Below are 72089 nucleotides of genomic sequence, written 5' to 3' on the forward strand. Positions count from 1 at the left end.
GTGCGCAGTTTTATGATCAGATTTACAGCCTCTGATGTGCAAGTCTGAGGAATGCTGTTACACGACACAAACGCTGCAGCCTTGTGGTTTGAAATCTGTGCTATGGAGAAAGAGCCGCCTCAGAACTCGGGTGTAAAATGAAGACAAATTGACGGTCTTGTGTTTTTGGGAATTTTTGTGGAGGAAAAAAAAAATACATGTTGCAGTTAAGACTACAGAAGAATGTGAACAATCACGTCATGGCGTTGCACTTTTAATTTTATTTCAAACCGAGGAAGAAAAGAGGGAGTAATAAAAGAAAAAAAAAAAAAACATAGCAGAACAATAAGTTAAATACAAGTTTGTGTCAAAGAAAATATTTAAAAAGACATAAAATGCTAAAGTGTGTAACTGTATTAAGGCAAACACAATGAAACAAATATATACAAAACCAATACGAAATGTGGTGAACATTCACATAATTTAAAGAAATTATTAATACGATGGGAAATCAACAGTTAAATGCAACTCTTCCCAAATTAGAGAAAGAATACATGGAAAATTTCACTTTTACTTCAAATTGAAACATCTTCTGTTTGGAAAAATGACCAAAATAAAAATACCATCACTCATTTCGACCCAGTTCTCTCAAACATTCACAATAAGACAGAGAGCTGCATAATAACACATTTTTTATCTTCTTTAAAAAAAAACTTTTCTGCTTCACCTCCTCTCAGAGGAAGTGTTGAAATACATTTGCTTTACGGCCTTGGCTGTAATCAAACGCATGAATTCATTGCAGGAAGGGAATTAAAATGATGTATATTTCCATCTTCTGTCTTTTTCTTTCCTCCGAACAAAGACTGTAACAAATCTACGTAAGCGCCGCATCCAAGAAAACTAACAGTGAGTTTTACTCCCACATGTGGCCTGCTGGGTCCCAGTTTACAAGGGTTTTATTTAAACTTTTCATAGCTTTGTGTCTGGTCTCAGATGCATGCAGCCTTTAAAAAAAAAAATAAAAAAAATCCACCATTAAATGTGGAGAGCATTTTGGTCCAACAAAAGCCCTGAGAGCTTTAGTTTGGAAAATGAACCTTAAATCTTCAGTGTGAGAGCTGAAATTCCTCTTTCAGTCAGACGCATGAAAAAGAAAAGTCCAGAGAATATTTTAGCTTTAAATAAAAATTCCCCTTACATGATTTTATCCATCGCGAACTCCAGAAATGGGAACTACAGTACTAAAGTAACAGGCAAAAATTCCATTACCGTATTTTTTGGACTATAAGGCGCACTTCAAATCCTTTAATTTTCTCAAAAATCAAAAGCGAGACTTATAATCCAGTGCACCTTGTGTATTAATTCTGGTTGTACTTTCTGACCTTGAACTGATTTTATGTGGATGTTGTGAATGAGCCGAATACAGTTTGACTTATCTGACGGTTTTGTTTTGCTTAATGCGCCTTATAGTCCAAAAAAAAAATACAGTATTATTTTATTTACAATTTGCAGTCCAGACATCCATGTATTCATCGGAAGTTTATTTTACAACGAACCTGTTCAGCCAGGTCATCTGGACAATTCATTTTTTTTGCGAGACGTTTCGTCTTACATCTGAATGACTTCTTCAGTCCTAGGAGCCACAACAAACAGGAGTCATTTACAGTAAAAAATATATACATTTTTTTAATCACCAGCAAACTGTCCCCCCCCCCCCCCCCCACCCACTATGGGAGTGTGGTGATTCTGGGACTCCAGTTTGTTTGTGGCTCCTCGAACTGAAGAAGTCCTTTGGATGAAGGACAAAACGTCACAACAACAACCAAAGAAATCATCCAGATGACCTGACTGAGCATTGCTGGATTTGTACCTGGATTAATGAGCATGAACTTTGGTGTAACCTGTTCTAAACTTGTTTTTCCTATTCTAGGTAAAAGTTAGTTCTCTAAATTTACTTCTCATGCTTACTAAAAAAGAAATTCCAGCATATAACAAAGCATTAGACAGTTGCTGTAAAGTGAACTAAAAAAGTAACAAACAGATTTATTTCCCTATTTTTGCACGGAGTCTGAAAAGTGATTTGTGTGTAAATTATATGCAATAATTCCTGTTAACATGAGTATGATGGTTAAATACGTGAAAAGATAAACCAACCGTTACAACCAAACCCTACACCACGAGTGAATATATTTAACAAAATGCAGAATTGTGCTGGTTTTTATTAAAAAAATACATCCAAAATTAGTCTCACCTGGGTTTAACAATAAATTTTTCTTAAAAAATGTTAACCATCACAAACATTCACCGAGAAACTGACACAACTGATGAAGTTATTGTAGTAAAAAGTAGTTTTTGTTTAATATATACAATCTAAACCTGTAGATGCCTAATCTGGAATTAAAATGTTTGTGATCTAAATATATAAAATGTGTGAACTCTGTTTTCTGAGTACAATCCTAACCGGTGCAGTTTTTTTTTTTATTTTTTTAAATACAGTTCAATGTAAACACAACAGGAGGGGAAAAAAAAAGGATTTTCAGATTAATAGATTTTTGAGATTCATTAGCCCCAAGCTTCAGTCTGTCATGTTTTTATATTCTAAATATACACAGCATTTATCAAATCTGTCAGTGAGGAAGAGTTAGGACCAAACCGCTCCCCCCAAAAGGCAAAACTGATCCAACATCAGCAGTCCTGATTGACAGAGCCTAATCAGCGCAGATTAGTATACTCAGTAGCCCCACTCTAATGTTTTGATTTTTAATTTATATTACATCGATGCCGTCTGTCCATTTTAGACCAACTCCACCTTGGAGTTGGGGTAAACAGCCACAACGTCGTAGCCCTCAGGGGGTTGGACGCGAGCCTTGGCGTGGGTCTCACAGTACAGATTGTCCTCGATGAAGAAGTATCCCCTCTGCTTGAGGTTGACGCCGCAGTCGTCGCACATGAAGCAGTCAGGATGGTAGAGCTTGTCTCTGGCCTTCACGATGGTGCCACTGCACGAAACAGTCAAGACAGAAACAGTTAGCAACAAAACTCACGAGAATAGAGGTGCAAAAATACATAGTCATTATCTATTATCTACAGCAGGGGTTCTGAAACATTTTGGGTTCAGGGAACCCTCACAAGGAAGAAAACGTTTCAGGGACCCCCTCATAACCCTCATGTTTAGTAAATAATTTTCTTCAATTCGTCTCTTTAATGCAATGGAAATATTTGTGTAACAAATATTTAAGACCTGTACTTTAATAAGGTTAATACAATTTTTATACTTTTAAACATGGGATATTTTTAATTTAAGACATATTTAACTTTTTTTTTTATTTTTTTTTTTTTATTTCAACTTTGAAAAATTACATTTTTGATAAAGTACCAGTATATGTGATTTCCTGCATTTCGTGTATTTTTACATATAATTTTTTTTTTTTTTCAGATGCACTGGCTCGCGGACTCCCGGGGTCCGGGGTCCCCAGTTTGAGAACCACTGATCTACAGCTTACTTTATTCCAAATTGTTATTCAGTTGTGCAAACTGACCGATGCACATTTACTTTGCCAATGTGCATATTGATTAATTAAATATAGCAACATTCAGTCATTGCATTTGAAATCAAGGTTCAAGTATCTTTATTGTCATTTGCATCACATGTGGTACATGAAGTGGAACAAAACTGTGTACTTAAGGTCACGGTTACCCCCCAAAAATAGCAAAAATATAAAGTATAAAAAGAAACAGTATGTAAGGATCCAAGATATACACCAAGATATATACTAAACACTAATAATGTAAAATAATGCAGTTCATTAAACAGTAGCCCGAACAGGAGCCTGTAGTGGGATTGAAGTAGAAAACTGGCAATTACAGACAAAAATTATCTACTGAAAAATTCAAGTGGCCGTTGGAGACTGAAAACTACAAAATAAAACTAATTCAAAATGTTTTGTGCAGAGTTTCAGTTTCCGGGTGTGTGTGTGCATGTTGTCAAAGAACTTTGCCACACATCGAGAATAATTAAAAACGTTTTTAAAGATCACTTTATTCTGAAGCACAGTTTCTTTATAATTGTGTATTTTGAGCTCAAAATGCATTCATTTTAAAATTTAACTTCTTATTAAAGTCTTATTGTGCTGTAATGCACCCTTTTCATTTCTCTTCAGAATATTCTTGGGTGGGGCAACTGGAACGAGTAAAGACGCAGAGTTGGGAAACGCTATAATGATAAACAAAAAGTAAGACGCCCAGTTTGAAGGTGACTTTGTAAAAGTAGGTTTCAGGGAGATGACTTCATCGCAGACAGGCGACATCATGAGGAAACACTTTAAAAGGGAGAGACGTGATGATGAACTGTGTTTGAGTGACTCGTGGTTGTTTATTCAGCTTTATCAATGCAAATCCAGCATTATCACGTTTTATAGCTACTTATAACCCAGCTGGGAAGTTTTCAAAGAACACATTATGAGAGTGTTTTTAAGATCATTACTGTCACACCTGGAATCTGCATACATTTTTAATTCCCTGGCTTGCAGCTGGTAAATACATTTTGAAGCTCTGCACTTTTGCTTACACAATATAAAACAGCTGTAAGACGACTTAAATGTTCATTCAGATTTACTTTCGGGATTTGGAATCCAGGGTGGTGAACATTTACTCCTAACCCTGCTTCTTTATTTAACCTCTTTTCCAACGAAGCCACATAACTTGGCAGGATAAAAATTTGACACAATGCTCCATACATGCTGAAAATGCTGTAAAATGCTCAGAGGTCATAAGAGGCTAACTGTGGCCTGCAAGCCCCCACAAAGACCTCTTGTTAACAAGTAATGTAGGTGCATGACATCACTGCTTACCTGCAGCTGCTTTTATTGAGGGATTACCGGTGCTTTTGGTTACTTTGGCATAAGTGTGCTATGCATCAATGTGTAACTGCAGATATTTGGGAACGGGTGTGGAGGGTGGCTTTGATTAATCATTATGACAAACGTTCAGAGAAGTTAAGGCCTGTTGGTGCAGGTTGACGGGTGTTAACCTCTTTTGATTTTGATCACAGCGGAACACTGACTTTGCACAGTTCAGGTCTTAAACTTTATGACCAGAGACAATCTGGCCAAAAAAAAAAAAAAAAAAGTGGGAGAAATGCAATTTCCAGATGTGCTTGACAAAACCGCATAAGTGTTTAAACAGCAATCCATTCAAAGCTACATCATATTTTTAAAATATGTTTCTTTTTCCTTGTGGTTTGTAACATTTAAAGATGGAAAAACGACACCGATCAATAATGGAGAATGGTTACAGTTTTTCCTCCTAATAGAAAGAATGATATGAATGATTTATGAATAATAAAAAGCTGGTATACTTACACAATGCCGTTACAACAGCGCGTGCACTGGGGTAGCTTCTGAAGACCAGATACTGGGTTGGTAACTGGGTTGGTAATGGGGCTGCCCAATTTTTGTATTGGAGATCTGATGGGAGACTTTAACTGTCTCATTCTCTCTGTCGGCGACATGCCTAGGAACAAGCATACGACAACAAAATAAATAAATAAATAAATTAGTGATGCACGATATTGGATTTTTTGCAGATATCCGATATGTTAAAACTTAATTGTCCGATAACAGATACAGATATTTTTTTCCCTAGGCCTACTTACAGAGACTACATATCTTTCTCTGCTGTGGAATTAAAATACTACATTATTCTGCATGGTCTTTGTCAGTTTGGCCTGCTACCAAATGCAGATTCCAAAAAGGGGTCTGAAAATGATGCAACACTTCAACTTGGATTATGTTTAATGTCAAATTTATTCACAACATTTACTCTAACACAATGACAACACTCAACCAGTGCAAATTTGTAAATTTTCACAAATCTAAACTCAGCCTGTTAACAAGTGACAAGTGAAAAGTGCATAAGTAGTAGTGTATTAAGATGTACTTGACAGTTCCTTAAAAAAAAAAAAAAACAGAAGCCTTTTATATTGGGGAGTTTTTTGGTGGAATGTCCGATATTTAACTTTATTGCTAATATTTGCCGATACCAATACCATGCCGATAATATTGTGCATCCCTAAAATAAATATAAGAAGTAGGATATGATTTAAGTATGACAAACACACAAGGTGTTTGAGAAAAAATCCTTTACGTTCCAGGTGTTTAGAGTTGAAAAGAGTGGCTGTAGGTTTATATAAAGCAAGGAAGAAATTAAAAAAATAAATTCAACGAACAACATTTATTATGCTTCTTTCACTTTTTCTGATCTTGCTCACAGATGTACGTTGATTGTTCAGCAGGGTAGAAACTAAACGTGTATTTAGCTGTAAAGGTTGTCTCGAAAAGTTCAAGGTGTCAGCACAGCTCTAGCAGACTTTTAATTACAGTTTGGTTAACTTCAATGACGTCGTGCTTAATGAGCTGATGATTACAGGAGCTCGGTTAACAACACAAACACAGGAGCTCTGTTTTTTCCAAAAGGCATCACTGAGACATGGTCACTTCTACGGTCTCTAAAAAACTATTTATAAAGGATTTGTACAGATTTGTACACTTTCTTTATGCAAGACAATAATTGTTGTTTTTTTTTTTAAAGCAAATGTCATCGTAATACAAGCAACAAAGCACCTTGACTACTACAAAAACATGTTGCATTTTACACTGCCCAAGTGTAAAAAACACACCTAAAATCCCAAAACAAGATGTGTACGTGCTCTGAGGAACAGAACAAAAGGAACAAAAAAAAAATAGTTTACATTCACTGTTGATGTTTGGTTACCTTTAGGCAGAAAACCACATAGTAAAGCTAAAGAAAATATGGTTTTGAGGTAAAACAGACTCTTCGCTGTCAGTGGTGTAACATAAACCTAGACAAAGTCAAACAATCAAACTCTATCATTCTTTTTTTTTTTTTTTGTCGCTGGCACTTTCCTGTGCGATCCATTCAAAGGTCAAACTCTGTTGTGGCATTTCCTGGTAGGAATCCATCAGTCAAGATGGCAAAGTACCACACAGGAAAAACATCCCATGCTACAGAGTCCAAGATGTCACCGTCAAACCACTATGCTATAAATCACACAGTGAACTTGTCCGACACATTATAAGATGTGACATTTATCTTACCGACATGAGTGGTTGGAGTCAGCTTATTTGGATTTTTGTCACCTTTAAGGAAAAATGATGTTACAGTCCATTTTTATAAATGGCGTGTAGGTGATGGAGGCTGATGGATCATGGAAATAAACACGGGTTACAGCTTTCCCAAAGATGCCTCGTTTTATTAGGAGCCGTCAGCCCAAACTGTCAACTTTTCAGTTCTGCCTCTTAGAGCGTATAAAAGTGACAAGCTTTATGCTGGATGTCTGAAGCACTTCAGCAGATCAGAGAAGCACATACCCAAACTGCAGCATGACCTCCCTTCACTGATGATGTGCCAACAGAGGATATTCAGGCCAACAGGCCAGATATAACTACCACTAACCACAGTTTAATTAGCCTGCATCTGGAGCCTGACTCAAAGCACCTCAGTAACAGTTATCATGTGGCTGCTCCATAATGTGTCGGAGAGCTGAAATTAGGTGTTATTTGTGGGACTAATGTGCCTACCATTTAAAAATGAACATTTGAAAATCATTAAATGTTCAGCACTTTTAAAAAACGCAAAGGCTGGCTAATAAAGACTTTCATATACACTCAAACAAGTTTAAAAAAACAGGATTAGATTTGGTTGATTTGTACATTTTGAAAGATTTGAACCACATGAACTTGGCCTTTTTACTTTTAATCCTGAACACATTTTTATTCGATTAAAAAAAAAAAAAAAAAAAAAAAAAAAAAAAAAACCAACAATACAGTGGTTTGGCCTACTCTTAAATTTAAGTTTAGTGTAGTCAGGATTCTGGTTCTGATGAATGGTGGTGCGTACCAAAGCCGAGGCCACTTTAGTTGTTTTTGTGGGTTATAAACCTCCAAAGTTTTAATAACTTGTTTTTGCTTTGTGGCGCATTGTAAAACAAAAAAAAGCTACAGTGAAGAGTCAGTAGAGGTTTGTTTCTTCAAACATCTTCAGGTATGATTGAATTCAATTCAGTTTATTTATATAGCTCCAAGTCACAACAGAAGTCATCTCATGGCACTGAACAGAAATATTCATATACATAAAAAGTAAATTAATAACATTATTTATCTGAGGAGCAGACTGCTTTGAATTTAACTTCATTGAAGAATCTCATCTTGAGCAAGCATGAAGGCGACTGTGGAAAGAAAAAAACTCCCTCATGAGGAAGAAACCTAAGGATAGGATAATATTTCTATCTTAACATATGATTCTCGACCTGCCATTGTGTATCTGTTCCTCCTTCCTATTCCTCTCAAACCCAGCCGGTCAAAGCAGATGGCCGCTTGTCCTGAGCCTGGTTTTGCTCCAGTTAAGACTCTGGCAGAAGCATTTTGGATTAACTCAAGACTATTAAAGTATTTGGACACCCAGATACTAAACCATTGCAATAGTCCAGCCTAGACGTGATAAATGCATGAACGAGTTTTAAAATGTTACAGTTACTGCAAATTTTGCAAAAATCCAAAATAAAGCAGACAGGTTAACTTTGTATCACTCTTTGTGCCATTTTCCCATTAGCTTTATATTTAAAATTTTATTTTTTGTGATTTCCCTCCTGTTCCAAAGCACAATATTAAGCAGCTATAAAAGCCCACCTCTCTTTTTATCACATTGCCATCAAACTGTGTTAGTGTCTGTGGAATTCTGGGTAAACTGACACTATTGTTTACTCTAACTTTAAAATCCCCTAAAAGTCAACAAGGCCTCTGCAGGAAGTTTCCGTCTTCAAACAGAGAGCAGCTAAAGTGATTTAAAAGTCTGACAATGAAGGAGGCATTGAAAAGAATGATGATTCAACCTAAAGCTGAGTGTCAAATGTCAGCTTGCCTTTTTTCCTCATTATGACGCAGTTTAAAAACAACTGAGGTGTGTGCAACATCTGTGGCTAGATTACACATTCTCACACAGATTAAATGACGCTTATAAACCTTAACAAAGACGTACAGCTTTTAAGAGGGTCCCAATGTAAACTTGGTGTCTCGATGTTTCACCAAGGGCTTTAGGTGTCAATCAGACTCACAAACTGAAAGACAACTGATAATAGAGTAGAAAGGTTGAGTTTTATCTCTTTAGCTCATCAGCAGTGTTGTACTCTCTCTCTCCCTCCAGTTGCTTTCATTTGTCATTAGCATCTGTCTTCTTCAGCTCTTACTTTAATATTCCTTTAAATGGTTTTAGCAGTGATTAATTAGGGGAACTGTGCGAGTTGGCTCCGTTCCCTGGTTCACAGTAGAAACAGATTTTGTTGCTTCTGCTTGGAATCCCGTCAGCGTTCACATCAACGTGACTGAAATGTTATGATATTTTGTTTTTATTATTTTACAAAAAAAGAAAGTCAGTCTGTGCATTAGTTTATAACTATGTTAAAAATGTGTTTTCTTTTGCCATTTTGAAGGCAGCTTCTTATAACAGGATAACATATAGTGACTTTAAAACGTAAATATATAGTATAGTATAGTATAGTATAGTATAGTATAGTATAATAGAAATCTCCTGATGCATGCTCAATAATCCAGGTAGAAAAATCTTAAAAAAAAAAAAAAAAAAAAAAAAAAAGTAAAATCTGTTCTTTTTAAAATTAAAAAAAAAAAAAAAAAAAAAAAAAATTGTAGAAACATTTCGTCTTTTATCCGAAAGACTTCTTTTTCTTTTTCTTCTGTACATTTTTCAGCATCTTTCTCATTCCACTATTTGTGTGCTATTTCAACAAATCCTGTATCAAAACGTTCAGCTCGTTCAGGAGAGGGGTGCTGTGACTTTTGGTATTGAAGCAACTTTAGCTTTATTTATATTTTGCCTTGTTTGCCATTTTTTTCCTCATAGAAAATGAATTGAGCTCGTTTTACCTCCTTCAAAATCTTAAGATCCGTTTACAACCTTTTACTGCTCCTTTCACATTTTGTTGTGGTTCAGCTTCTTTGTGCAGATTTAAATATTTTTTCAGCTACTTTCAGCTGTTTTTAAGCCGTTTTGTACTCCTTTTACATTCTTGCTGCCAACTACAACATTTTTGTGCTTCTTTTAACTTCTTTCTGCTAATTTCAGCTTGTTATATTCCTTTCAACTTATTCATGTAAGTTTAAGCCTTTTCTGTTATTTCAGCTACTATTCAGCTGTTTTTAAGTTAATTTTAGCTTTATAGGCTAATTCCACATTTATTCCAATCATTTCAACATTTTTTCTGCCTAATTCAGCAAAAAGGTGCTCTCTGCACTCCCTTCTGGTAATTTAAGCTTCCGTCTGCCTTTTAGCTGCTTTTTAATTGCAAATTTCTGTCGTCCCCCCCCCCCCCCAAGATATTTTTCACTTTTTCTGCTCTTGTCTGCTTCATTAAGCCTAATTAGGCATTTGTGTTTTTTTTCTGTTAATTTACGCTTGTTCTACCTTTTCAGCCTTTTTTTTTTTTTTTAGCAAATTTCAGCAGGTTTCAGATAAAATTGAGCGTTTTGTGCTAATTTCCGATACTTTTGGCATAATTAAGTTATTTATGCTAATTTCAGCTTGTTATGCTCCTTTCAGCTCTTTTCTGTTAGTATAAACTATCTCAGCTGCAATTTAGCTATTTAACACCAATTTTACCTTTTTCAGCTAATTCCACATCGTTTAGCTCATTTCAGATATTTCTGCTTCCTTCTGGTAGTTTGAGCTTTGCTCTGCCTTTCAGCTACTTTTCAGCATTTTTTTTGTTGCTAATTTCAGCTTTATAATTTTCCTGCTAATTTCTAATTATTTAAACCTATTTCAGCTAATGTGTGTTCTTTATGCTTTCTTCTGCTAATTTAGGCTTGTTCTTCCATTTCAGCTACATTTCAGCATTTTTTTTTAAAAATTAATTTCAGGTGTTTTCCCAGCAAGTTCTTCTGCATTTGCACTGCATTTTCGCAGGAAATGAAGTTTGTCTAGTTAAAAATTGCAATTTCTAAAAATAAACCCAGAACTAACAATATTTATATTCACAAGTTTGTATTGGAGGTAAATAAACTGTAAAATCACCAGCACAACATTTATTTATTTATTTATTTAATGTTGAACTATTTTAACAGGCATGTAAAAAAAGTTTGTCTTCTTATCCATGTGTCCCAATTATAATGTTTTTTAGTGACCAGTGAACTTTGTAAGCTCTAGGGTTATGTGCTTATCAAATGGTCAAAAACTGGAACCCTAATTCTGCTTCAGTCCAACAACAGGTTGGACTCCTGGGTGAATGTTGGGTTTTCTATTTGACAAAATTTAGTAACAACTTCAAAAGCAAAAATGGTAACGGTAACAATCTAAATAGTCTATTTTCAGTTGTTAATGTGACTTTTGTCATGGTGTTTGTAATAGTGGCAAATGTTAAAATAAGCGTCCGGTATCGATGATTTGTGCTCCTGGGTTTGAAGTCCATCTCTGCAGGAACACACACGCACTTGGCTCCTACTTAGCCCTCCCTAAACTTTTGTCCTGCATCAGTGGTAAACATAAAACCTGAAAAGAAAGTTTTAGTTCCAGGGATTAGCTTTTTCTGCTGCTGTCAGCATCACATGATCTCGCCTCAAATGCTGGAATGCCAAGTTGTCAGACAGAAAAGCCATATTTCTCACTCGATTGTTTTGTGTGAAGTTGCTTTTGTTCCCTCCCCTGCAAATTCATCCATAAATGAGCTTTTTAAAAGTACTTTGTTACTCTCCCTCCTCCTTCAGTCTACTTTTGTGTGTTAATCTCTCTTCCTTTCAATCTGTCTTCCAACGTTATTGTATTTTTCTATAAAAGGAAAACTATGCAACTGGGATGGAGGAGAGCAGGAGTCTCATCTACAAAGCAGAACGTTTGTGAGAACTGAAGTGATTTAAACAGGTAGAAAATGTTATTTTATACCTGCTTTATAATTTGAGCAAATATTGAACCATGATACTTAGTATTATGTTGATGAAAATCATAAATACAACAATGACATTTTGTTTTTTAACTCGCTTCCTTTTTTTTTTAGTCATGTCTAGTTTGACTTATTTAAAAATCAAACACCACACTGAGAATATTTGTTATTAACCCATTTTAAACATGTTTTTATAATCCCTTGTTACATTTTACAGTTAGTTCTAGGATTAATAATTACATTTATTGTTTTTATGAGAATATCTGCCAATTTTATAATAAAGAATTGAGCTCTTGTGCCTATCTGACTGGACAAAGCCACAAATGAACTTTATTTAGAGAGATTCTGACCATTCTGTTGGACAATTTCCTGCACTTAAAACACCTAATTAACAACAAAGACAATAAAGCAATATTTATTACAAAGCAAGATATCTGGATTTTGTCAACCTTTGTTTCATTCTTTTAGTTATTGGACTCCAATACAAATGTTTGGTAGTACAATACACATTTGGTAAAAGTCCCCTAATCTGTTGCTCCACTTGCATACCTAAACTCAAATTCCTACCTCCATCCTCAGCTTCCAGGATCTCCTGAAGGTATTTGAAGGAGCCAGACTGTTTGGGCTCAGAGACGGGCTCTTCGTAGTCCTGCAGCATCTTGTAGACGGCTGACTGGGGGTCGAAACCATTACGGCCCACAGGGGACTGTAGGGGAGGCTCTGGGCTGTGAAGCAAAAAGGAAGCCATTGTCAGTCGTAAGGTTTTGCAGCCAACTGACTTATGATGACTGAGGGAAGGATAACAAATTATTTTTTATTTAGTTATCCCAGGGGAGAAATAAAAAGAACATTCTATAATGCTACTATTAATTATTTATTTATTGGTGTAATCTCCTCACAGCACAAAGGTTCCTGGTGTAGATTTCAGCAGAAAACTCCCAGTCTAACCACTGCTTGTTTTTTGTTACTAGATGTATTTTTCTTTCCGTCTTTCCTTCTTTTGGGTATTCTGGGTACCTCCCACGATCCAAAAACCTGCATGTTAGGTTAATTAGAGGTTCTGTAAGAAATGTAGGCTGGAGTGAGCATGTTTGCCTCCGTTTGGCCCGTGATGAACTGCAGATCTGCTCTGAATGACCCTCATTTCTCCGTCTGGCAGCTGGAGAGAAACCAGTTCCAGCGTGGCCTTCAGCAGAAGTCTGGAGAGGATTTGGACAAATGATCATCTCATAAAACGGAGTGCAACTTACGTTTTGTTTAAGGGCTTTTGTGTTTGTTGTCTAATGTGAAAACATATTGTTTGTGTTAAGTTTTCTATTATTTTACTTTTTTTGTGTATATTTGTGTTTGTTGTTCTGTTAATTTTTCTTCACTTTGTTGTTAGTAGTTTTTGTACATGCGTTTTGTTGTGCTTTCTAATTTATTTAATATTTTTGTTTCATGCATTTTTTAAATCTATTTAGTATTTACCAAAACATTCTAGGAGGTTTTATTAGTGCTTTAGGTGTTTTCATTGTGTTATTATTTATTGTGTTTTTGATTTTGTCTGTGATTTCCTATTAATGTTTTATATTGAATACAATGTTTGGGAGTGGTGGTGCAGAGGTTAGAGAAGGTGGGCCTATGATTGGAAGGTCGCCGGTTCAACTCCCTGTACTGACAACATCAAAATGCAGGTGGGAAAGGTGAAACACACACTTGCATCCACCCCCCTTCGCCTTACTCTGCGCCCTTGAGCAAGGCCCTTAACCCCCACCATCTGCTCCCCCAGGCACCCTACATGGCAGCTCTTTGCTCCACACAGAGGGTTGTGGTAGCTCGGTGGTCTGTAGTTGTGTCAGGAAGGGCATCTGGCGTAAAAACAATTTCCAAGTCTTTGTGCAAATAAATAAAAATAAATAAATTGAGTACGTTTGCCACAAGTGTCAGCATGGGTTTTGTGATGGAAAAAAAAAAAAAAAACATTCAAGAAATTTTATAAGAGTCCCTAAACACAAAAGTATGAGGAAGTAGTTAAATATTTTCCCTTTCAAATACAAGATAGAAAAGGGATTCAAACAGATTGAGCAGAAAAAAATTGAACCCCCCAAAAAAGTAAAAAAAGTATACTTTCTAGTTACTCTGAATGCAATTCCACATGCATAACATTTAAATGGCAACACCTCTGGTGTGCCTCTGCATGCTCATTAATCCACCAAATTACTCCTAAATCTCTCCAGATAAATTTCTTCTCTGGACCGATTTAAACTTACAAACTTTGGGACTGCTGACAGATGAGTGCAAATCCAGACAGACTTAACAGCATGTTTTTCTCCAGGCTCTCCTTTAGGAGCGTGATTGTACGCATTTTTCATTCAACCTTTATTTAGACAGGTAAATCCCATTGAGCCTCGAGGACTCATAGATATATCTATCTATATATCAATCGATCAATCGATATATATAGATATATAGATGTATATAGATATATATATGTATAAGAGAAACGTATGAGATACAGTAAGGTGGAACTGCGTGACAGAGAGAAAAGACAGCAGTTAGTCAGCAGGAGATAGTGAGTGACAAGCTATGGATAGAGTTAGAACGGTGTTTCTCTTTGTAAATGCTTTAGAGCTGGTTAAGATTAACAATCTGATTACCGGGAACTCTGGGGGAGCTGCAGAGGATGTTCACGAAGAGACAGAAAACAAGCCTTTATTGCCCGCTGGAGAGGGTGCAAAATAACAAATGGCTTTTCCAGGCTATCAGGATTGTCAGTGCACATGTGTTAAAAGGCATCTAAAGTGTGTGTGTGTGTGTGTGGGTGTGTGTCAGGGTCCTCACATACTTACATCTGGTAAGTGTAAAATACTGCAGCTCAGCTTTAAAACAAAATCCTACCTTGAGAAGTTTTAACAAGGGAAAGTTTGATGGATTTTAGAAGCAGTCACTAGAGAGGTGCAACTATTTCCTTGTGTGTTTTTCTCACAGCGATGGTGTGCAACGAGGCTGAGCTGGGAAATTTCATGGAGAGATATTTTGAAAGCCGATAAGCCCTACCTTAAAAGCCACAGCTTAGATAAGGTTCATGGTTCGCTGTTTTTACAGGATCAAACAGAAACTAGCACGCCTCGGTTCATTAATCTGCATTTTTTTAGATGAACACTAAAAAACAGCTCGCAATTAACATGAAAGTTCTATAGAAAGAACAAACAAGTGCAATAATGAGGAGCAAATTTAAAATTGAAATGTTAATAGCTTTATTTTATTTTGCACACTTAGTTGTTCATTGTCGGTTAAGACAGGAACGAAAATTGGAAAACAATAAAATGGATAACCTACTTGGGCTATCAATTGTTTAAGTTGTTTTCAAACATTATTCCCATTATACGATTTAGAATAAAAATCAGTTTGTCTCACCTGTGTGTGGCACTCAGGCTGAGACCCCCCATCTTGCTTGGCAAGACTCTGTCTCCATTGCTGCCATTGTGAGAGTAAAGCCCCGCTGGGTTGTTGTACTGAGCATTCCCGGTTCCATTGCCATATCCATAACTGTAGCCGTTGTTGGGCCTGGAGTGTCCATTATTCAGGTGAGTGAGCAGAGGGGGCTGAGGAGGCAGAGGGGGCTGAGGAGACTGAGGGGGCTGAGGGGAATGCGGTTCAGATGTATATGAAGGTTTTCGACCATAACTGCCAAAACCGCTGGTGATGGGACGGAAATTCTACAACCACAGAAAAAAAGAAATTGTATTTAAAAAGACAAAAAACAAACGTTTGTAGCACAAAAAGCTCCTAAAAAAAATCTTGGTTACCAAAAATGGTTAGCGGGATCAGCAGCAATAATGTATTTGGCTCAGTCATTAAAAAGGCCGGGAGAAAACAAACATGGAGGTGACCTGACTAAAAAACCACAATCCCTTTGAGACAATAAATGAGGCTTTACGAACTTAACTCACTTCTGTTTTTCCCTTTTTAATACAAAATATCATTACGCAAAAGGTATACGTCAAGACTTAACGCCCATATTTCTGTCAAAACAAAATAACGTGTGGAGTAAATATTGAGCTTTCTTGGCTCTGAACAGAAAAGTTTATGGATCCTGACAGAGTTTATATAGTTACAAAAAGAAACCATTTTTGGCAAGATTTAGCTGACTTTCCATATATCTGTTCTATTAGAACAGTTTAGACAGATCTGCAGGACCAATGAAAGACAGATACAGTACATTAGATACCTACATAACTCCACTGTACCATTAGCACATTTGTTTAGCCTAAGTTCAGTGTTCATGCAATTGCACAAGCGCCATAGGGATTTCATCAAGCCCCTCAGAGTTTACTGCAGCTATCAGCACACTTCAGAGATAATGCTGACTGGCTAGCCTCGTCTGTTGTAGAGACCCAACAACACAGATAAAGTTTTACTGCGAGGCTCATTTTGATGTCACAATTTCTGATAGTGTTTCAGAGCTTTGAATTTCAAGATATCCAGGATGTTTGAATGACTGAACAGGACTGCACCCAGTCATGGTATCAGACTACAAACATTTCGGATGCTCTGAAGGATTGTGTTTACAAGTTCAACCATGCAGCCACATGGGAGACAGGCCATTGTAACTATGAGCCACTGGACTGACAGTGTGTGTGCGTCCATGTGCTAATTTACAGCTCCTTAGCCACAGGTGGTGGAGGTTCAGTGCCTCTTTAGGCAGGACAACTCTCATTTCAACAGATGGATCTGATGGATATCATCCTGCTCTCGGCCCTTGCTGGGACCACACACACACACACACACACACATACACACACACACACACACAAGGCACTTTATAATGTGTTGGATTCTCCTGCACACCAGCAAGCCCACATCTTGAACTTAGAACAAACTCTGCCATTGCTTTGTATACTGGATAATTCACTTATGATGATTTTCAGAAAATGCCAAAACGCCTGTTCTCTCCAAAACCAAGATATTAGAGACAAATGAAACCAGAAACTCTTAAAAGGTCTTAAGATCTTAGCAGTAAAAGGGGAAAGAATTAAGAACTGCATCACCAAATAGCCACAAGGAAACATCCAAAACTTTCCGATGATTCAAAGAGCGCTAGACAGTGAAGTATGAGTACAACAGATCCAAACATGCCAAACTAGATTCTATTTGTTATCTTTAGCTCTCCTTAGACAAATGGTTGACCTTATGGGAAATTAAGGGAAACCCCGATTCATCTTCCTTGTTTCTACGCTTGGATGAATTGGTGTTTTACACAAAAGTAGTGTGAAAGTTCTTCAGAAAGATACAAAAATTTTAAGCATATTTCATTTTAAACTTTAGTGAGGTTAGCTGAAAATATTGCACTTGTATACGTTTGAGACATTTATTTTAAAAGACCTTGTCAGTACATACACTTCTCTTTAGCACCTGTTCCAAAACTTTAACAAAACATTGTCATATTATCTTGTTTTTAGATTCACACCTTTTTCCATATCTAGTTTTCAACTGTATTTCTACGTTATCCCTTAATTATTTCTAGATCGTTCAACTTCCTGATAATATATCTATAACTCAGGATAAAATGACTTTTATAACAAAATCACTGCCCCAACACAGCCTTTAGGCATTCATTACTCATTTCTCACATGTATCCAGAACCAAATCCCCCGATAATGATCAGAAGAATAACTGATACAACCAGACACGTTCATTCTTGCTTGAGAACAAAGCAAACGGAGGAAAAACCCATGACAGAAGACTTGGTTACAGACTCTAGTTGGAACTTGACAGTAATGGCATTACATTTAGGATACTGATCTAAACAAACATAACCAAACAGCTTCTTGTCTTTTCATTATCAATAGATTACAAGGTTTTCAAAAGAAAAAGAAAAAGGCAAAGATCTGATTTTGTGGTGTTAAGAAAATCACCACCAAGAACAAAGACTCAAAACTGCCTTATTTGTTATACAAAGAATAAAGACCTGATTGGTCGGAAGAGTGCCATTAGGAAGAATAACGTCATAAGTAAATTAATAAAAAAATAAAAACATTCCTTGTTGAAATCATACGGAATTAAAAACTAGTATGAAGTCTTCAAAATCCTGTGGCTTATAAATCGTATAAAATGTTCCAAACCGATTTCTAGATAAGGGAGTGAGATGTTCAGATTCATTGCTCTTTTTTTATTGACCTACTGGAATCAAAATATAACCTGTGTTTTACGTTGGACTCCAAAAACAATGCACATATTTGTAGGAGAAAAGGTCATTCAAACATGCTTAGTAAATGCATAATATTTAGGGATGCACGATATTATCGGCATGGTATCGATATCGGCCAATATTAGCATTAAAGTTAAATATCGGACATTACATCAAAATAACTCACTGATATAAGATGCTGTTTTTTTTTTTAACGACAATACAGTGACAAGGATGCATGCAGCGCCAGCACAATGTGATGACGTCACACACTCCTACCTGATCTGATCATGGCGGAGAGGAAGAAGTCAAAATGTCGGCGGTGTGGAAGGTTTTTATCCACCCGTTGTTTATATCGGATTCCGAAGATGTTTGGACTACATTGAGCTTTGCTTGTCCCCAATCAATCAGATATTTTTCTGACGTAGCCTTGCCCGAGTTACAAGCCATCATTTCCGACATCAATGACAAGCTAATGGCCGATTGCACTTGGGAGAGTTTTACCAGACATTTGGACGTCGTGTTAGCCTCATTAACAGGATTAATCTTACCGCACAATGGATAGACAAAAACTTGAAAATTAAAATGGCTGCACAGGAGTGCAGAGGATCCCACAGCTAGGAACCTGGAACAAGCCTCCACAAGTGAGACAGCATTGCAGGTGACTAATGCTAATAAATAACATTTAACACTTTTCATTTAATACAAGTTAAAGTGCTATGGTTGTTACTGAATATATGTCACGAGCCCTTACAGCCGTTACACAATTTTTGTAGCAAATAAGCCTAAATAAGAGGGCTATGTTCTGACAAAGGAAAGTATATTAAAAATATCAGTATTGGTAATCAGCCAAATAAGTTTTAACATATCAACATATCAGATATTGGCCAAAAATCCAATATTGTGTATCCCTATTAATATTGTCTTACCGTCTTAAACTCAGGCCAAAAACTCGTGTTTGTAAAGAGTTGCAAAAAACAGAAGCACAAACATGTTTACCCATTTTCACGCTAGCACACCTGTCTGAGATGAATTTACTCCAGCTGTTTGAACTGAACTCAACCCTGCCTTTAAATCATTCCTTTGTCCGTTTTTCCCAACGCTCTTTACTCCCTAACTGTGCACGCCTGTTCCATAGATATTTACTTTAGAAGGATGGTAGATTTATAAGGCAGCACATCTGGTGCTTGCCTCATAAAAATGCCAGTTTGGTTACAATCAGGACCTGTAAGTGCTTTCAAGCTGCTATAACAAACAGCGGGACACTTTTGTTCAATTACACACAACAGCTATGAGCCAATTGTCTCCTTAGAAAATATTTATTCTTTGTTTTAGGACTGGACTGCAAAATGTACTGAAATGTCTTTAAGTGACCGTTTATTATGTTGAATACCCTATCACCCCGATTACCCTGGTAACCCTTCCATTTTAGTCAAAACAATTAAAAACCAGTTTGAGCAGCTCCGATCAGAAACCTCAACAAAACACCACCTATGAGGTCATCTATTTTCTCTCTCTTGAGAATGAATGCACTTTAATTGTCCCCCAAAGCATGACTGCACACCTGCTGGTTCAGTGGAAAATAAACCAGAGAAGAAAAAAAGATAAGGAAGTGAAGTAATTATTTATGAAGTTCAGCATTGTCTACTGCTCATAAAACCAGAAAACTATGTGATTTCACTAAACGGTTTTTCAGTGGCAGCTGAGCATGGCTAATGATTGAAGAAAACTGGCAGTGTATGAAACTATGTACTTAAAAAAAAGAGCTGATATAGGAAGGAGAGGAAATTGGATATTTGGCGGTGGATATTCATCTTTAATTGTACTTACTGAAATTCTTTAAGCCAAGATGTGCAAAGGTTCTTCTGTCATTACCTTGACAAATTGTTACTGTAACTGCAGCCTGAATGGGTTCAGTTAGGCCATTACATGGTACACAGCTGCAGAACAGAAGGGTTGGAGTGGTGTGGATGTAAGGTAGTGTGCTGTAATTGAAAGCATAAGTCTACTGTTAATTGAGATCCAGAAAGTCATGATAATGCATACATGTGTACTGCACTTTTGTCTCTGCTGATTTCTGAATGGTTGAGTCCCTCTGGACATTCACAATTAGGCATTTAAAATGGTGCTCTGCACCAATAACCAAACACAAACCAATCATTCACGGTTCCCAGGGCCTGGAGAGACAGATGGTGCAGTGTGCTATAGTAGACTGTAAGTGTTGTGGGGGAAATTATTGGAACTGTGGGTTCTAATTCATCTGATGGGATCTGGAGAGGTCAGACCCAGGAATGCAGACAAACACAAGGAGCTTGAGTAAAAAAATAAAATAAAATTGGAAACAAAAAAAAATAAAAAATAAAAAACCCACAAAGGCTGCTGCAATAACTACAAGACAACAAAATCTAACGTAATGAGACACTGAGGAGAACTGGACAGTCATGAAGCACAATGGCAGACTGATGAGTGAGGGCAAGAACAGGGTTTTAACTGAACTGGGTGGAGTGATAAGTGGGAACAGCTGAGACTAGTGAGGAGCTGGTGAAGACTAACTGAGGGGATGAGCACTGGTGGCACAGAAACACTGGGGGAAGAAACTGAAACACACAGAGACAAAAAAACAAAACAAAAAAACAACAACAAACAAATTGGAGACAAATGGGGATTAAAGCTAAAAAAATAAACACACAAAGCTCCCAAAAACAAACAAGACACAGATTCTGAGAAAAGTATTAATTTCCTCTATAAAATCATTCCACTGACTTTTATTAAGAATCCATTAGTCTATGTACCTGTTGTATAGTAATCCCCTCCATCACAACTCAGCTGGATAACTGTAATACACTTTATACAGTCTAAGCTGCCACACGTCTTTGAACAGGCTCAAAAATACAAGACCACATCTCCCTGTTTTAGTCTTGCTGCGCTGGTTCCCTGTACATTTTAGGATTCATTTTAAAAGTTATTTTATTTGTTTTAAAGCTTTAAATAGTCTTGCCCCACCTTATCTCACTGAGCTGCTACACCCTACATGATCTCCCCTTCTCTCAGGTCAGCAGACCAGCTGCTCCGGAGAGTTCCAAAAACTAAACGAAAGCTTTGGGGAGGCCGTGCTTTCTCTGCTGCTGCTCCTCAAATGTGGAACGACCTGCCTTTGAGCACAAGACAGGCGTCCTCCCTGTCGGTTTTGAAATCACTTCTTAAAATGCATCCCTTCTCCTTGGCTTGACACAAACCTGAAATGTGGAGTTTTAGTCCAATTTTTGTTTTAATTAAAATGGTTGATGCATTTGTTTTTGTTTATCATTAGGCTGTTTTTGCTTTACTTTAATATGTTTACTGGTTTTATTGACTGAACTGTAGCACTGTGGTCCTAAGGTTGCTTAAAGTGCTTTATAAATAAAGCTGGTATGGTATGGTATATACATGGACACAACGAGATGGACCATTACATTTTATGATTGTCTACCTCATTAATGGCAATAAAAAATATTTAAAACGAGTAGAAATGACACAAAAAAAAATGACACTATTATAATCTTATGTCCGAGTACCGCGTAGGGAAGACTATTTAACTTGCAATTAATTTTAAACCAAATTAAAATATCTGTGTACTCAGAAATATTATGAACAGAGCTGCTTTGGTGTCCTTGCTTCCTTTGAAGTCGAGTTCTGTCAGGTAAATTTGATTTTAGAAAATGGTAAATTGTTCATGCAACACCGTTGCTGTGCTGCGCTTTAATTTTTTTTAATCAGTTTCTCAATTTAGTGGGTTTTTGCTTATATCTAAATTTGAAAACAAAAAGTTTATACATATATATTTAGTTGTCTCAGGGACTTAGGTTCATGGACAACTAGTTCAAAAACTCAGAATCAAAAAGGCTACAAACATAAAAAGGAGGCCATTATTAAAATCTTTAAGCCTAAAAACTATAATAACACCGTTAAATCACACTTAGTGTATGTGAATAAGCTTGTACAGGTGCAGGCTCTGAGAAATGAAGAACAGAAAGCTTTTGGTTCATCTGCTCCAGTTTGATGACAGCTAAAGCAGAGCAGGTAATGCTCCAAACCTTGAAACTGATCTGGCCAATTTGGGGATTACAATGTAATAAGTGAACGCAGAAAAACAAAAACTGGGCTTTTAGGTTTGTGATCTAAAAGAGTAGTTTTGTGACTCACTACAAACCTGTAAAATAAAGTCTCAATCACCTGCTAAACTTAGCCATAAACTTTTTAAACTATACTCTCAGAGTCCTATATGCTAATCTTTCTACCTCAGTCTAAATATACATTTTGAAATATATATATATATATATATATATATATATATATATATATATAATACATAAAAGTGTCATGCACAAACTTTTGTTGTAAAAGTTGAATTCATTTCCAAGCAGAGAAGGAATTACAGTCTGTAAGTCATGCAAGGACTTTACCCGTCAGCTCCTATTAAACATTAGCTTAGAGAATTTGCTTTCAGCTGCCAGCTCCTGGGCCGAGACTGGAAGCTTCGAGTGACGTGCAATCCAAACCTTTCAGCTTCCACACTGCGAGGCCTCATTCTTTCCACAGGACCATAGTGCTAGGCCACATTAGCTCTCACTATAATGATGGGTTAGCTTCTGTGAATGACACTGAAGCACTGTGTGCCAAACATTGCTGTTTGAATTGAACTATGGCCGTAAGGCATTCCCACTTACGTAAAGCTGCAACTGTATTCTTTAGCTTGAGGGAAGAAATTAAAAAAAAAAAAAAAAAAAAAAACTGAAAAGTCGTTAACAGTGATGATTGAGTGCTCTAAACTGATGTTCCTAAAGAAACAAAAAAGCGTAAAAAACAATTTGAGCTGCTAATACTGGTTTTCAATCGTTTGTCTTTATAAGCCTGATTGTTTATTGCCAGGAAGATGAACTTTCACCTGACTATTCACAGAAAATTGCAATTAAACTGTGTATTCCTAAAAAAGTTGAAACAAGGTTTAATTGTTGATCACTTCTAAGCAGACCATTACATCATATCTAGGAAATGTAAGGGATCTATCTATCCATCCATCCATCCATCCCTCCAAGCAGGGAGACGAACTTTCAAACATTAAACTGAGTGAATCCATTTCTACAAGCAGACATTTCTTAACCTGTTTTTCCATGTAGGGTTGTGGGGGTGCTGCTGCCTGGCTCCAGCAGTCTGAGGTGAAGTTTGAGTGAATTTAATTCATGATAAATCAGTGTTTTGTTAACTTTAGCATGAAAGCTATAACAGTCACTGATAGAAACATCCCAAATCATTGCAAGATCCTTTTTACAAGATCATTTTAAGTTAAAACCAGGTTGTCAACATTAAAACATAAATTTATGCTGGTCTTGTTATGACACATTATCATTACCTCATCCCTGCCATCCCACTGTAATACAATTATTTCTACTTTAGGGATTTGCGTAGGACATCCGGTGGCTTGTATACAGTATTGACCCGATATGAGCACAGCTTCTTGGAAAAATGTCATACACCCTTATTGCATTTCTCTCAGCACAAGTAAGAATAACAGCAAAAAACATAATGAAAACCAGTTGAACCAAAACAAGCAAAAAAAAAACAAAACAAAAAAAAAAAAACACTGCTTTTCCAAAAAGACAAACTACAGGACTTTAATGCTGCTGTAGTTTCTCAGATATCCAGGACATAATAAAAAAATTAAAAAAAAAAAGTACAAAAATCAAACAACTAGACTTCCATTCTGTAGTTGAAATGACATTTATGAGGATCTCCCAAGTTCTCAAAGTGAAAGTAACACCTTCCATGTGTCACTTCCTGCTGAGTAGTAAAATCCTGTAAAGCGAGACTGGAATTTCCAACAGGAGTTCAAAAATATAAAAAGGAAATGTCAAAAATTCAGAATACTATGATGCTTGCCAACAGTTTATCTGGAGCTCTTTATTTCTACTGGAGCGAAAGTTCTCTGAAGCTCCTTTGGCAATTCAGTAAGTCTAGAGTTCCAATTCTCATCCTGCTAATGAAAGTATACTGCTTCAACAGGAAGCCTCAAGCTTTACACCAGGGCAAAGGGGAAAATTAAATAGCAAACACTTGGTCGATGCAAACATATTCTTTGAGTTTTCATTCTGTAGATGAACAGATGCGGGGATATATTCATCATTTAACGCGGGTTCCTCATTTTTCTGGACTGAATAAAACGTGCATTGAATTTAAGGAAATGCAAAGTGAGACGTCATTTAAATTTGACCCATCAAAATGAATGCGGTCATTTATTTACAGAATCAAATTTAACATCAAACATTTACATTAATTTGGCAAATTATGAAAATAACAATATAAGCAATCAATCAGGAAAAATCATACGGCCATGATTTTTCCGTTGCTGACATTTATAAAACTGTACAACTATGATCTTTTACCCACACGGATGTGAATAAGCACTTTACACAGACATTTCTAAATATCTGGGAGAATTTCTACTTCATAGGAAAGTTTAAAGATGGAAAGAAGTTTAGAGGGAGTAAAGGATGGGGTTTGAGGGAAATTGAATGTTCACCAGAACCGACACTCTCCATCAGAAGCCCAGCTCGCCTCGGTACGCTTGGTAGGAAACTTGACCCATTACCTTTCTGATGATAATCAGCAGATATGGTGTTCCGTTAACGCTACCGGTCCAGCGTCTCCTTAGAATGGCTGTAGCCCGTCAGAAGTAGTGGCGAGGCTCTGTTCGACACACATTCACCTCAGTGGAAAATGTTATAATCCCATGGAACTCGGAAGAGCTTTGTTGTCATGTCAGGAACTCCAACAGCACTCCATCAGAACTCCAGAACTCTAGAAGTCTGACAACTCTCCAACTCCGTGAACTCTGTAACTCCGTGAGTCGTAAGTCACTCTGGGTACCTGTGAGTCCGTGTAGACCAGGAAGTACTGACATTTTAAAGACTCTTTCCCGGTTCACTTTTTGGGATTTTTCATTGGTCAGAAACGACCAGAAGGGGTGTGTTTTTGTGACATAATAGGTTAGAGACAGCGAGAATTGTTATGGGACAGCTCAGAAATGTTCTCACAGACCGAGAGGGTTTGTTGTGGCGTGTTTAAGAAACAGGTGCAAAACATCTCTATTTACGTCTGAGAGGATTCTAAAACATGACAGTTTTAACATAACAACTTGTTTTTCGTTTGACTGTAACCTTGTAAACGCACACACTTGCTCATTCAAAAGCAGAAATCAGAAAAATGCATAATTACTCTGCAACAGCTTTTAACATGAGAATAAAAATCATTACTCAGTTAATAAAATTGATTAGTTCACTGCAACATCTAAAATGGTTTGAACTAAGACACTTTGATTATCAACATTTGTAAGATAGTAATGATAATAAAAAGAGAGTGTTCTTTTCACTTGAATCTTCAAGAAAGAAAGTCTCAGGATGGGTGAACCTGTATCTATGTATTCAAATACATGAAATGACAGTTCCTGTCCCACAAGGTTCTTAAGGTCAAGAGTTTTGACCTTAGACTGGGTTTCGACGTAGGCCTAGTCCACTACATTCTCATAAATTTTATTTGAATTAATTCAGTGATGGTCATGCTTTCCACACTGGATCATCTCTGGAGACGCCGTTGGCCAAATTTATTCCATTGAATCGTTTCCGTCAGCAGATGCGAGCGAAGACACGCAAGTATATTAATTCCTTTGAGCCTTGGGAACAATCAGCACTGATGTGTTCAAACTGTGTCAACATACAGTAGAAAAAAAAAAAAGGAAAAAAAAAAAAGCTTTGGTCTTCTACGTGACCCTAGAGAGCGTTTGTTTCCCCTATTCATGCAATAATGTCCATCTGAGCATGACACTAGAGTAGCCTTGGTTTGGAGGTTTTCAGCTGCCCAGATTAAATTTATTAAATGAGACACCAGAGAGCATAGTTAGACTTTAGTGAAGGAGAAAGGAAGTGATGGATAAGATGTTACTGAAATACCAAAGAAGGCAAAAAGCAAACTCAGAAAGAAGGGAGGATTTGATACTCTCATATTACCACCACGCAAAGCCCTTCTGTCACGCGTGTCTGTGTGGTTGTATAAACCGTTACAGAACGTCTGTCTCACTCAGGTTTGGTATTTACATAGTTGTGCAAGCCAAAAACTTAAAGTGATTATGAGATCTCAACGTGAATGCATGTCTGTTTGCTGGTCATATATTCACATTCCACTAATTTGTTAGTCACATTTAAATGACTTCTAAATTGTTATTTATTACATTTTCAGTTATGAAGATTGTTTAACTTGATATTCTAAGTATGGATTGTTTTAGACTACATTAACCTTTATTTAACCAGGCAGATCCCATTGAGATCACACATCTTTTTTGCAAGGGAGGCCTGGGCCTGAAGGCAGCCGAACATGCATGTTTTTGGTCTGTGGAGGAAACTGGAATACCTGGAGAAAATCCACGCAAGCACAAGAAGAACATGCAAACTCCACACAAAGATCTCAAGTCCAACCGGGATTGAACCCAGAACCTTCTTGCTGTGAGACAACAGTGCTAACCACTGAGCCATGAATCAAAAATATTATGAACTTTACTGAATTGAAGAGGTATGTCAACCTACAATACAGAAATGCCTTTTTAAGGCACTGTAAATATTAATATGTATTAACATGTATAGCCTGTAGTGAGTATAGGTAAAAAGTTGATGTATTAGTGTATGTACTGTTTATTTATTTTTTTGGTCCTTGCCATTTTGAAAAAAGTCTGCTTTGCCACTAAAATAGTAGTTGCCAACCAAAGAGAATGAGGCAAAGTAGGCTTTGTTCAAAACTCGAGCTTTTTGCTCTACTTAGATGGGTGTAATATTTAAACTTTAAAAGATAATGCATCACAACACGTTTTAAACCAGTTTATTAAATGGTCACTCAAGTATAAAATTTCACTGGGAATCTGCTTTTGTTCTTGTTGAGAAAAATCAATAAATCAGGAACTCTCTCCATTTCTCATGAAAGGGATGCTTTTTTTTTCCTCTCTCTTTTCTTCAAACAAAAGAGCAAAAAAAAAATTGTGACATGAAAATTCAACAGCTGCGTTTATTTCTGTCTGTGACTCTCAAAGTAATTTTTCCTTGTAAGACGTCAGACTCTCATGAATGGCTACAGACAGATTTCAGCACATCTCTTGATGTTCCCATTGCACCTTTTAATACAATGAAGCAATGCCATAAATGTATCTCCATCTATGTCTCAAACACAGTCCTTGCCTTGACAAATTAGCATCTCTTACACATCCAAGACACAATATGCTCATTGTCTGTTTCAATCCTACAGTCTTATACTCCACAACACACAGTGCATCTCTCAATGCACTCAAACAAATTTGCCTGCCAGAACTAAAAAACCTGGGGGAGAGAAGGCTCATCTGCTAGAGTTCATCATGCCTTGAATGCCCTTTTGGCAGCTCGTACATTTGGAGAACAATCAAGACACTATTTCAACATAAATTCAGTGAACAGTGTGATGCATTCTCTTATTTATAATCAAGTTCATCAGAGTGTACATGCAACTTGCAGATCAAGTTTTGCGCCCGTTTCCATGGATTCTGTTTACTGTCAAAACAAGCTAAGAGGACTTGAGTATCTCAGCTGCCAAATTGTAAAGGTCACAGTTATGAACCCAGATGTGACTTAGCTTTTCTCGTGGCTAATGTGAAGGGCAACAAAACAGCCCAATCAATCTCTCTTTTATAGTGGCATATTTATCTTCAGTTTTTTATACATCGTTACAGCCACAACTTCTTTTAGATGCTATATTTCAGACAAATTAAATTTTATTGGTTATGTTTGACCTATGGAATATAAAACCTGAATTTATAGCTAGATCTAATCACTCGGAGACAAAAAGTACATACAGTTACCATGCAGGGGCTACCCATCATTTCTAACAAGTTTATTTCATTCACCGCAGGAAAGAGAATTGGATTAAGAGTTCCCCACTCTTTTTAGAAGTCACATTGTGTGTCACCAAATGAGAAATCAGTGGTTGAGATTTCGCAGGGGTCCATTTATTTGTAAATTTAGGTTTAACAAAGCATATGTGGCTTGTTAGCAGGACAAAAAAACCAAACAAAAAAACCTGTAAAAAATAGTTACCTGTGAGTCATGCTCCATGTAAGGACTTATCTTGCCGTCCTCACTAAGTGTTGGTGACCACACTCTTTCTCCAGCTCCCGATCTGTAAGACAATACCCATGAGAAAAAAAGATAATACCGGTAAGTTGAATGCATTTCAAGCCATCTAAAATCAGAGTGCTGAAGAGTGCCATAATTTCTGCTGAAGGAGTAGGAGTTTTACAAGGAAATCTTTTTGTATTAAAAGGTCAATTTTTCTTGGCACGTGAGCAAAGCACTTGGAAAAAGTAAAAATAGATAATTTATGCTTTTAGAATAGCAATCAAAAAGGCTCATCGAATATTTTCAGCATAAGAGGAAAATCAAATCCTGCTCATATCAGCCATTCATTCATTTGACCCTATGCTAAATGTCAGCATATATGCAATATCGGTTGCTACAGTATAGAATGCTGTTTGTTAGGCAAAAACATTTCAGTAGAAGGCAAGTGTCATAGTAACAATAAAATAAAAAGTGCATTGTAACAAGGCGAGATGAAATTTTATTTTGAACGTCTGTGCTCATAAAGTTGTGTACTGTGCTGCATTTTCTATGCCTATGTTGATTTTAATTCTGTCAGGTTTTACATTTGTAAGGGGATAAACTGATTTCCACAAATCTCCTGAGAAAACTATGATAAAATCATTATAAATGCAATAACTTGAGTAAGCATCTGTAATCTGGGCCATGGCTTCTTTAAAAGCAGCAATGACTGAATAACCATCATCTAAAACGTTTATTCTTATGTTTGGATAAACAGTAATTGACTTCAGTTGCATACACTTTTAAAAAGTACATAAATTACTGAACAATAGTAACGTTAAAATACATATAACTGATAGAAAACCTTGTGTATAAGTGCAATGTGACCCACTTACAATGTGAAAGTGTTAATATAGTTCACCTATTCCTTTAAAAACATACAAATTTCTTGGTGAAAATAAAACTGCTGTAATTCACCTACAACTTACAGTACTTGCAATGGTATTTTACCATCAAGTTACATGTAAATGTCCCATGTAAGATGGAAAGGGGAGTTCTTCTGTATATCTGTTCTCAGTTGCCATAGGGTTGACTTTTGAGTGGGAAAGTATCTGGCTTCCTAAAGGATGAAGACATCATGTTGAAGAACAACATCTGCGTGTATACACATTGTCTATTCTACCAGCCTCTTCTGATCTACACCCTCTATCGAAAGGTCATACATACAGTACGACTAAAGAGTGTGCATGCATTTGTTGACCTCATGGGGAAAGTTGTAGCTCAAAAAGCTGAGATCATCGAGCTGCTGTCGCTGGCACTGCATTGGCTAGATGAGATATTGGAAATGTTTCAGATATGAACCACGGAGGTGTTGATATCAAGGACGCTCTTATGAGGTGCCGAGTGTCTGGTGGATGAGCAACAGCTACAGAATTGTGGAGGAAGAAAGCACCCTCCCTTCCATCAATAACTCCATTATTCACAAACAGAAAGTCTCGGTGTTCACAGTTTGTTTGGTTGCAATGGTTACCACACAAACGGCCTACTGAAAGAAGTTAAAGTTCAGACTGAAGCAGCTTGTCTGAACTGACAATAAAAACATGATATTTACTGTCTATTTACATGGAGTTTTCAATGGAGAGGCGTAGTGGAAAGTGTGACAGGCAGGCCAGTTTGGAAATTATAGCACTATTACAACGTTGTGTTCAACAAAAATGATTCGGACCTGAAGGTTCTTGTCAATTATGTACTTGAAATCTTCAAAATAAGAAGTCCACTTCAAATACAGCTGCTACACAGCTGGACTTCAAGCTATGATTTCAGCTTTTAGGCTCTACTTTTTCCACTTACATGTAGAATAAACAAAAATGCAGTTACTTTTTTGCTGGACTGGAAATTTCTTTTGGACAATGTCAAATGTTATGACATAAAATATATTAAAGTGAGTGCAGAATTTATTTTAGAGTATGATTTTTGTTTGAAAATGCATACGGATAACCCAGGATCTTGTCTAATGTTTTGGCATTCTATACTCAGGGAGCTTATCTACTCCATAAAAATTGACACGATAAATCTACACACTCCTATTTTTGTTTCTTTCCATGAACTCCCATTATGTCAAACAAGATTAAATACCGACAAATTAAAAGAAAGCAACCATATTTTGAAAACCATGAACATAAAAGCATCAAATGTAGACTTTTCTACATCGTGTAGGCAGAATAACTAATAAATTGGCTCAGAACAAAACACAAAGACAACAAGGTAAATGAATAAAACTAAGCAGAATGTATAAAAGGCAATACAAATGATATTACTAAATTTTTCTTTTGGTCATAACTTACCTTTCCTGACCTCCCCCTGCCATTTTTAACAACATGATGGGGTATATCTGCTTTTATGAGTAGTGTATGAGTTTACTTTGGCTGCACATATATCATTTCTCAGACAGGCAACTGTAAAACAACTGCTATAAAATTTAGAGTCTGATCACTAATCATTTCATACTTCACTTAGATTTAAATTGTATACACACCCATTTGAAAAAAATAAAAATAAAGGATTCAGCTTTATCAAACTTAACTAATGCTGCTTTTTGTGATGTAGGACTTTATTGTTCTTCCCTGAGAAATATGAGACTGTTAACCTTAAAATAGCTGGTATGGAAGTAACAGACTGAATAAGGAGTCACTTGAAAACTGCATGTGGGTGATGACAGGATCAAAAAAAGAAGGGAAAATCCTCCTATTCTGCAACACATTCTCTCACTTCCATTGATGTTGTATTCATAACCACAAAATGAGTCCTTGGGGAAGTGTGAAAGGATTTGATGAGATCAAGAGAACAGAAAGCAACATTTCTAGCTGTGCAGAGACATCCGTAAGCTGGTTCCTTTGGAAGTTTATGTGCTCATTTGTTTCCATGCAGCTTCACAGTTGATTCCTCAGCTGTGACTCACAGGTCATGGAGTCAAGGCAAGACAGCAAGGGCAAAGCCTCCACCAAAGGGATCCAGCTTCATCTTTGTTTTCTCTGATCCTTTCCAAATCCTGAGTGGTCTACTTGTTTTAGTTTCACTGTCCAGAAATTGATCAGATTTATTTTTAATATGTATTCATGCTTTTGTGTATTACACATCACCTAACCCCCTGATCCTAGATTTATTCCCCACTACTGCATGCCTATCTTATGTAACCGATAAAGACTTTGAGTTGAAGCTAAAATAACAGTAAGTGAAACATCTGACTTATTTGATACTTTAAATCGACCAGTTGTACACTTCTGGCAAGTTTATCATAAAAATAAAACTTCATATAAAGCACATTTGAGGTGCTTCAGTAGCTCGGTGGTCAGTGCTGTGGTCTTGTAATTCTCAGGGTAGGCAAGTTCAAGCCCAGATTGCACTAGAAAGGGCATCTGGAGTAAAACACTTGTCAAATCTTTTGTGAGAGTTTGCTCACTGTGGCGACCCCTGAAGAAGGACCAGCCGAATGAAAAACAACATAAAGCATATATGACTTTGGTTTAATTACCCTTCACTAAAATCTTCTGCAGTTCTAATAAAAATAAATGGATAGAATTTCATTTGTGATGCTATATTTCTTCTGTGTAAAACAATTCCAATGAAAACTCTTTGAGTGAGGTTTATAGATGGTTCTTAATAACCACAACTTTGTTTTGGAAAGCTACACTTTAGTAAATGTCATTTTGTTTTATAGCTTCGAGTAGCTTTAAAGAACTGTTCTTGAGCCCTGCAATGCTAAAGCCAAACTGACATCCAAGTTCAAAAATATGTTTTTTGTGTCATTTGGCTAAATTGACATTTAAGGCTCCAAACCATTAAGTGAAACTGTAACAAAAACTGAAGACTGTTCATATTACACAGGCATTGCTACCACAGCACAACTTTTTTTTTTTTCCCAAACAGCCTGACTAGCAATAAAAACTTGCATACTGACCATTGTCTGTCTCTCAGGCTATGAAGCAAACAAAAGAATGTTTCTTCAATAATCTCTGGCAAAAAAAGGGAGACTGCAGGAAGGTGAAAACACCATGGATCAGATGGAAAAAAAGATGAAGATAAGATATGAAAGGAAACCAGTAAGGTGGGTTTGGATTAGAACAGGGGAACAGCAGCAAGACACATTGAGTTCATGGACAAAATGAGGAGGAAGAATAAAGGGGGAATGGAAAAATGGAGGAGTTATTCCTCCCCAGCTGTTGCATGTGTGCAAATGTTTGAGAATGTACATTAAGGACAAAGCAGACATGGAAAATTTAAATGTGGTCCTTGTTTTTCTATCAAGTTCCTCCAGCACTACCATTAATTTTCACATTATGTGAAGGGGATTCCTTTCACCAGTACTTTTTTAAAATAAGACAAGGCAGAACATTCTCAACACAACTCTCTCACAGCAATCTTCATAGGCAATAAGGTTTTATTGAAAATGGAATATGGACAATAAAATACATTAGATTTTAAAATAATATTATTTGGGGGATATATGGGGGAGTGGTGGCGGAGAGGCAGGGTATGCCCTGGACAGGTCTCAAGTCCATCACAGGGTCACATAAAGACAAACAAGACAAACGACCATTTACATTTTACACACCTGTGGACAATTTAGGAGTACATTTAATCTAACATGCAGGTTTTTAGTGTGTGGGAGGAAACGAGTATCCAGAGAAAATCCACTTGTGCGCGAACATCCAAACTCCACCCAGAAAGGTCCTACACTAGAATTCAATCATGTAACCTTCTCATTAAGAGGTAGCAGCTCGACCAGCTGCCACACTGTTCCACCCCACTCATAATGATTTATAAAATGTTATTTTCTTCTTCCGGCTGCTCCCTTCTTATGGGGTCGCCACAGCGAACTAACTCTCACTAAGACTTGACAATTGTTTTTATGCCAGATAAACTTCCTGGCACAAGCACAGATGACCCAGCTGCCACAGCCCTCTGTGTGGAGCAGAGAGCTGCCAGGCCCAGGGGAGCAGATTGTGGGGGTTAAGGGCCTTGCTTAATGGCCCAGAGTGGGACGAATGAGGGTGGAGGAAGGTGTGAAAGTTTCACCTTTCCCATTCACATTTTTATGTCGTCAGTCTGGGGAGTTGAACCAGCGACCTTCCGATCACAGGCCCACCTTCTCCGACCTCTCCCACAGTGACTGCTGGGGATAGAGACCCCCGTAACCCGGGAAGGAGCAAGCAGGTAGACCTAATGGATAAACAAATGGATCAATGGATGATGAGCAAAGCAAACGGATGTGATAAGCTAAAAGAGATCAAATGGAAAATAGTGACAACATATATGCTAATTACTCAATCACAACATTGACATTTAACACCTTTCTGGAGACCATCTTGTATAAAACTTATGAATGAACTTGAAAAAGTTCATTTTAGACAGGAATTCAGTTCAGCATTTTCAAAAGGTGACAAACGACAAATTGAGTATGTGTGTATCTGCAACACAGTATAGGCAAGTGTTGCACAGATTTGTGTGAACCTTCACTTCTAAAACTTGATTTCTCACTTGCAGCTGGAGAGAGTGAATGTGGCTTTAAACCCAGGAATCCCACAAATATGGAAAAAAGAGAAACATAACTTTCATGGCCATTCAGATAAAAAGTCATGACTGTATCAAAAAAAGTGTTGGAAATCTAAATCTGAAAGAAATGTAGACTAGAAAAGCCTGTTTTTCAAAGAAATGTGAACATATATTTTACATCCCTGAGACTATCACAAAGCAGGTGCATTTATACGGAGACTTGATTACACACAGGTGGATTCTATTTATCATCATCAGTCATTTGGGACAACATTGGATCATTCATAGATCCTCACTGAACTTCTGGAGTGAGTTTGCCGCACTGAAAGTAAAAGGGGCCGAATAATATTGCACGCCCCACTTTTCACTTGATTTGTTTAAAAGTTTGACACATCCAATAAATTTCATTCCACTTCACGATTGTGTTCCACTTGTTGTTGATTCTTCACAAAAAATTAAAATTTTATCTCTTTATGTTTGAAGTCTGAAATGTGACAAAAGGTTGAAAAGTTCAAGGAGGCCAAATACTTTTGCAAGGCACTAATATATATATATATATATATATATATATATATATATAAAAATAAAATATAAAAGCTATAAATAAGAAGCCATTACAAAAAAAAAAAAAAAAAAACATTCTTCTGTTATACAAGACCTGGAGCTCAGATGCACCCAGAGTACTGTAATTTTGGTTCACAGCAGACGTGTAGACTCATATATTTGTCGACGAGCTGCCGCACAAAATTACAGGTCTTCTACTTCTTGTGACTCTTGGGAGTATTTTATGACATGGTCTTTTAATGATGGCTGAGAGCGGCTGTCCTCAGAAATATTATTTTCAAGTGAGTCAGCATGTGTTCTTACAACCACTCCCAGTTTATTTGACTCCAGAATCAGTGGCTGCAATTACAAAAATCCTCACTTATTTTTGCAGCCCACAACTGACGAATGTTTACAAAAAGCCAAGTTCCAAATGTCACATCTTGTGTGAATAAGACACACTCATCTTTAAAACATGAACATGACAGAGTCATTGTCATAAAGAATACTACCTCAGGGACTAAACCTTTTTCAGTTACCATTGAACATTGCGTCTACCCATTCACAACTCACTATTTCTCAGTGAACTTTTAAAAATAAATTTATATCATTTTGAAGGCCAAAATTTGGATGTAAATTGTGACCTAAAAAATGGTTAACATTTTGTTTTGAGTATTTAAGAATTGATCATCCAGTTCATCACAGTGACACCTAAGTTATATTAACACTAGGTTAGATGTGCAGTATTTTTGACAATGCACAACAGTGTGCAATTATTGCTCAAAACAACTGCATTCAATAGAATTGCAAGGTTTTCCTCTCAATGTATCATGATGTATGACCGTTAAAAAAAAAAAATCATCGTATTTGTACGGTTACTAGAAAAACTGAGCTTCAACAGGTTTATTTCTTTATCCAGTAACACATAAGGCAGACCATCGAGCTGTAAAACAGTTTTTCAACAGGGAAGCCCCTTCTCACTTGGTCTTGCTGATTCACTTCTCCATTTGGCTGCGTGCCATTCTTACTAATATAGTGTCATTCCCTATCTCTAATTTTGTTTCCATTTTCCTTTTTTATCATACTCATCTTGTGCCAAAAAAATGAAGCACACTTTTCTGGCAAAATAGCATTAGAGCCTGGAAATACCCAATAGGTAATTCTATGTTTATTTGATAAACACCCTTGAGGAAGGAAGGAGACATTCTATAAAACATAATTTCACAGTATGAAAGCCATAAAGAGAAAGAAAAAAATATTTACACACATCTTTTAAAATGTCATTTTCTGTTGTGCGCACTGTTATTTTTCTATATTTGCAGCACTTTATCCGTTATTTGGAGGTCTGTGCATAGGAACCAAATGTGCATGCCTGTATATCAGAAATATCTATTCACCTTCTAGTGCACGCTGTAGTCAATCAACTAATAAACTGTGGTGGTCACATTTCAACATCTAGCCTTGGCCATATAATTGCAATACAGCCAGCTACTGTTTTGTTAGTTCAAAAGGAAAACAAATTAATAAAGCGAACGACATGGACATGTTTTGTGGGATATTCCCAGTTTGGAAATCAGTAAAAATGACCTTATACTTCCAAGTCTTCAGAACCAAGGTAAAACAAGCAGTGAAATATTCATAACCTCTCCTAAATAAAATGAAACTTGTTTAGGCTCCTGCTTGCTGTAACACTACATTACTTCTCAAAATTATCTCTCAATGTTTGGCTTCCAATTCAAGAGGATTTAAGAAAATGACAAGGAAGGATGCAAGTTTCTTACAAAAATATGGTTCCTGGCAAAGTACCCAGAAATGGTACTCCTGGTAATTACTAAGAGCCTCTTTAAATTTAAAGTTACAAAATCATCCGTGATAACGAAAAGTACATAATTATACCTTTGATAACCTTGAGGAACATATATAGGTAAAATGTTTCAGTTTTAATCTTGTATGGGGCCTTTGAGGTAGGGTTTGTATGTTCTCGCAGTGTTTGCATAAGTTTTCCTCATGTTCTCATCCTTCATAGTTCATACATGCATCTTATGATAACAGCAAAGTATAAATTGACAATTTCTGGTCAGAGAAGTAAAGATAAGATTGTATAAAAATGTTCCACAGTTTATGATGCAATGATTATACCAAACTTGTGTAAAGTGGGAATAACAAAGCATGTGAACTGCATTGAGATTATTCCTGTATTTTAACCATTTTGTGTCTAGTGTATGGTTAAATGTTTGCCACAGCAAATGTAGCAGAGCTCCTCTGGTCATTGCTCTGAACATAAATTTCTCTTCATTATTTTTATGTATGTATACTTAAATAAATTTACAACCTCTATGTAAAAAAATAAATAAAAAAAAACACTTCATGGTCAGTGGTTATGCTTGATATATGGATTGGCAATTCCCAGTAGGGGCAGGGTGAGGCAGAAGAAGCTGCTGTACGGTAGAGTGCAAACTATAAAACGAAAGCAGCACAGAGGGTAGAAAACCTCAGTATTACGACTTTCTATGCGAGCAAGTTTCTTCTCATTTAATTTGTGCTATGACTTCTTCCGCAAGTCAAGTTTATGCTTTGAGCATTTTGGCAAACAGAGAAAACATTTGTTCATTTTTGCCCTAAAAGGAGAAAGTCAAAGTGCTATTTGGCAGCTGTCACTTGTAACTAAGGCTGAAACCACACTGTGTTCTTCATCTAAGAGCAAGAGGTTCAGGAGGATGCCAGAATTGCTCTGCACTTTCCAGTACTCCAGCAGCCCAAGCCACTATCTAATAGAAATGTGGGAAGCAACTGACATTTCAGTTTTTCCTTGGTTACAACCATCTATCCACCTTCAACCCCTCTGTCATTAACTGTTCAGACTGATGATTTTCATTCCAGAAGCATATTGCTTATGTTCTCTCAACTTGAAGACACAGAATGGTGGAAAAAGCAAGAACACCTCTTTAACATGTAAGGTTTTTACATACCAGGATGTTATCCTCTGCACTTCTGTAAAAGCAGAAGTTTTGGCATTTTGCTCATTCGAAGCATTAAGGATGTGCCATGTGTGCCAATACAAAATAGAGGGGGAAAAAATGGCAATGATGTTTGTGTAGCAATTGGTGATGCCCATAAGTCTGAGAAAAGTGACAAGATTATTTCCAAACATTTTGGAGTCAATTATATTACAATGAGGAAGATCTTTCATTAGTGGGAAGCATTGAAAACGGTGTGCAATCGTCATAGGAATAAACATCCAATTAGCCTACCCCTAATTCAGAATGTGCATTGCAAAAAAAGAGCTATATCTCAGTTTATGCCAACATAATTGGTAAAATAATAGACATGGCTTTGTGTGCACTTACTGTGATGTTTTTTGGGGATGAGCTTCCTAAAGAAAGACGCTGCAAAAAAGATCATAGCAGCATGGCTTGGGTTTGTATGTTTCCATCTCAACAAGCCACACGATTTCTGTAAGGATATTTTCTGAACAGACAAAACTAAAGTGGAGAGGTTTGGTCATAAATCATGGTAGAAGACTATCTACTGTTAAACAGAGATTGAGGGTTGATGATTTGGCCTTAATTTGCAGCTGCAGACCTAATAACCTTTGAAGTAATTGAGATGACAATGCATTTCTCCAGTATTTTAGTGTCAAACATGAGGCCATGTGTCTGACAGACAAAAGTTTTATCCAGATGGATTCACTCAACAGGACAATAATTTATGACACCACACAATAAAATGGCAATAATAATATGAATAATAAAGAATCAGGATATCGCAATGCCCCAGTCAATGGTGTGAACCTTTTGGAGAACTTGTACATAAAGTATTATTGACAAACTTCAATGAACTGAAGTAAAAATGTAAGAGAGTTGACAAAATTCTCCAAAGAGAGACAAACTCATAAGGTCAGAGAAATTATTTGTCCAAATATTCTGTAAAACGGGGCTCGACAATCTACTGAACTCAAGGTAGTCGAGTTGTTCACACGCTGATTCTACATTTCAATTGTTTTTGGTAAGTAAACATCGACATTGATTATATGTCAGGAGTGTTTAGTTTTTCACATGACTACATTCCTTCACTCTTGGTCTGAGATTTTCCAGAGAGTGTAAGATAATTTTTCAGCTCAAACTTGTAAAATATAAAGTACCGCCTCTGAAGTCCATTTGCATAGGTCACGGTCCGACTCATTGTGAGTACAAGCCTCATTGATTTTGATGGTGAACTATAGCAGAAGCAACTAGAATCTAGATTAAAAAGTTGTAAACCTGTCAACTTTAACAATGACTCAGCAGTTTCAGACCCTACAGACGGGCTATAAACAGAAACTGTGTTTCTGGATAAAATGTACTGGCAGTAATTGATTCTAGTCATAAAATATATAGTTGGGTTTTTAAATTTCATTTGTTTAATAAGCTTCAAAACAATACATTCATGTATTCTGCTGAGATTTAAAGCAGTGAGCAATGACTAAATACATGAACATTTTCAATTATTCCAAATTTTATGTTGCTCTAAACAGGATAATCCCATTGCATCAACTTTGGCTCCGTTTAGCGTACAATGAAACTCAAATAGCCTGCAGTTTTAGTTTGATTCAGTTCTCCAGAAAATACCCTGGAAAGATTTCAGTTGCAACATCGCTTCTTCAGAAAATGCAAGAGTTCCAATGAAAAAAGTGATATTTTTGTTCAAGTGAGTATTCAGTTATTTTTTCATACCTTGTTATGCTGAGTGTGAGGTGCTGGGAGCACATTTTTATCCTGTTCTGAGCCTCCATGTGTGTCATGTGCTCTGTGCTGTCACCATTGATAGCCAGGATAGTGTCTCCTGGACACAGGTCACCTTGGGCTGCCTTGCTACCAGGTGTTACCTATAAGTACATTCAACCACACACACACACACATATACACACACAAATCCAAACACACCCAGAAGGAAAAGAAAAACTATTTTGAATGTCCAAGACAACAACTGAAACCAAACAAGTATTATTCTACAACAAAAAGGGATCAATTTAATGTTAGGCAAGACTGCTTGGATTCAGAATTCATGATTGTATTTTCAAAAGTATGTAAACATGATAACGAAAGGTAAGAAGTCAGCCACGTTTGTATTTAGAGACAGATAACATAAATGTCTATTCATGTGTAAATAGTTTTTAGGTGAAAAACAAATCATGAACAACTTTTGTGATCATCTCGCAAAAGCACAAGGCTAAACCTTCAGGAAAAGATTTCCAAGAACCAGTGTGTGTTCATATATAGATCTATAGATAGATCTATAGATAGATCAATAGACACTAACAATTGACATGACATGTTTATTTGCAAGAATTCTAAATTGTTATTCTTTTCACATGGCATTTAGGTTTGTTTATTTTTGCCAAGCAATTTTCCAGTTTTAACTTCAAAGATTTTCTTTCAGCAGGTCGTCAGAATAGTATTTATTCATTCATTTATTTTATTTTATTTTTTTTTTCATTTTGCATTCCTGAAACTTGCAGGTCTGAGGACATTTGAGCCTTGCAAGGAGGCAGAAGGGTGAAAATGTGAGTAGTAAGTGTGTATGCATGTGTGTGTGTGTGTGTGTGTGTGTGTGTGTGTGTAGGGGCATTGCTCCAGTGAGCATGCTTTACCTTCAGACATACCAAGTAACATCTGAAATCAATTTGCATGATTACAAACCTGCAAATAACTTCCATATTTTCCAAAATTGACTTTGATAGATTTTTTTTGCCTCTAGCTTATAGAATAATAATAAAAAAATAATCCATCCATCCATCCATCCATCCATCCATCCATCCACACACACACACACACACACACACACACGACTCATTTTTATAGTTGCCGTCATATTATAGCCGACATAGACATCATATTTTAAAGAAGATAAATGTGTAAACAACTGTCAATATGTCTCCGGTCTTCCTTTGTGAGCTCTATGGGTTGTCAACCAGTGACAAGTATTCGTTTGCATTTTTCCAAGACTTCAGACTTCCAAGTTAACTCAAGAGTTCTGTCATCTGTAAAATACTCAAGTTGAAGGGTTATCAGAAGTAGACAGCTGGCCAAGTTCTCTGCACTTGGCCTACTATCAGATGAAAAGATTTATGACAAACTTTGTGAACAATATAGAAAAAATAGAATGATACCAAATAGTTTTTGGAGAAGAAGTGGGGATGCTGGAGGACTACAGATATCTTCTACTGGATTGGAAATCCTAATTTAAATCAGTCAACTAAGAGGAATAAACAATTTACGCCCTCAAAAAGTTGAGGTTTCTCAGCATTTGCAATTAAATAAGCTTACGCTGAAGAGTAAACTGTTTTTGCACTGATCTGCTGGGACATTAGTGTCAAAGATTAACGAAAAGAACCTGAAAAACATGAGTGTCTCTGGTTGCTTTGGAGCCGATGACAAAATGTTGCAAAGGTTGTTGAACAGAACAGAAAATATTGCACACCCTCTACAAAATGTATCTAATAAACTGACAGAGTACCTTTAGTCTGAAACTTAATTAGCTCTGCTGCAATAAGAACCCATAGAGAGGTCATTCCTGCCTACAGCAATAACCTGCTCCAAAGACTTTTTGTACAAGGACAGGACATTCCTTCAGGATAACATCTACCTGTCTTAATTTTTCACTTGTAGCTCTTTTGACTAGCAATGTAATGCAGAAATTTAATTTCCCTTTGGGATTATATTAGAGGAGTTTTCCATAAAATTAAATTCCAGACAGAGCAAAGAAAGCAGGAATGTGTGCGATTTCTGATTTCTGTACCAAACTGGAGTTAAACAGCAATGGCCTCAGACACAAGGGAACTACTAAAATCATTATCCTTTACAACACAAATAACTTTTGTCAACTATTAATAAACATGCAATTTATTTGGTTCCTTGAGTTTCTTAGATTATTTTTCATAAATCAGCTCCTTCTGCATGTGATGGTAATTCATTTTGCTACAAGGTGCACATTTTCAACTCTCAAATCTTCATACCCACTGCTTGACCTTACATAACCTCGTAAAGAGATTTGATAGATGCAAAAAGACTGTTGTGTCTGGAACACTAAAACCTTCTGTTGCATACCACTTACTCGGATATTAGTAATTTGGTCCAAGGTAAATACTGATTAGTATGGCTTGATGTAGAAGTAGAGCCCAGAGACAAAAATGGAGCTGCTTGAACAAAAAAATAAAAAAATAAATAAAAGCAGGTTCACCAACTGGAGACTAAGTCTTTAAGAGCAAAAGCACACAAGTTCACGCTCCATGAAGCACTAATAGCTGAATAATGTGGTTCAAATGCGGAATTCCTAAATTTACAACCTCTGACCACCCCAATGTCACCAATTCAGTTCCTGTAAATAGACATGAGTGTGGGTGGTTTGAGTAAGTTTGTGAGAAAGAGCTTCTGGGAACATTGCACTTGCAAAAAAGGTTGGCATAAACAACTGTGCAACCATAATCCTGTAAATTAAAGATTTCGTCTTTATAAGAGGCTAACTAAAGCTTTTCTTAGAGCCGAAACCCAAACAGTTTCTTGCTCCTAAGAACATATGATGACACGACATTAACTAGAAGTTAGGAGTTGCCTTTTCTCAATCGTCAAGACCTCCCCAGTCCTTTAAATCTTTGTGTGTGTCGAGTCTGTGCCAGTGTTGTGACATAGTGGAACAAAGCAAATGTACATATGCAACCCCAACACATGCACACACGATGAGTCGTATCAGTTCAAGCTTGGACCATGCACAGCACTGCATGAATCACATTTGACACACAAATGCACCGAACCATTAGTATGCCATTACCACAATGGGAAAAATGAGACTGACATGAGAAACCAAACATTTCTACCAACATAGAAGTCCAACAATATAAAGTTCTAATAAAATCAGTCTTCTATACAGTAATTCCAGTTTAGTTATAACAATCTAAAAAGTGAATTTAATGTTTATTTAGGTTAAAGCGTCTTTGAACACTATGATGGCATTTTACATTTCTTTTAGTTTCTTTTTTCCTTACTCTTAAAACCTTCTCATAATTAAATTGACTGAATCTAAGTTATTGACTGAAATAAAACTACAGATACCTGGAGCCTAAATGACATTCAATCCAAAGTTGTGAACAAGAAAAAAGTGTTTCAAAATGACTGTTCAGGCAGAGAAGGAGCAGTTCAAGTAAATAAATACATTTAAATATTCATTATGATGTGTTTTAAAGTATAAATGTTAATCAAGAGCAAATGAGTGCTCGAGATTTAAGCACCAATGCAATAACCTTGTAAAAAAAAATAAAACCACTTTAAAAATAGTGTTTGTGGAAATAAAACCTAAATATGACTCTATACATCAATTGGTCACATTTATTTATATAGCTGTCATAAAGAATATACAATATAAATGTTTTTGTCTTCTTGATCTGAACAGTATTTAGAGCATCCTTGTAAATATACACAAAACGAGTTCTATACAACCTGAATATTTTAACAGTTCAAATTTTTTGAGCAACAGAAAAGGCAGAATGTAAAAAGATTAATGTGACGAAGCACTCCTGTCACTCTTTCACACTTTAGTCGCACATGTTTAAACACAACCACATGCACAGATCCATGTCACACTCCAGTCCTCTTCCCTTAGTTTAGATCTTGTCAGTAAAGTTCATTATAATGTCCATTTTTCCCTCACCAGCTTAGAGCAACCAAGAGTGTGCACTTGGGGCTTCAGTTCAGGAAAACGCACATTAAAAACCACTTGTACCTGGTGCTGTTGCACTGGGTGGTATGATGTCAGCTTCCCTCACTGCATGGCAAAAGTGGTGGGATGATTGACTTTCACTGAAAAGATGTTTCCATGATCATGACTTTAAATGATTTTGTGCATTAATATTGTTGGATTAATTAGGATTTTTGGAGTGAGAATGAACTTGAATAAAGAATAAAATTGTATTTGTTTAAATTGTGGTTAAACCAAGTGTACTGGCCTTGATGTCTAGTGGGAGGAGCTAAAGATTAAGAGTTGTCGCCCGACACTGAGGAGGCAGAGTGAATGTGTAAGGTGGTTACAGAGAAGATGGCAAATTGTGGGTACTACTGTATCAAGCTAACAAGGAAGGCAAGTGTTTTACCCTTATGGAGGAGAAAATAAAATACTGGGATGGTCTGAAGACTTGACTTGTCAGTGAGTTTATCTGAAGAACTTTCATTCAGATTCAAGAACATGTTTGCATGGAAAATAACCTCACGACAATGAACACTTGAACATTTGCTTTTTTTAATCTTTGGTACCACAAACATCTGGTTTTGTAGACGTTTAGAAGCTTCTTTTTACACCAGTTTGCTAGTTGTGACTTTATGTTGCCAAGTGTTTTTCAGTGCAGAATTCCTTTTTTTAATACAAGATTTAATTTCTCTGCAAAGGTTTTCAATGGGATTTAAATCAGGACCCATTGCCGACTGGTTTAAAACAGTTAAACCTTTCCTTTTCCATGTTTTTTTTTAATGCTGTTGAATTAATACACAAGATTTTGTTGAAAGATTCAAGAACGTTGCTTTAAGCTCAACAAAATTTTGCTAACACACTTTGCTGTAAAAGGCAGACTTTTCACCCATTTATTTACTTGGATGTGTATATCTTTATCTACACAGAATAGTAAAACATTGTTCCAGTCTCTGCAAATTATTTTGAACACTCAAAAATGTTTGTTAAAGTGGTCTTAGCATATGTTGACAAAGTATGTCAAAGTGGAAAGGAATAAAACATGTATTCATTGCAGGTCACAGAGTATACAAGTATCAATCAGGGAGCTGAAATGACCTAAGTTGAAAAAAAAACTTTAGTGTCTCGTTTTCCATTAAAATGTACTCAATAAATCGGTTCCAACAAAGTTAGCATTAACAGAAATGGCACATGGCAAATGATAAGTCTCATGTTATCCCTTAGAACAATGAATATTGGTAAAAGTGAAACAGAAAAAAGTGAAAACAACTGAAAATATGCCAAAGGGAAAAGAAAAAAAAAAAGTGAATATTTGTGCATGTTTTACTTTATATAATAAAACTAGACAAACTTTTTTACATATGCTATGATGTCACCCTCAGGGCAACATTATGGCATTACTGCTTTTACCTGCATATCCTGTCCTCCTGTTTCATTTAGATCAAGATCTAAACTGTTAAATATGCTTGACTTGACAGATTTGCAAACACACGTCTTTAACAGAAAATGCCAACGTAACTCCTCAGACATTTTTACCTAAATAAAGACCAGGTTTCATCTAATCTGGTCACCTAATGTGTCTAACCTGCAAGTCTCTACATTCTATATAGTAATGTTTTAAGCTAAAGTACTGGTAAGTTGTCATCTCCAAAAATTGCTTGCATAAATGAATTCCACAGAGGCACTTGGTGCTGGGTGGAAACGCTGAATCGCACGTCTCAGGAGCAGGAAGAATAAAAAAATCATTCCTGGCAACCAGTCAGTTAGACGCCTTTGTTTGCTTATTGGACTTGTGATAGGAACCATGGTTATGACCTTGGTGACACACTGAATAGTGAATACATAGCCTTGGGTGTGAGGTTCAGACTGGTGTGTGTTAATCACACTCAAACAAAGAGGCTGTAGCTGCCAAAAGTAATAGGTAATGCTGTGGCAGATGATTAAACATGAGGTGCTACAGACCAGAAAAAGGAAGACTCAGTGGAATTTATCTACAGTATGTGATGCAATATATAGTCACTACATTACACATGAATAAGCTGTCAGTTTAGTACCACTTCTGACTGGTTTTAGAAAATTGGGAGTGTTATTGCTAAAGTTTTAAGCAAGCCTTTGGAGCAAACACAATGAAACTGAAGTAGGTGATGTAATGTGAAATCCATAATCCAACATTTTAGAAAACAAAGACTACAAAAATGCATTCTTCCTGAAGGGTTTCTTCCTGACTACTCACTCATCACATATTCTGGCTTTTTTGTGTTAAACCATGACAAATGTTCATTGTTAATGGACCGATTTAATTTGAGCAGCAACTATAGCGACTCAATTTTATGGAGTAGGTTTGAGACCAAGCTCAAGGTCTCGTTCCCGTTTGAATAAACCACATCCTCACTGAAGAAATTCTTCAAAAAAGGAACCAGTTATCTTTCAGTTGCATTGTTTTTGAGCTTCAGCATCTAGAATTTAGACCTTAAGATGATAAGAAACACTGAAGTCCAAAGCTGACTATTCTTATTTGGTCAGCAGTATTCAAGAAACGATCCATGTGGTTTGGGGTCACATGGTCTGGCTCTGGTATGCGGCAGAAAGACATTTTCTAAGAGATGAAAGGGCACAAAAGGACATTGAGTTTAGTAGGTATGCAACTGCTAAAGCATGCCAAGTTGTTTTTGTTAAGTCATATTCAGCCATTTCAATGCCCTTGAAAGGTCAACATAACTGTGAAAAATAAAAAACTAGGTTGGTCAAGAGGCCACATTAAAAAGGCACAAAACAAAATCCTAATATGATAATGTGTGCCTGTATAATTTAACACTAGAGACCCGACTCCTTTTAGGTTCAGATCAAGGTTTAAATTCAAGCTAGACCATGTCACGTCTTTTCCCTGTTGGTTTGCGGCCTGTTTAACATTACCCCTAATACCCAAAGGCACCCAAGAGGGCAGTGATCTAAAGCTGATCATAATGAAGGTACTTTGTGTTCAAAGCTACATCTAAATGAGTCGTTTTTGGCATCTGTTAGTGTAACAGTAAGTGGAATTAAATGCTTAAAAGACTGATTACCCATGATGTTTCAATCAGCAAAGACGAAATAAGAGAGAGCCTGGATCTATTTTATCTTCTTTCTTATTATGTTGTAAGTCTAATCATGTATCTTGATTATGTGTTTAACAGCTAGACACAAGGAGCTCAACTGCTGAAGTTATTATGTTTTAGGTAAGACATAAAGCTTGCTTTGCTGAATTGTAAATAACCGTTTGTTTGTTAGGGTGGAACAGTTGGTGGAGCTGCTGCCGCTTAGCGACCAGGTTGCAGGTTCAAATCCCGGTTGGGGGCCTTTCTGGGTTGAGTTTGCATGTTCTTTCAGTGCATGCGTGAATTTCCTCCAGGTACTCCAGTTCGGTTTCCTCCCACATACCAAAAACATGCATGTTAGACCAGTTGGTAATTTGAAAATCGCCCCAAAATGTGAGCGAGAGAGTGATTGGTTGTTTGTCTCGTTTTTCTCCATGTGTCCCTTTGATGGACTGGAGACCTGTCCAGGGTGTACCCTGCCACTCGCACGGTGATGGCTGGACATGGCATACCTGCAAACTCAAAAGAGATAAAAATGTGACAAACCTAGCACCTGTAGTGGGTTAGGTAGCCCAGCCCCACCAAAAAAAACAACTCTTTGGATCTGCATGATTTGCATATTTTAGTTTGAAATCTGCTAATTCCGCTGAAAAGCAACAAGTTTGCAGGTATGATATGGGCACCAGTGACCCACGCGACCCGAAAAGGAATAAGTGGGTAAAGATAATGGATGGATGAATGGAAGGTAATTGGTTATTGGCAATTCGCTATAAAACAGATGCCAAAAGGTCTGCCGAGTTTGGATCCTGTTTTTTATTTGTCTGCATAGAGAAATATTCCACTGCTCAAGTAAACAACTGCGTTGTCATTTTTTGGGGAATATACTTTTGCATCTTTTTGGGTCCAGGCAGGAAGCTTTAAACTTTTGACCGTCTCTCCCAAGGTTGTACTCCGTTCTAATCGAGACCGAACCAGAAATGTCTATAAAAAGATAAATTGCATCTCTGTGTTGCTTGGTGGTGTGAATTAACTTCTTTGTGAACTTCTTCAATAACATATTTTGGGAAACTGCTACAAAGGGGATGCTTGCCAATTTCATCAGACAGAAAAGTCAATATTTGAAGGTCGGTATGTGTTGCAGGTACAAATAACTTCCAGTCAGCCATGTGTCAACAATAACATCCAGACTTCATACTCCCAGTACACTTTACACGACTTTTATCCAATTTAAAATTGACGTTTGTTTTCAAATACTACTAAACAAAGATTTCTGGAAGGTTTTTTTTTATCCCCCCTCAAAGCATACAAAGTAATGAATCCCATCCCATCAACAAAAGACACAAATGTTTTAAAGACAAGAAAGAGAACTCTGACAGAACTCAATTACTGTAAATAAAATAAAAATCGACAGTATCCAAAATAAAAATAATAAAAAAAAGAACAAAAAATGCTTTCATTTCACATCTGTTTCACTATTTAACAAGAATGGATGCTTAGCACTAACAGGCTCAGCTCTGGTCTTTAAAGGAGACAGAGGAGTACAAAACCAAATGAAGTTGTTGCTTCAAGGTTTAGAAAATTGAAATAAACATTTCAGATGGAAAAGTATCTGCAAGGTGCTCCCATTACACCAATAAAAGCTTGGCCATTTTCAAGTTTCCAATCGGTATTCAACATCCTTTCAGACACTACAATGTGTTAAAAAGGTTGTTGGACACTGCGCCAATCATTATTTACCCAACACGCACATCTGAATTCCTGTCCAGAGGTCCACTGTTTGCCTGTTGGCAGAGAGGACAAGGGTCCTGCGTCACCTTCTGTCTGGAATTTACTGTGACACTGACGTACAAAAGGGTTTACACCACTTCTGCCACATTCACCACCTCCACTTGAAATGCTTCTCTGGTGATATCAGGGATTTATTTTTATTTTTTTAGTTGTTCTGCCTCAAGTTTCTTTCATTCACACACAAAGACATTCAACAACCTGACCAACCATGTGCACTCAGGACACATGTTTCTACAGTCAAACAGACTCACCATCAAATGGTGCAGGTTCTAATGTCCTGGCAGGGGACTAATGAGCTTAGCCGGGAACATTAACACCTTGGGAAAGGAACCAGCTGCCGCCATCAGAACTTGTTTCCTGGTATTTACAGCTTTGTTTTAAAGTGTGGCTGTTTCTTTAGGTTTTAATTAAAAACATAAAAAGGAGAGATGTTTTACTTGTAAAGTAACTGTTCATTAAAAAGAAATAAATCAAAGCTACAGACAGTATTATTTTAGCTATTTCTATGGCATGTTAAATTGCCCCCTGGCAACTGCAGGAATCGTCTGCCAGATTCTTCCTCTGCCTCAATAAATGTCTTTAAGTGCCACCATTCGTCCCATTCAAACTGGTGTTCTGGACATGCGTGTGCAGCAGGAAGTGCATGTGATGGATTATGAGCTCAGGAGATATTTTTGACTAAGAACATGCCAGAACAAAATACTCATAATTTGACCAATGCTCACACTGTAAACTAAAAGTCAACAAAGTTCAAGTCAGGTCATCTGGATGGCTTCTTTTCTTTTTTTTTTGGAGACATGTCGTCCTTCATCCAAAAAGGACTTCATCAGTCAGAGGAACCACAACAAACTCAGTCCTGAGTCTAGCTTCAAAGTTGGAATGAAATCTATATATATATTTTTTTACTTTAGTTTTGCAGTATAACTGTTCAGGTGCAATCTGAAACAACTTGAGCTGCCATCATGGGTCAGTTCTGCAACCCTAGTTTTGCAAAATAATCTTTTTGAGAAACTTTTGAACCACTTTGGGTATGGGTGCCTCAGAGGAGTCGATGGGGGAGAGGGCGGGCCCCAGAAACCATTTTATCACAAGCAAACTGTTGCTCCACAATGTGGGTGTGCTGCTTGTGGGACTCAGTTTGTTGCGTCTCCTCAGACTTCATCCTTTGGATGAAGGATGAAACGTCACAACAACAACAAAAAACCCAAAAAACAACCACCTCCAGATGACCTGACTGAACTCTGATGGATTTTTCACCCGAATTATTGAGCATGAACTCTTGATGTAAACTAAAAATGTTTAATTTATATTTTACAACTTCTTACTGTCTAATCAGAAATTTGCAAAGATTAAATATCATTAACTCTTTGAATTAAAATCCACGTGTTGCTGTAAATTGACGTTTAATTGCAAACTGACACTCGGTTCATTAACGTGTTTTTTGTTTGCGAGTCTTTAGGAGTCGGTGTAATCCTGACCTGAGATTTTCAGCCAACACATTGTGTATTTGTATGCTTCCAACATGACACATTGAGAAATATGCCTGCATCTCAACAGCTGCTTCCTTGTCTAACTTTCAATCCAAGTATTTAGAATGAAATAAAATAAAAATCTCATCTGTACACTGTAAAACATAGATTTTACTTGCCATCTTTGTTTTTGCCGTGTGCAGGTGCAATCTGAAATGACCTGAGCTGCCATCATGACTCAGTTCTGCAACCCTCATTATGCAAAATAATGCTTTTGTGCATGCCATGCTTTTCATTTTGGCATGTACAAAATGGAACTGTCGGGAAACTATGTTATCGATTACACCGAAACCAAATGTTTTCAAAAAGGCCCCGGAGCTGCATTAAGCAACATTCTGTAAGCTGTCGGCTCTTTGATGATATGAGCAGTCTCTGCTCAATTAATTAAAAAATAGAACAAAGTCTGGCAGCCTTGTATCAAACGAAAGCATCTTCTGCTCTTCCCAAAGAAGGTATCACTGAAAGAGTGCGGTTCATATTTGGTTCCTGGGTGCCAAGTGGAGATAGCTTTCACTGTGATTTAGAGAGTTGAAGGTGCCAAGTTAGCAACTGAGTCTCACTAATGTGAGACCAATGAAACCACAAAGCTGCCGGTATTTATACGTCAAGGCTTCTGCACAGTCTGAGTCAAAGTAGCTGAATCACAGCATCAAACTTTTTTTTCTTCTTGCGTTTTATTTTGGTAAGTTTCTCTGGGTCTTTCAAACTATTTATGCTTGAAAATGTAAAAAAATAAAAAAAAATGCACCACTGGTTCAGAGTGATTGCACCCTGTAGTTAAATAGTTGTTTTGGGGCCAGTGATACAGCTGAGGAGAACACCTGGAATCCCTCAGCAGCACCAACGAGCTCTGATGAAAAACAAATGTCAGCGCCTGCCCCCACCACCTATGTGTCCCTCCTGTTAGCCCTGCAGCGCCAGGCTGCGTCTTCCCTGGCTGGGATGAAATAATGGCCACTGCCAGATCCACTGACTCTTGACCCATATAGTGAGGGTCAGGGAAGTTCATGAGGCTTTCTACAACTTACACCTTCAACAGTTCTTGCTCCATTCACCCTCTGTTAAAATGTCTTGATGGCATCAAGGCATGAGTGGCATCAAATTTTTTACGTCTTCAGCCATATCTTAAGCAAATCTAGGGATGGTTGTAAACTGACTAAGTTTAATAAACAGATTAGCTCTGCTCTACAAAAATCTTCTTCCAGCTAAGCTTAAGTCCACGTTGACCAGATCCGACCTTGAAAAAAAATTTAGTCCATGCATTTGTTACAACTCGGCTGGACTACTGTAACGTGCTTCATGTTGGGGTCAGTCAGGTGTCCCTTTCACATCTCCAGCTCATCGAAAATGCTGCAGATCATCCATCAAGAGGAACTCGTAGGTTTGAGCACATTTCAGCAGTTTTGTCCTCCCTTCACTGGCTCCCTGTGTGTGTCAGAAGTGATTTTAAAATTCTCCTGTTGACATTTAAATACATTAACGGCCTTGCACCTTCATGCCTCTCTGATCTACTTCAGCCTTATGTTCCTTCTCAGGCTCTGAGATCATCTGATCAGCTGCTTTTGCTGAAGCTCAGAGGAGATTGGGCTTTTTCAGTCATGTGCCCTAAATTCTGGAGCAATCTGCCTCCCAACAATCAACAGATCACGTCACTCTCTGCTTTTAAATCTCGCCTAAAAACACACCTGTATTCACTGACATTTAAACACAATATGATTTGATTTACCATTTCATTCTTTCTCTTTATTTTTTGTGTTTTTCACGTTTTATTTTCTTGCTTTTAATTACATCTTGTTATTTTTTACTGCCTTGATATTTCTAAGCACTTTTGGTAATGGCTGCTGTTTTAAATGTGCTTTATAAATAAATTTGACTTGACTTACACTTGCAAATAATATTCATAATGATGAAGTAGATCTGGTCGAATAAGATGATGATCTTAATGGTGTTTCCACAAATGGCATCACTTTGAAAAGCTCGTATAATAACGCACTTTTTTTTTTTTTACCTTAACAAAATGTTAAATCATGTCAAATTACATTATTCATACATACATAAAAACTGATTTTTAATTGGACAACATTGTTCAAATTGTTGTGGAGCTCACCACTGTTGTGTTTAGACATAAAAGTAATAAAATGTTTAAAGTTATTTTGAGTGAAAGCAGAACTGATGGTCGCACAGTTGCAATGAAAGCCACCTGCCAGAAAATAGACGGCGCCATCTGTCCCTTTAAGATAAGCTGCTCGTGTTGATACGCCGCTTGGAGGACAATGGACCGTTGTGACGTCTAATTTAAAGTTTATACATTTGTCTAATCTCAGTCTGTATCGATTAAAACAGCTCCACGCCTAAAAGCTGAGCAGACGTGTACTCTGTTGACGCTCAGCTGAATGAATGGATTGACGCGGACCGGCAGGGACGACGCTACCTACCCTGGAGATAGTTAACGGTGTGCTGAAGTCCCGTCCTCCCACCAGCCGAAAGCCCCACGGAGAGGGTCCCTTCAGTGTCACGGTCTGTGGCATGTTCGGTAATGATGTCTTTAGGGAGAGGAACAGTCAAAAGAAGGAGTCCACGGTTGCTCGGCTTTAAAAAAACAAAAGTGGGGAGCGTGAAGTAGCCAGAGTCCTCCTCCCAGCTGCTAGGCAACGCTGTCCCGGCTCTGAAAACTTTACTCCTCCGCTCCTGATTCAAGTTTAAATAACGAAGCCGCCTCTGACGTCAGAGGACGGGCTGTCCGGCCCGCCCCCAAATACAGAGGGGGAGGAGACTCCCACACAGACTTGTGTATATGAACCAGCATTAATGTTTGTTTTGGGTTATTGTCCTTATGGAACTTGCTGAGTCTAAGTTTCCACTGTCTGGTTAAGGTGCTGCATTTTCTGTGCAGTCTTCCAGTGTCCTTGGGGTTGACCACCTTCGAGTTGCTTATTTGTCATATGCAGGTCACCACAAGGTTAACTGAAATGTTCAGGATGACAAAACGATTTGACTAGCTAAAAAACAAAACAAAGAACAAACAAACAAGAAAATACTAAAGCATGCAATAAGGGTACAAAAATAAAGTAGAAAAAGTTAAACGATTAATTATTTACAAGTTACTAAAGAGAAATCGTAAATAACATGGGAGAATAGAATGGTGCAAGTAGGATGAATTTGTATGAATAAGTATTTTAAGGTAGTAATATAAGCTCAAATGCACAGGATACATATTGCACATAACTATTATAAAATACGCAGGTTGTGTGACAGGTTGCACAGGTAGTGAGTAACATTGAGATGGAATTATAACGTTAAGGTAGTGACATACAGTACATGATACAGCCACATAGTGCAGCAGCAATAAACATATTAGTTGTCACAGATAATATTACCGGTAGACGTATTAGGTGTCACAGCTAATATTAGTCATATTAGGTGTCAGTATTATTATCAAGAGTTCAGTAATCTGACAACTTGTGGATAATAACTATCTTTGAGTTTTTTCGTGTGCAATGGCAGACTCTTGTCTGCCTGAGGGTAGAAGACGGAAGAGTCCTTGTGCTTGGTGGGCGTGGTCCTCACTGATGCTGCATGCTTTATGCAGACACCGGCTGTGGTAGACGTCCTGGATGCATGGAGATTGCTACCAGTGATGTCCTCTGGTGTTTGCACCACCCTCTGTTGTGCTTTCCGGTTCTGACTGGTGCAGTTCCTGTACTACCCTGGGATGCAGCCTGTCAGCAGGCTCTCATAGATGCACCTATAAAAGTTTGTGAGCATGCTGCTGTTCCAAACTTCTTTAGTCTTCTTAGGAAGTAGAGTCTTTGCTGGTCTTTCTTGACCACAGTGTCTGTATGTAAAGTCCAAGACAAATCCTCAGCAATGTGAACGCCGTGGAACTTGAAGCTGCTGATCTGCTCCACTTTAGCGTTGTTTATGTAGATGGAGTGCTGGTGTGGTGCTGGAGTGAGTACCTCACATTGTACCTCTGATTACTGAGGCCAAACAACTCAGTCTTTATCTCATCAGACTATAATATTTACTTAGAAGTTTCTCTCCTTGGCATCCGCAACAAACAAACCAGTCTTGACTGTTCTCTTTGGAGCTTATTTCTTTAACTGGACTCTCTCGCAGTGGTTCTGAAAGGAGAAAGAAAATTGTCGCGCCCCCCTGTCTATGGCTCCAAAACAAAATAATAACAATTCACTAACTGGAATCTATTCTTATGAGTGAGATAAAGTTATTTTTGGGCAGAGGTCTGTCAGTCTGGTAAATAAAAATGTATATGGCTATGGTAGTTTTTTGACTATGTGGGCTATAATTTTTAAAACATCACCTTTGTTGATGGTTTTACATGCAACAAATCTGTATGAAGGAAAAACATATTAAATGGGTTATTATATTTTTAAATAATTTATGGACCTTTGTGCAGCTTAAAGTACTTGGACATTAAATAACTGCATGGTTGGTGATAATACAGGTAAACCTTCTTATTTCAGCTGCTCCTTTCCTCAGGGGTCACCACAGTGAACTAACTTACACGAAGACGTGCCAATCGTTTTTATGCAAGACTTCCTGCCTGATGGAACTACAGACCACTGAGTTACCACAGCCCTCTGTGTGGAGCAGAGAGTTGCCTTCTACGGCACCCAGGAGAGGTGGGGGTTAAGAGTCTTGCTTTAAGGCCCAGAGTGAGGAAAATGAGGATGGAGGCAGGTGTGGGTTTTCACTCTCCCAACCCACATTTTGATGTTGTCGGCCCGGGGGATCGAGCAGGCGATCTTCCTAGGCCCACCTTCTCTAACCTCTAAATACTCCCCCAATAATACAGGTTTCAAATATAAGCAAGCTTAGAACATCCAAATCATCAAACCCTTGATCATATTGAAGTAATATTTAAATCTGCAGATATTTATGACAAATTTGAAACTGGCACTTTAACAGACAGAACACCGTGAGCTTTTGGAGAGAGAGAGAGAGGGAGAAAAAAACACCTTCACTATAATCTTAGGCGCAGAAATATATATCCTTTAGTGTTAATATTGACTCCAACGACTACACCAGCAGAAACTGCAAGTCAAACCAAGAGGAAGAGATTCAAACAAGCTGTGTGCTCTCGTTGTCGCTGATAATTTTTTTTGGCTCAACACACATCCTGCAGTGACGTGACCTTTTAGAAACGAAGTGAACATTGGCGTGTGGAGGACAAATCACCTCAGCCGGGTTGACTTAGAGCTTCAGCGCATTAAATGTGTAACAGAAGTCTCCAGTGTTTCCCCTACCATTATACAAGCAGGACGCACTGTCCTGTCAACAGAACCGAGCGCACTGCCTACCGAACCAACCCCCCATCCCCACGACAACTGCCGTCACTAACATAGCACTAATCTAGAGGCGTGCAATACAGACATGCTAGCTAAAATTCTAGGTAGTGCTCTGCTTCCTTCACACTGAGCCATCCCCACCGACAAAAATCATTGAACAGCGTCCTGCCAAAGCGAGTAATGTAGGGGAGACACTGGTCTCCTTTGTGTCTGTTTTAAAATCTTATAAATTAATTAATTTTAGCACTCTTTGTTGGTATTAGCGACAACACACTGTTCTATTTTATAAACTTATACACTGTTTAAGAGAAAAATAACAAGCATAGTAACAGAAAGATTTGTTGTTTGTTGGGTTGTGCATCCCTAAAATCGGTTCAGACTGCAATGAGGCATTGCAATGTTAGTTCTGTCTACGACATGGTTTTTTGCAATGCCTTAGCAGTTTTGTATTGATCTTGGCCATCCAGTCATTGACCTTCAAAGTTGGCACTTCTGGTCTTTATTCAGACCTTGGATCAGTAGCTACACCTACTAAAATGTTCCACATGTAAACAGCAATTTATACTGACACTGGAATCTAAAATTGTTTAGATATGGCTCCTGATGACTTTCCTGGCATGTGCAAAACTACACCGCTCATTTTTAGATTAGAAAAAGCCCCTTCGGATATTCTCAGAGGAGTGCTGTCAAGCAAATTCTTAATGTGGGCACAGAGAGGCAACAAGCTGCAGTCAGTTAGGGTCACTAATAAGAAGTTAAGATGTCTTGGCAAGTTTAACAAGCCTTTTAGCAATTTTAGCGCCACTAAATAAATATTCAGAAAGTATCTTTTTTTTTATGTTGTATGCATTATATTGAACTTTTGTTGATTAAAACAATAAAAACACACTTGTAGACCAAATTCTTTGTATGTGTTTTTTCTATCAGCAAAACATTCAGGTCTAGGAAAAACAATCTAAAAAAAAAAAGTTGAAATCTATGACATCCAAATCCAAAATATGTGTGCATACATCTCGGCCTGGATCTGTTCTAAATTTCTGTTATTGTTTGAGCAATTGTAGAAAATCTTATGGACTTTGACATTTTGAATTACTAACAATCTAATCAACCATGCCACTAGCGTGACTAAAAACAAACAAGAATCCGGGCAGGGAAACATACTAAATTTGATTGCCTTGTCTTTAGGGGATCATCTGGGATTGCACTAACAATTAAGTCCAGTGAAGAACTCACTGATCAGGGTCTTAAGTAAAAACCCCGTAAGGCATGTGTAGCATAGAGTAACAATAAAGAATTTGGAAGCCTTGCTGGTTGAAAAGACTTCTTCCATTTTGTTCGTATATATCCCAGTATCCTCTTAGCCTCACGTCTTGATTCCCTAGTCAATTACAGAGTAAGACACTGGGCTAAGTGCACTTTTTTCCTCTCCTGCTGAAATAATGACCTCATGTATGTGTTCTTTAAAAGACTGCACACGTGTGGAGTTTTGTCTGAAAAATCTGAGTCACTTTGAATCAGACACCAGTCTATGAAAAAAAATCTATTAATCCAAGTGGAATTGATGACAGCCGAGACTGAGCTCCACATCAACCCTGTTGGCAGCGTTTGAACAAACTGTTTTAGTGTTATGTATGCACTTTCTCCAAAGAAAAATTGTGATGCCTAAAGCAACGTTTCAAGTCTGTAGAAGTACAGTAGTCCCTCGCTACGTTGTGGTTCGACTTTCGCGGACTCGCTCTTTCGCGGTTTTTCAACAATTGTCAACTTTAATATTACTCACATGATTGGGACGGTACAAGACAAAAAGTTAACAGAAAAAAAAACCTTTGGACAGGCACCGTCATTTTGTAGTTGTCTTTCAATAAGCCTATACTGTACGGCCAGTCCCAAAAAAACTACACTACCCAGAAGCCAACTGTGCACAACCCAGAAGACAACAGTGCTTCTGGTGATAGTTTTCTTTCAGTAAGCCTACTGTATCACCAGTCAAAAGAACTATGTTACCCAGAAGCCAACAGTGTTTCCAGCTGCTACTTTCTGACGAAATGGAGGGAACCTTTTGCGACGCAAATCTATGCTATCTGTTAAGATCACAAAATGGGCAGGAAAGTCGTAAATATTTCCTGAAGCTTCCTGAAGCTCAGTTATCCACATGCACATCAACCTGGATGGGGCGTTGGGCTTCGTAGCTGCTGGGTAGATCTGCAGAGCAGAAATCGAGCCAGACCGGAACCGAGCTGCTGTTCTACAGCTCTGAGTAAAATGTTGCAGTACTGTACAGTACAAATACATATGTTGTTAAAATTACGTAGGTTTGTTTAAAACACTTCAAGAGTGTGGGAATGATTTATAAAGTCTTAAAAAATATATAAATACTAAAATAAATATAGCGTTCCTGCTTCGCGATTTTTCACCTATCGTGGGGGTGTGTGGAACGTAACCCACACGATAATTGAGGGACTGCTAAAGGTTATGAACAGCTAACGTTTTATCTATAACTCAGTTAGGAAAAATAAATAATTTTAACTGGACTCCCAAATGTTTCATAGCTGTCTATGCAAACACTCTGTTCATTGTTATTTGCATAGAATCCTCTGCAAATTTGCAAGAACAAATACTGGAAGCAGAAATTAGCTGTAGCTCGTTCAATGGAATTTGAGGCACTTCCAGCAGAAGGATAATTTTTTGCCAGAATAATCAAACAATGCAAAATTGACAACGGTGTAAATGTTTATAAAGTAGCATTTGCACTACCTGCTATGAAATGTTTCATTCTGGAGTTGTTTTAAGATACCAGTCCATTTTGGTTTTGGCCTCTGTTTGACAAGCCATTTGTGTTAAGTCAAAATGTTGCTTTATTGCTTCAAAGTGAGTTATTTCAAACTGCTATCTACAACAAATGAGATAATGCCCCTAACTCTTCCATAAAACTCTGGTTTAAATTATTTGAACTATCATTTATGAGCATGCTTAGGATAATAGTATTGTTAAAATATGAAAACATATAGTAAGCAGTAACAAGAAGCTACCGTAAATATAAATTAGATAAAGTAAAGTCACTGAAACATAGCAGTACTAATTCACTGTACACAATAATAAGTAATGGCCATTTACTGGATAAAATTGTTTAATTGCTCAAAAAGATTAAATTGCCCTACAACACAGTAAACAGTAGTAATGCTGTGTTATGGATGTTTCCTAGTCAGTTTTCATTCCAATGCCATCATACTTCACATAAATTGCGTGTCTGGGCAAATAATAATAAAAACCCAGCATGGGCATACAATAATGTTTGAGGACATGCAAACAAAGTCAATAATTATGTTACCAAATGTGTCTTTAAACAGAATTTACACACTGCTCTTCTACTTGCTTTACAGGCCTCATCAAAAGATGACTAACCAAAGAGCAAGACAGGCTGGGGGACTATAGTCTACATTTAAGATTTATTGAGGCGATCAACAGTCTGACATCTTCTTCAAAGCCTGTTTGCAGTAAATCTGTCAAACTACAGAGGGCCTCGATCCCTCTGTTCTTTCCCCCACAGATGATCATAACTTGGCATGCTTTCAGCAGAAACTTAAAGCTTCTATTAATGCAGAGCATATCTATTTGCTTGGATATTGTCTATTTGTCGTAGTCTTGGAGAATGTGTGAGGAAGCAGATAAGTGATGATGTAATCATGAGCTGTTCGCCCCGTCTGGATTTCTCTCTGTTCTCAAAAAACATGACATCATCTACGCTATTGTGCAAACCCTAATACTCCATCCCTTAAAAATATTTTAATAAGCACATGTAAACATATACAACTTGGATAGCTGACGTCATTATTTTTATTTTATTTTTTGCAGCTGATGACCTCTATGATTTTACTTTTAGAAATAGAACATTGTTGAACTTTGCAAACCAACACATTTAACAAAAATAAAAACGTTAACTTTATTATAAGCAGAGGTCTGGCTGTATGTAATTTGAAAAAAAAAAAAAAAAGAATCAAAGGTTTTTATTTCTTTTATGTTTTCACTGTATATGAGACTCTTTATCCTTTTTTTTCTCATATTGACTCATTAAACTGTTTCTACCAAGAGATAGCTGTTTAGGAATAAAAATGCTGTCTACACATTGTGCCTACTGACAAATGGTATACAGACAGACAGACAGACAGACAGGCAGTCAGTCAGTCAGTCAGTCGGACAGACAGACTTACACACACACGTTTGTCTTTATATCTTTACGGGGACTTTGCATTGACTTCCATTCATTTCTATACCGTAACCCTGACCCTTACTCTAACCATTACCAGTACATGCCTAACCCTAACCCTAATTCACAACTTAGACCTAAACCTAACCCCTAACCACCAAAAACACTTGAACCTTATGGGGACCGCCAGGCTTTGGTCCCCACGAAGAGAAGTTGGTCCTCACAATGTAGTATGTGTTGAAAAGTGGGCCTCACAAAGTAACATAAACAAGCACACACACGCGCACACACAGACTGTTTCCAACCAACTGTCAAGCAAATTTACAGCAAACATTTGAAGACTCAAATGTTGCTTCACAGAAAATTTGTCCACGGCTTGTTTCCATTATCTGGTTTAGAGCAAATAAACTCTACTGTGGGATGGTTTTTATCAGCACTAATGATTTGAATTTGACTTTGCTGTTTCAGTATACTAGCCTAAATAAAAAAATAAAAAAATAAAATAAAAAAAACATACTGAAAACACAACTAAGCAAGTGATCCAACTCTGGGTGCTTCACATCACAGGTTCTCCGCTATCAGGGTATAACAACACAACATGGAAGAAGACTTTGAATGTCAGAAAAATGTATAACTGAGACTGTTAATTTTTCACTGCAGGTGCTATATTAAAATCAGAGGATGTGTGATGCGGTAGCCAAGGCTAGTTTCATCAAAGGCCATAAGAGCAACATGCCAACTCATGCTGTGTGCTCTTACAACATGTTTAAGTGTTTGTTTGGCATGCCATCACAGACCAGGTACAGTAATGGGATGACATTGTGTAACCTTGTTTTGACACATTAGGTCATGTCTCAAGTTTGCACAGGGTTTACTTATTATTGTTCCAACATGCATATTTACATGTTAACACCAAAGTTTCATCAGATGTGTGAGGTTTGACAAAGAAAAGTGTAATAATATAATAATAATTAACTGAAATAGTAGCTGAAGGCAAATCTAGCAGGAAATTAATAATTTTATTTGTAACCGCTTAGTTGCATTTTTCACATTTGTTCTCTGTTTGAGAGCATAATTGTGCCCTGCAATTAAAATTCTTAGTCTTTAGTAATGACATGAGCTGCAAACAATGCTTCTTCCACTTGTACTGTTTAGCCCTAAGCACCCCATGGGGAGGCAAATAATTGCAGGGAAATCATAAAGTTTAATACACGTGGTTGCAATATTGCTGAGTCAGAAATGGAAAGCAGATGATTTTATATAACCACAAAGCTTTATTAAAATCATGCGGCATACTTACACACAACGTGAACAGGTTGAGATGGTAATACTAATTATGCATCTTTAATTTAGATGCATCACTTGTATAGAATTTCTCCTACATTAAATCTGCCATTTATGTTTGTAAACAGTTTATTTGCATTAAAATGTGAATGACTGTTTTTTTATGTATATATTTGTTTGAAAAATAAAATTAAAAAACTAGTAGAGGCATACTAATGCATAATAGTTTAGCATACTGGTGAAAAATGTAATGCATCTAAATTCACAACACAATTATGTTGTCATGCAAGTTGTGTTTGATGATGGTGGGGAAGGCCAGGAAAAAAAAAATACTATAAGTGTAAGTATACTGTGCAGAGAGAACAGATGAGAATACTGGACGCACGTTAGAACAAGACAAGGACATGGCACAGAATGCCTAAAACCTGGGGTCATGCGAGAGAGATAATTGGTAAATGAATGCAGGTGAGGTGTTTGATAAACTGAAGCCTGATGTCCTTATAGCTGAGTCACACACTCAAAAACATAAGAACATAAACCATAACACAAGAAACAACGTAACAAAACCTAAAGAGCAAGGCATATCTATCATCAGACTAGCTACACATATGGCACACAGACCAGATGCTGACAATGAATTTTTAATGTATTACTGTAGCCTGTTAGAATAACAAACAGGTGTGAACCTCTCCTCCACTATTATCCATTAAGACACTTAATAAAAAGAAAATTCACCATCTGAATACTCAGCATAAAATAAATTAAAACAAATCATTGTTATGGAATGTATATATATTGATTTCTTAACATTAAGGGGGTTATTGTTGTGTGAATTACAAGTATTAAATTACTACCATCTGTTTCATTCTTTACATGGATAATTGAACACAATGGACACAATTTTAGATAGGTTTACAGATTATGTAAAACTGTGAACAGAAGTGCTGGGTGTGCAAATCTAATTGGTATTGTAATATGGAGCTTTTTCTTACATCTTATTGTGTCTCTGGATTCTTAACTGGAAATTTGACATACCAGTTTATATTACCTCTATATCTGTGATTATATAAATATGGAAACATACAAAGTGATATATTTGGGGTATAGTGGTGGCACAGTGGTCATTTGTCCCACTGTGGGTCCTTGAGCAGAACTCTTAAAACCCATCTGCTCCCTGGGTGTTTTAGATGGCAGTCCTCCGCTCCACACATGAGGACTGCGGTGGCTCGGTGGTTGCCTCAGGAAAAGCGTTCGGCTTTAAACAATTGCCAAGTCCATGTGAGTTCACTTGCTGTGGTGACCCTGAGGAAGGGAGCAGCCAAAATAAAAGAAAAAAAAGTGGAATTAATACAGAAACCTGAAAACTCCTTTAAATTCATTTCAATTCAGTTTATTTATATAGCGCCAAGTCACAACAGAAGTCATCTCAGGGCACTGAACAGAAGCATTCATATACATAAAAAGTAAGTTAATATTATTTGTCAGACAAGCAGACTGCTAACTCCATCACAGAACTCTCATCTTGAGCAAGCATGAAGGCAACAGTGGAAAGGAAAAACTCTCTCATAAGGAAGGAACCTTTAGCAGAACCAGGATCAGGACAAGTGGCCATCTGCTTTGACTGGCTGGGTATGAGAGGAACAGATACACAATGGCAGGTCGAGAATCACATTAAGATAGAAATAATATCAAATGAAAACTATTCAATTTTAACAATTCATTATAAGAAATGAGGTCAATGTGTCCTCTAGTAGTCTAAGCCTATAGCAGCAAAACAAGCTAACACTAACTATAGGATTTATCAAAAAAGAAAGTCTTGAGTCCAGTCTTAAAACTGAACAATGTGTCAGCCTCATAGACAGAAACTGGAAATTGGTTCCACAAGAGAGGAGCCTGATAACTGAAAAATCTTCCTCCCATTCTGCTTTTGGAAACTCTCAGAACCACAAGTAAGCCTGCAGTCTGAGAGTGAAGTGCTCTTTTAGGAAAATATGGAACAATAAGATCTGTAATATAAGATGGAGCTAGGTTGTTGAGGGCTTTTTAGGTTAGAAGTAAGATTTTGAATTTAAAATTAAATTTGCCTTTAAATTAGACTGATGTTGTAACGAGTGACAGGAACTGTCTCAAAAACACCGATCTACCTTAAAACCAGTGATGTAGTCTATGTGATACGCGGGTATACGGAGTATACCCACTAGAAAAGCCTAAGAATTTCAGTATAGCCACTTAAATGTGCCCAATGATACGACATATCATTAGGCACGTGTCATGGATGCGTTAAACAACATTTAAACGATTCCGTAACAATCTATCGGTATGCGGAACGTGTTTGAAAAACTTTTAAAAAAAATTATATTAATTTTATTTTAGTTTTCTACATTCTCCTTATAATCTAGCTGTTTGTTACTCTTTTTGCCATCTTATTTGTAAAAGAAAAAAATAATCTGTATGTCTTTTTACAATTGTCTATTGTTGTCGCTGTTGTCCGTTGTCATCATTCTTTGTTGAAATCAGGTCTCTCTTGTAAACGAGTCCTCCAGGCTCAATGGGATTTACCTGTCTAAATAAAGGTTGAATGAAAAAGTTTATTACATTTGCTTATCCAGCGAATTATTGTATAATTAATATTTCTGCACTTACTACTGAATACTTGAACATGTTTTGGTTTGATACTGTTTAATACATTCTATACGATGTTTTTAATACAAAGCCAACTGTTGTACAAAGTTTGTTGTTCATTTATACAAATATAAGCATAAGAGACATTTGGAAATGTTCAATATGCTTTAAAATCAAAATAAATTGACTACTACATTGTACTAACAAGCATACTTTGGTTTCTAAGTGCAGTATGCAGACTGACCGTGGTAAAGTTAGTTTTACATTGGACATTCGTGCTTCGTGGCTTCATCGGTGTCCAATGTCCAATGTAAAATAACTTTACTGCGGTACCCACTAGAAAAATGTAGACTACACCACTGCTTAAAACTTAAATTATATTTAGGCTTATATATAAATGTGTATACACATGACATCTTATTTGTCAGCAAAGATTGTGGACAAATTTCCCATGCATTGTTCAAGAAACCTTTAATTATAGAATCTATAGAAGAACAGCTGTTTTTTTTTTCTTTGCTGGCCACTTATATTTAGTCTTTCTATGTCTCCTTTTCTCCAACACATCTCGTCATGATGAATCAGTCAGCTTCTTCAACCAACTGATCCACTGAAACCTAAACAACCCAGCGATAACCACCTAGCAATGCTTCAATACAAAGTAAAACACACCCAACCCTCTTATTACACCAAAATAAGTCAGTCTGGTTCTGTGACTAAGGCCTTTTCTCAGGCAGGTCTTTTACTCTCCAGTAAACAATCCAATTTCCTGAAATAGGAGGAAACAAAAAAAAAATCTATTCATGCAATTTGTGTTAATTTGACGTGAACTTATTAAAACAGCTTAAGTATTGAACTTTGCTTTGGAAAAAAAAAATCCAATCTGGATTTTGATAAGGCCAGATCAGGACAAAATGTGCAACATGCAGACTCTAAAGCGGATCCACAGGGTAACAATGCATTCTTTGTTTTGTGCTGGGGGGGTGGGGTGGGGGGGTCATGCCTGGGAAAAGCATACAAATGTTTCCAACATGGAGCCAACGGTTGACATCTGACTTCAGCACATTCACAGCTTTGTTTGTATTTACTGTTGTATAACACCACAAAGTAAACCTGAAGCCCCCCGTTGTTGATGCTAACTGGCATGTCTGGTTCTGTGGCTGCCTGTATGTATTTTTCTGTTTTTGTATTTTGTCTGAAGCTAATTTATTGTAATACACATTACATTTTCTGGAAACAAAACAAAACAATGCAAGGGATTTATGTAAACAAGTCAAATAGTCATTTGGACAAGGATCCAGCTGTCTAAAGGATGTTATTAAGACATTTTCATAAAGTGAATTTTGAAAGAAAATTTGAGTGTTTATCTTTGACTGGTCTAAACAACATAAGTACTTGCTGGGAAGAATGTGTAAAATGTACTATATTTCTATCAATGATTTTATTTAAAAAAAAAAAACTCAAACTGAAAAATTTAACTTACATTTGTTTTGCTACATTTAAAGTACATTTACGCTATTTAGAAAGAGTGTTCAGTAGTTTGTGCTGTTATTAAAACTCCTTATGTTACAAGTCAGTGGTTTCTCATTCCACTTTGTTAATGACTGGTAACGATTGGTAATTGACATGACTGTTATTCAGTTTGCAGTGGCCAAGTCCCCTTCATACGGTGGCTGACAGGTGGTCGGCCACCATACCTTCAAGTTTGGCAAGACACCAAATTTCACGTTGGTCCCATCATATCACTGAAGAAAACATGCTTGTTAGGCTCATTGGTAACTCTAAATTATCCCTAGGTGTGAGTGAAAGTGTGAATGGTTGTTTGTCTCTATGTATCCCTGCACAGTGACTGCTGGATATGGGTACCAGTGACCCCCATGACCCGAAAAGGAAGAAGCAGGCTAATATAATGGATGATAAATGGACTTACGCAACACAGCGTAGTGCTGTGAACAACACAGTCATGTGGCTGTTGGTGAAATGTCATTAAATGCAACCTATTGATTCACTTTTCTGTTTATTTTGTGTTCAGAGATAAGCAGACATTTACTAAAGAGCGCTTTTGATTTTAAGAACGGCCAGTCTTTATGTGGTTAACCATGAAATGTTTATCCTAATAACTCAGGTCTAATCGAAACAGAATCAAAACTTTTTTTCACTTTCACTTTATACTTTACTTTCACTTGTTTAAGTTTGTGGGCCACTTGGTTACATTTGTGTCAAACTACTGTCATAGTGAAATGTTGAAAGGATTATAATTTCTGTATTTGTGGTTTAAAAATGCCTTGTGTTGCACAGCACAATTTTCAATGTGATGCATTTCAGCAGAAATTTAGGAATGAAGAATAAAAAGCTTCACGATAAACTCTTTTTTGGTAGTGTAGTTATTCGTGTGTCTTTTATTTTTATTTATTACCTTTTTTGGTCCTGATGATGCAGCATGAGCACTTTCCACAACTCTCTGAAACACTTTCAAATATGCAGTTCACTCATCAGTTCTGCAGGATTAGCTCCTATTTTAGTCTCAGAACGCTACTTCCTGAGAAGTGCTGAAACGTGGAAGAAATTCCAGCTACTGATCAGACTCACAGGCAAACACAATAACAAAAAGATTATGAACAAGGAGAAGCACTCCGTAAAAAAAGCAAAGGAGTTATGTTAGGATAAGATGTTTGGATTCAGAGCATCAGGCCAAAAGTGGCGAACAGAAAGCATCTGTAAGGTTTTGAAGGACAACAGTTGAAACTAAAATCGTTTACAGAAATAGAAACTCATAAACAGTTCTACTTTCTGTTTTCTCGTTTGCCGGCTTTCTTCGTCTTCCTCTGTTCTTTCTAAAAACTTCAGTCTTGCTCTGATGAGGATTGTCAAACAGCAGTCATGAAAAAGAAACAAATGAAGGACTACCAAACGGAATGCATGCCTGAGCTGCTCTCACAGCCAGCCTCTCCCACACTCAGGAAATTACCCAGCGCCTGGCATTTGTTTCATTTTGTTTCTTGAAAGTGTGTTTACCCGTCATCTTTTTGTGGCACCTAAAGCATTAGCTGAGCTAAAACAGGCCATGGTGTGGCCACTTAATCCTTCCAGTAGTTTTACTCATTGAAACAGAAATACAGTGGGCCACTGATGGTGCTAGGCAACATTTATGGCCAATATTCCACTAGATCCCATCAGCTGCTACTTTTTCATGTCTAAACCACTTAACAACTTATGCAGGCTGTCTGTTGTATCATCAGTCCATAAACTCAACTTTATTTTACCTAAATAAACATAGGAAAGGCAGCATGGTGTCACAGTTGGTAGAGCTGCCTCCTGTCGGCAAGAAGGTCGCTGGATCAAATCCCAGCCATGGGCCATTCTGGGTGGAGTTTGCATGTTCTCTCCTTACATGTGCGGGTTTTCTCCGGGTACTCCAGTTTCCTTCCACAGACCAAAAACATGCATGTTAGGCTGATAACTCTAAATTGTCCATAGGTGTGAATGGTTGTTTGTCTCATGTGTCTCTATGTGGCCCTGTGGTGAACTTGCGACTTGGCCTGGGTGTTCTCCACCTCTCACACAGTGACTGATGGATATGGGCACTAGTGACCCCCATGACCCAAAAAGGAAGAAGCGAGTAAAAAGGGATGGCTGGATGGACATACAAGAGCATGTGAAAACAGGGAAATGAGTAGCGGCTGTGACGAGCCTTCATTCATGCTCAATTTAACATTTGCGACTGCAAAACAGACAAATTGTGTTACTATTATTGTGTTAGAAGTTTAACCTTGCTTGAGACCCAGTCTGGTCTACTTTGACTGGTTCGGACTAGATCAGACCAGTCTCAGCAGCTCACAATGAGAGATCCCAGGGTCAACACCCGATAAGGAGTCCTTTTTTGTTGTTGTTTTTGCTTGCTTCCAACATTTAGATTTGCACATCACCCTACATATCCACCATCAGAAAAAGACCAGTGAGGTCAAACATAGTCACCCCACTGATGCACTCTGATAGACTGTGCCCACCCAGATATGAAGGCGGAGCCAAAGGCCAATATAAGCTGGGACTGTCACGAACCAGGGTTTTGGATTCTTAGTAAGCCAGATACAGGAGTACAAAAAGAACAGTTTTTATTTATTTTTGCTGCCAATTGCTGGAGTCAGGATCAGGAGTGTTAGCAGGTCCTCACAGGCTGTAGGGAGAGAGTCACCTGTCAACAATGACGTCACTGCAGAGCAGCTTCAGTACGTGGTTCGTGGAAGGGCAAGAGCAGGGTCCAAATAACAAAGCAGGGGTCATACATGGGGAAACAGAGAGCAGAAACCAGAGCCAAGTCGTAATCCGTAATCGTAGTCATAGAGGGAAAGCAGAGTTGTTTACCGTGGTCTGATGTGAAGTCAAAAATCTAAAAGAGGGACGAGCAAAGCGAAGAATCCAGGAAACAGGCGTGAGGTCAATAATTCAGAGAGCAAGGCTTGAGGTCTAGGCATGAAACTGTGAAGGCTTGAAAATCAGGGACCATGGAAGGTTTAATAATCTCGCACCAGTGGAGCGTGAGCTTGGAGCTTAAATAGAGAAATGAACAGGTGAGAGGCATGAAGGTCGATTGCGGTGAATCAACTGAGGGGGTGTGGTGACAGAGAAGTGCCATGAGCAGACTTGGAGTGCAGATTGACAGGAGCTGATGTGAACAATGACAGGAGCTGAGGTATAAACAAAACATGAATGAGAGGGGCAAAAAACATGGCATGACATGAAGGGGCAGGGAAGTGAGCAGATGGGGGGCCATCGGGGGCCACTGATCATGACAGGGACATTCTTTTGCATGGGGCCTCCGCTTCTGGTTCCGGGTTGTGACGGGTCGGATGGATGACTCAGTGCTGAGCTTGTAATTTTTCCTGCTTTATCGACATTAAAGGATAAGAAGAATTTACCTCTCTTAATTTTATTGAGTTCGTGTGAGTTTCCTCCACCTGGGAACAATAAGAAATGGAAGGGTGCCGTGGTCGGACGGCTGACAAAAGTGATAAAAATACCAGGTGCTGTAATGATTCCAGCCAGACCAGTACATTATTGCACTTTTAATAATTAAGGACATGGCTAGATGTCTGATACGTGTCTACTATTACAACTAGCATTTAGACTACCTTAACTCTATATGATACAATCTTTTTCCTTGTAATTTCTGAAATATTTAAGGTGTGTATATATGATACATTTGCACATTGGTATCCCATAAAATGGGTAAAATACATGTTGACATGCCTACAAGAATTAAAACAGATGTGACAATAAACATTAATGAAAGTTTATTGAGAATACATTTATTCACAAGGATTTTTATGAAGCTGGTTTTGACATTTTAGTACAGGTATTTTGTCTGGGTGTCAAAAACGTCTTTAAAAAGTCTTCAGCTGATCCAAAATGCTGCTTCCAGAGTCTTAATGGGAGTTAGTAGGAGAGATCATATCTCTCCAAATTTAGCTTCTATCCATCCCTGTGAAATTCAGAATAAATTTCAAAATCTTACTTATAATCTATAAAGCTCTCAACAATCTAGCTCCATCTTATATTACAGATCTTATTGTTCCATATTTTCCTAACAGATCACTTTGCTCTCAGCCTGCAGGCTTACTTGTGGTTCCTAGAGTTTCCAAAGGCAAAATGGGAGGAAGATCTTTCAGTTATCAGGCTCTTGTGGAACCAACTTCTAGCTTCTGTCCATAAGGCTGACAAATTGTCCAGCTTTAAGACTGGTATCAAGACTTTCCTTTTTGATAAATCCTATAGTTAGGGCTGGCTTGTTATGCTGCCATAGACTTATACCACTGGAGGACAAATTGACATAATTCCTTAATATGAATAGTTACAAATAAACCATTTTGCATTTTAATTTATTTCTATCTTAACATATGATTCTCGACCTGCCATTGTTTATCTGTTCCTCCTTACTGTCTTCTCAAATCCAGCCGGTCGAAGCAGATGGCTGCTGGTCCTGAGCCTGGTTCTGCTGGAGGATTCTTCCTCATGAGGGAGTTTTTCCTTTCCACTGTTGCCTTCATGCTTGCTCAAGATGAGAGTCTGCGATGAAATTAAACTCAAAGCAGTCTGCTCCTCAGATAAATAATGTTATTAACTTACTTTTATATTTATGTTTCTGTTCAGTGCCCTGCGATGACTGCTGTTGTGACTTGGTGCTATTTAAATGAACTGAACTGAATTGAAATAGTACAACATTTGTATGTCTCCTTCTCACTACATTACTTAATTCCAAAGTAAAAACGTGCTGAAACTAAGTAAACTGATACTTTTAAATAATACTTGTGCTCCTAGAATGTATACATTTACCGAAGTGTCGTGTTTTCTGCTCTGTCATGCTCTGCTCCCAAGTCTTGCCTTCCAGCCATGCCCACTATGCAACTCAGCCTAATCACGCTCATGGCATGCACTTGTGCCCTGCTCTACTTGAGCTCTTGTCATATATGCTCTCTGCCAGATTATCAAACCCATTGTGGAAATAAATGTTCAGCGTTCATGTCTCGGCTCTTTCTGCTCATCTTGTCTTGACCTCCCGCCTACCTTTTGGATTCTCAACCTGCTTGCTCCTTGCCTGTTACCATATCGCCCTTCTGATCATAGTACAAACCTTCCATTCTGAACCTACGACTATGCCTCATGGATTTCCCTCTTGGATTTGTTCTTGTACCTCTGATACCCAGTTTATGACCCCCAACTCCACGGCTGGTTCTCGTCTCTGGGTCTTATTCTGTACCATGGCTCTCTCAAACCTGCGCCTCAGCTGCAGCCCTGTCTATGACAGTGACGTCACCCTTTCCTGCTCCTTCAGGTGATACTTGTCTTACCTGCATGAGACGGTTTGTGGCTTCTTTTCTGTTTACCTGCATCATCACAGAAATTGTTAGTCCACTAATCATTCATATCTCGGCAGATTGGGCTCGCCCCGGGACTCTGACTTCCACCAGCAGCTGTTTTATAATAAAACTTTTAAACCATCCCTGTTGTTCAGCGTCTTGCTCAAATTCAAAAACACAGACCTTGTCACAAAGTCTTACAATGGTGTGTACAAAGTAATTTATTACTGTAACACAGATACATATTTTTGATTTATGAACATTCTGTCGTCTTGGGCATACACAATGGCCAAGAATGACAAAAACTAAAATCAAAGGTCATGTTCTGAATGATTGATGAACTGAGATGGAGTAATGCCCTATTTAATCTAACTTAATGCCACTTTCCTTGCAATGCAAGTCCCGATATTTATAGCAAAAGACCACAAAACATTGGACTTCTTAGCTGACGTCAAGTTTATTACTCAGATATTTATAGTATGCTGTCATTCTGGCAGTAATTAGAGTCACACATATGAAATAAGATGGGGGTACAATTTATTTTCTGTTAGCATAGACTGTAATGTGTTTGGATATTCCAATAAATTTATCTTTCAGTGGATTTGACAATAAGCTAAAAAATGTTACACTGCACCAAACCAGTCACTTATATCAGGAGATAAATCATTTTGGAGGTATGCATAAATAAATTATTCATGATTGCTTTACAAATCAAAGATTAAGATATTTTTTGATGTTACAATATTGTCATGAAATCACTCATTATTAGAAAACTTTTTTCTTTTTTGCCATAAAAATGTTTGTTAGTAAAACATTCCTATGCAAACAAGATGTGTATGGTATAAATAAATTTCTAAGCATTCTGATGCAGCCCAGTTTTCAGGGTTCAGTGTTTGTATTCAGCATGTTTTGCAGGATGTGCTTTATGCAAGTGCATTGTTTAGATGAAGAAACAAACACCCCAAAGAATGCTCTCAGAACCCGTTTACAGCCTTCTGGGGGCGTCAGGGACTTCAGCAACTTTAGGGGAAATAAAATAGAGTTTAACTTATTTTGCAAAATGACTTCCAGACCATCGCGTGTTGCTTCCCTTTCATGCTGCATACTACTGTCAGGGTCTGTCATCAAGTTGAACCCACTGTGAGACAAACGTTTTACAACTCAGATTTAAGGATTGACTGATTCATGCGTCCAGGAAAACGTTTGGCTCGGTAGAATAGCAAGACCGTGCAGAAACGAAAGCAACTTTTATTGGCGATCGTTTCTTGGTGAATCAAGAACACTGACAGTCCAAGGTATATTTAAATCACTGCATTAAAATATGATATGTATATGCAAAGCTGCAAATATTTAAATCTAGACACAGGAGAACTATTGTAAGTGGAATGCAAGCAGCCAACAGAAATACAGAAAGAGGAAAATAAGCTGCAATAAATGTTTTTTCCAAAGTGAAATGTTTTTAGATTAAATAATTCCCAAATGTACAAACAAGCTCATCTAATTCAATATTTTATGTGCAGAAACAAAAAAAATAAAATAGAAATTATTTATTTCTCACCAGGCCTTAAAATTTGCTGAATCCAACTTGACCTGGTAAACAATATATACCATTTATGTTTTTTTTTTATTTTAGTAGTAAGTTTCACCAGCTGTCATTCTGTAGCTTTAAAAATTAAACACTTTACTGCTTTTTCAGTTTACGAATTTGTCAATATGATAAGAAGTGTTTGTTTGTTTGTCTGTTTTGTGCCGTAGATTCACATCAAATAATACAAACAGCAGCAACTTGTTTCATTGACGTCAGTCCTAAGAAGAGATTTAGTCAAAGCCAAAGAGCTTTTACTGAAAACTCTAATCACAAACGTGTGTCAACCACAAAAGCTTGTGACAAATTATAGGAAAAACTAACACGAGGCGTGAGACATTATGGCCAAGTAACAGCTTTAGTGCTCCTAAACTTTTTACCAGGATGGAGAAAAGATTAAGTTCTGAAATCCAGACAGTGTTTCTAGTTTCGCTTTGAATGATTCAGGTATGGAGAATTAGATTATTGGACTGAAAATACAACGGTATCTTATTGGGACAGTTTAGATGTTTAGCTGCTTGGCACAGTTATCCTCCTAACTTTTAACTTGTTTTCTTGCTGAAACAGGAGGCAGAACTGAAGGCATCAGTTCTGTCTGAAAGGAGAAAATGACATGGTGCCCTTCTTTTTCACTCTCTGACCTTCACTTTAAAACGTCTTTTCTTTTAGCTCCGATCACTCCACATGTCTGAAGGAGTGGGTTTTTTTTTTTTTTTTTTCTTTTAGCGGTCATCTACTCATCTTGAATAGGAGTGTGTTAGTGTAATGTGACAGGCA

General features: G+C 37.4%; 1 protein-coding gene across 1 annotated transcript; it reads right to left on the reverse strand.

The window, feature by feature from the left end:
• Window positions 1-1832: 1832 nt before the first annotated feature.
• pdlim4 (PDZ and LIM domain 4) lies at window positions 1833-52125 on the reverse strand. The gene is made up of 7 exons (XM_037687869.1): window positions 51893-52125; window positions 39067-39218; window positions 28259-28340; window positions 15344-15645; window positions 12512-12669; window positions 5340-5490; window positions 1833-2978 (listed from the first exon to the last, which is right to left on the reverse strand). The coding sequence occupies exons 1-7, from the start codon at window positions 51983-51985 to the stop codon at window positions 2774-2776; spliced, it is 1143 nt and encodes a 380-aa protein (XP_037543797.1). The 5' UTR covers window positions 51986-52125; the 3' UTR covers window positions 1833-2773.
• Window positions 52126-72089: the final 19964 nt, after the last annotated feature.

This window comes from Nematolebias whitei, chromosome 14 (genome assembly GCF_014905685.2).
Source record: "Nematolebias whitei isolate Nwh7 chromosome 14, NemWhi1, whole genome shotgun sequence".
NCBI classification, from domain to species: Eukaryota; Metazoa; Chordata; class Actinopteri; order Cyprinodontiformes; family Rivulidae; genus Nematolebias; species Nematolebias whitei.

What these genes read in the sequence shown, in the direction of transcription:
- pdlim4 (XM_037687869.1), bottom strand. Translation starts at nt 51,985, where the DNA reads ATGCCACAGACCGTGACACTGAAGGGACCCTCTCCGTGGGGCTTTCGG. An exon ending in ACATGGAGCATGACTCACAG is followed by an intron (nt 15,646 to 28,258) that starts GTAACTATTTTT and finishes CTGTGGTTGTAG; the next exon opens with AATTTCCGTCCCATCACCAG. An exon ending in CGCTGTTGTAACGGCATTGT is followed by an intron (nt 2,979 to 5,339) that starts GTAAGTATACCA and finishes TGTTTCGTGCAG; the next exon opens with TGGCACCATCGTGAAGGCCA.